The 72089-nt window shown below is 32.1% G+C and overlaps 6 protein-coding genes, 1 long non-coding RNA gene and 1 other non-coding gene across 8 annotated transcripts; 3 read left to right on the forward strand and 5 right to left on the reverse strand.

Annotated features, from left to right (window-relative positions):
* Positions 1 to 7833: 7833 nt before the first annotated feature.
* On the forward strand, positions 7834 to 13787 carry LOC126667022 (cyclic nucleotide-gated ion channel 17). The gene is made up of 7 exons (XM_050359967.2): positions 7834 to 8173; positions 8581 to 9160; positions 9906 to 10118; positions 10200 to 10495; positions 11177 to 11288; positions 11944 to 12180; positions 12737 to 13787. The coding sequence occupies exons 1-7, from the start codon at positions 8145 to 8147 to the stop codon at positions 13457 to 13459; spliced, it is 2190 nt and encodes a 729-aa protein (XP_050215924.1). The 5' UTR covers positions 7834 to 8144; the 3' UTR covers positions 13460 to 13787.
* A 321-nt stretch (positions 13788 to 14108) lies between these two features.
* Positions 14109 to 20136, reverse strand: LOC126667023 (preprotein translocase subunit SCY1, chloroplastic). Its single transcript, XM_050359968.1, has 8 exons — positions 19922 to 20136; positions 18528 to 18682; positions 18049 to 18434; positions 17306 to 17605; positions 17133 to 17222; positions 15477 to 15600; positions 14797 to 14960; positions 14109 to 14597 (listed from the first exon to the last, which is right to left on the reverse strand). The coding sequence occupies exons 1-8, from the start codon at positions 20119 to 20121 to the stop codon at positions 14382 to 14384; spliced, it is 1635 nt and encodes a 544-aa protein (XP_050215925.1). The 5' UTR covers positions 20122 to 20136; the 3' UTR covers positions 14109 to 14381.
* Positions 20137 to 23103: 2967 nt separating this feature from the next.
* On the reverse strand, positions 23104 to 23939 carry LOC130015128 (uncharacterized). Its single transcript, XM_056104694.1, has 2 exons — positions 23856 to 23939; positions 23104 to 23772 (listed from the first exon to the last, which is right to left on the reverse strand). Exons 1-2 carry the CDS (start codon positions 23937 to 23939, stop codon positions 23104 to 23106), a joined length of 753 nt encoding a protein of 250 aa, XP_055960669.1.
* Positions 23940 to 24049: 110 nt separating this feature from the next.
* LOC126668654 (uncharacterized) lies at positions 24050 to 27225 on the reverse strand. Its single transcript, XM_056104695.1, has 4 exons — positions 26844 to 27225; positions 25417 to 26517; positions 24889 to 25335; positions 24050 to 24813 (listed from the first exon to the last, which is right to left on the reverse strand). Exons 2-4 carry the CDS (start codon positions 26513 to 26515, stop codon positions 24050 to 24052), a joined length of 2310 nt encoding a protein of 769 aa, XP_055960670.1. The 5' UTR covers positions 26516 to 26517; positions 26844 to 27225.
* Positions 27226 to 28649: 1424 nt separating this feature from the next.
* Positions 28650 to 28722, forward strand: TRNAR-UCU (transfer RNA arginine (anticodon UCU)). The gene has a single exon. It is a non-coding gene; the product is annotated as a tRNA-Arg (tRNA).
* Positions 28723 to 39550: 10828 nt separating this feature from the next.
* On the forward strand, positions 39551 to 40393 carry LOC126670205 (uncharacterized). Its single transcript, XR_007638684.1, has 2 exons — positions 39551 to 39697; positions 40144 to 40393. It is a non-coding gene; the product is annotated as an uncharacterized LOC126670205 (long non-coding RNA).
* Positions 40394 to 56275: 15882 nt separating this feature from the next.
* Positions 56276 to 58436, reverse strand: LOC126667038 (uncharacterized). Its single transcript, XM_050359983.2, has 2 exons — positions 58088 to 58436; positions 56276 to 57359 (listed from the first exon to the last, which is right to left on the reverse strand). The coding sequence occupies exon 2, from the start codon at positions 57350 to 57352 to the stop codon at positions 56309 to 56311; it is 1044 nt and encodes a 347-aa protein (XP_050215940.1). The 5' UTR covers positions 57353 to 57359; positions 58088 to 58436; the 3' UTR covers positions 56276 to 56308.
* A 7152-nt stretch (positions 58437 to 65588) lies between these two features.
* LOC126667679 (protein SUPPRESSOR OF MAX2 1) lies at positions 65589 to 69923 on the reverse strand. The gene is made up of 3 exons (XM_050360722.2): positions 68331 to 69923; positions 67777 to 68074; positions 65589 to 67654 (listed from the first exon to the last, which is right to left on the reverse strand). The coding sequence occupies exons 1-3, from the start codon at positions 69611 to 69613 to the stop codon at positions 65939 to 65941; spliced, it is 3297 nt and encodes a 1098-aa protein (XP_050216679.1). The 5' UTR covers positions 69614 to 69923; the 3' UTR covers positions 65589 to 65938.
* Between the last annotated feature and the right edge of the window lie 2166 nt (positions 69924 to 72089).

Consider the following 72089-nt stretch of genomic DNA (forward strand, 5'->3'; position numbering starts at 1 on the left):
AGGCAATTTAGGTTTGATATGCATTGATATGAATTTCAAATTATCCTATTTCAATCAGCAATTTAGCAATGACCTAATAATTTAGAGAAAAATAATTTTTTTAATTCTTGAGAATTTATCCAAAAAAATAAATATTTATAAATCTATTTCAATTTGACAATTTTATTAAAAATCTATTCAATCGATTAAGTAATATAACATTAATTGACGTATCATATTTTCATTGTGAAAACTATTCCTTCCGTCCCATAAAAATAAGCCAAATTATTATTTCGGGCGTCCTAAAATATAGGTTAAGTTCTTATTTTAATTTTGTTAGTTAAGTTGATATGTTAACTTTACCCTTCATTAATTCAACCATTTAAATTATACTCTTCTAATCATCATTAATAATCACTTAATCTATTGCAAAAATTAATATCAGACTTAATTTTTTTAAAATTTATTTGTAATCTCAATAATCAATTGGTGTTTTCAAATATATCATTAAGACTATTTAAAATATCAAAATAATTAATTTAAGGGTAAAATATGAAGTTAATTAAAACTAACTATTTTAACTTCTATTTTTTAGTTTCCCGACAAATTTAATTTGACCTATCTTTCTGGGATAGAGGGAGTGATAGACATGGAAAATTCATTTTATGTAGTATCATCTATGCTCTTATCAACATGGATCATTTTGATTGAGAGTAGGAGATAGACAAAATTCATATGGAACTTTGTACTATACCATTTAATTTTGTTCCAAAGGCTCCTGTATTATTTTTTTTGTTCGCCGAATTCTTCTACTTATCTGATTTATTTTTCCAATCTCTTCACTTATCAAATTTTGATTTTTAAAACCCCTTTATATGTACTAAAAAAATTATAACTGAAAAGAATGAAAAACACTAGAAGGGAATCAAAATTGGATTTTGCCAAATATAGAGACTCCAACGTGAACAACTTTCGGATAGGGACCTCTCAAATACAAATAGTAAAATATAAGAACTTTAGTATAAGTTTTGCCTAAAGATACTCTCTAACTTTTACATATACACATTATGAAATTAGGGTATGTAACTAAATTTAGTATACATGTTGATACTAAGTGAATTAGGATTCAAATCATAGATTAAATATGTGAATTTAGGTTTTGTAAATGTGCATTTATGTTTCGTGATGACCAAAATCAAATGACGTCCAACTAGAAAATTGGCTGCTATATTTGCATGCATAATTTTTTTATACATTTGATTGGACATTGGACTTATGCATAATGTTCTTTTTATAGTAATATTTTATAAATATGGTAAAAACATATTTTCCCTAATAGGTAATTAATAATTTTGCAAATTTTTTAAAATAAATTATTATAACACTTCTGATATATATTATAATTTACAATATCATCTTTTCATATAAAAATATAAGACACATGGTCTTCTATTTTTATTTCCGCTAATATTATAGTCATTTTATTCATTTGTTAGATTAGTCAACAAAGTTAAGAAACTTAATTATTGAAATTAAATTTTTATCTAGTCTTTGAATTTATTGAATATATAGTACTCCCTCCGTCCCACTTAAGAAGGGACATATCCCTTTTACATATAGATTAAAAAAATAATAATTACTCTTGACTTTTCTTATTTTACCCATATTAATTATTGTCTTGTAGTTTGTGTGTAGAGTATTAGCTTTAATTAAAGAAAGAGAAAATGAGGGTATAAAAGAGAATTCCTTATAAAATGGCACAAAAACCATGATTTGGCCTTCTTATGTGGGACAAAAAAAATTGAGATATGTCCCTTCTTAAACGGGACGGAGGGAGTATGTTTTTTTTTGCCTAAGAAGTATATTTATTGCATGAAAAGGTGAATGTAATTGCTCATTCATTAACAGTCTCAAGATTTTGATAGAGAATTTAAATAAAATATTTATCAGTTTGATGGAGCTATGAAAAGGAACATGATCCTTTATACGCAGTCTCTCGTCTGTTTTCAAGTACAGTGGATCCTTTAATAACTAATACATAATAAATTACTAATTTTAATAATTCATAAAATTTTAGAGAATTAATTTCCATATTACGTCTTATTAATATTCAATAAATTAATAATTTTAATAATTAATAATTTTTAATCGACCGTATATATTAATTATTAGAAAGTCGACTGTAGTCCTTGTTGATATTTTAACTAACTATTTTTTTTCTCAATTTCTATATACATTAACGTTACTATTTGATCATTGTCAAATTCCGGCGACCGGCTCCTATCCACGGGCGCCGAACCATTGTTTCCCCCAATTTTAATAAAATGTAAAATAGAAAGGGTGCTTTTAATTTTTTATAAATAATTTTTAAAAAGAGAGAAATCTGTTTTGCTTGAAAAATTGAGTGAATAACAAGAGGTTGTAGATTCGATCACGCCTCCGTAACTAATAAACTAACAATTGATATTCGAAAAAATCAATTACCATCTTTGATAAAAAAAATGATAATAATAATATTTTTTTTCAAAAATAAAAGAGATAATAATAAAATAAATAAACAAAAAATATCTCAATACTTACCGAGTGAGACACCCACTACAGCGGGTTTTTGACATTTTTGTGTCTCATAGACACAAATATTCCGGTTTTGTGCCTCCCAGGCACAAAATTCTCGGTTTGTGTCTGGGCCCACGCAGCCCGCTATCTGGTATAGCGTGCTGCACACCAGCCCGCCATATGAGATGGCGGGCTGGTTGCTAATTAGGGTGATTAGCTAAATCACCCTAATTAGCACCAGCCCGCCATCTCATATGGCGGGCTGGTGTCTGATCCCCAATCATTGGGGATCAGAATGATTGGGGAGAGAGTAATTAACTTTCTCCCCAATCATTTGAAGCAGATAATTATTGGGCAATAATTGCCCAATCAGTTTATTTATTTTTTTTAAAAAAAACTCTTATTTAACCAATAAATTGTAATTTACATTAACTATTTTCGGGTTATTTTCGGACACTTCCGAGCGTTATTTTATAAAATAAATTTAAAAAAATATTGTAGTTGACCTTTCAAACTTTATAAATGTCATTTGTAATTATTGTTTGGACCAATCTAAATAAGAGTTTTAATTGATAAAAAAAGGTAGAAAAAAACATGATTTGAATATGAAAATTTAAGAAATTAAGTTTGACGTTAATTTTAAAGATCTTACAAATGTCGAATAAAATTCGAGTGAAAATGAAAGTCGTAGACGGTGGTGCGGACTATATTAATATCCAATTTGTTTTGAGTTAGATCTATTTTAATTAAGTGATTTTAATAGTTAAAGTTGCCTAATAATATAGTTTTGGATTAATTGATTATAGGTAAAATTTTACTAATTCACGCTTTTAGTAAACCGTAAATTTGTTATTCTATTTTTAAAAAGTATAGCATAGCAATGTCGTATTTTTTACTAAAAGCGTGAATTAGTAAAATTTTACTAATAAGAGTTTTTTTTTAAAAAAAAACTGATTGGGCAATTATTACCCAATAATTATCTGCTTCAAATGATTGGGGAGAGAGTTAATTACTCTCTCCCCAATCATTGGGCTGGTCCCCAATGATTGGGGATCAGGCACCAACCCGCCATATGAGATGGCGGGCTGGTGCTAATTAGGGTGATTTAGCTAATCACCCTAATTAGCACCAGCCCGCCATCTCATATGGCGGGCTAGTGGGCCGGATGTGGGAGACACAAAACCGAAATATTTGGGTCAAGCACACAAATCACACAAATAGCCCCTTTCTTTTTATAAATACATCAGCTAAAAAATAAATGCAGAAATCTCTCACAAAAAAAAAATAGTTTTCATAAATACCTCAAAACCTAAAATAAGCTAATTTAGCATTTAAATAAGACAAGTATACCCCCCCTTCTTCCCAAGCACGCAGCCAAATCTTCACATCACCTTCTTCTTTCCTTCAGGTCACCAAATAGCCGGTAACACAACATCTTTCGTCAGTAGCTTCTTCGGAATCACAAGCATCTGGAGATTCTAACCGCCGACTAACCTAAAATCGTAGAAATCCAAACTTTCGGCGTTATTAACAGCAAACTCAGCTAAAGTCGCCAGTGGAATAGCGCCGCTTCCGCGGCACTCGAGCTTATCAGAGTCGAATAAGACAAGAGAATTTACCGTAGGGATCTCGAGAACAGTGACCAAGACGGTGGAACGGAAATGGATCTTGATCTTCCGGGTTTGAAAGTGAAGCCGGTGGTAGGAGGCAGTGAGGAGGTAGTGCCGGAGAGGATGCCAAGCCAGACAGTGTAACGGCATTTGTTGATGAATTTGAAAGAAATTGAATTAACAATTGTAAGTTAATGAGAAATTAGTGATTAAATTAAAAATTAGTGATTAATGATAAAAGATTGATCTTACTTGAGAGATGTGAATTGATGGATAGGAAAATGAATAGGGTGAAGGAAAGTAGGAGACTATTCATTGTTTGAGTGAGTAAATGAAGAATTGCATTTTTCAATAAAAAAATGAAAAATTGCATTCAAAAAAATTGAATTTAGTTTGCCTTTTCATTTTTGTTTTTACACAGAAAAGAGACAATTGCCTATAACAAGCTTAAGAACAGTATTTACATTATGAGAAATTCTCAATAAATCGATGCCTTATCCACTGAAACAGAGAATTAAGTGGAGCTTTATGGCATAATTGGTATGAGAAACCCCCTCCATATCTTCTCCTCATGCAATCACATTTTCATTGTTGTTAGTGCATTCTTCCATCATTGCCATATAAATAACTTTCCAGCAAATTTAAATTAGGGTCAATAGTGTTCATCTGCAAATGGCTAGTAATGACTTATCTATCTGTTGTATGTCTTGAAGAGTCTAAAGAAGGTTGGACTTTATTCACAATTTGTCTACTTTTTGACCTTTATAATAGTTTTGGATGGTTATTTTTCTTCGGTTGAGACACAAATGAAAAAAATGCATTTACTTTTCCTACCCAAATTTAAATTGCTACGCGGTAAAATTAGTATCTAAATCACGAAAAAATCTTAACCAACCCCTTATAGGAAATTTTAGTTAAATAAATTATATTATTGATATTCAGTTGATTTTTGGTTGACATTTGATTGATTTTTTGTTGATATTTGATTGATCTTTAAAATTTGGTAATTAAAAAATAAGAGCTTCAACATAAAGCGAACTCGTCAAAACAGTCGATACTTGTCAACATTTAGGAGGGGAAAAATGGTTAGTTTTGAAATATGTCGCGGAATACAAATAAAAAGTCTTTTTTTCACATTTGGTTAATTTTTGGTTGATTTATAGTTAATTTTTGGTTGACATTTAGTTTATCTTTTAAATTTAGCGAAATTACAAAAATAAAATAATTACGAGAAATTCATAACCAAACCCTTATCAGAAATTTTAGTTATCTAAATTATATTATTAATATTCAGTTGACATTGAGTTGATTTTTGGTTGACATTCGGTTGATCTTTAGTTTACGTTTGTTGATCTTCAGTTGACATTTGGTTGATCTTTAAAATTTAATAAAATTATAAAGTAAAAGCTTCAACATAAAGCGAACTCGTCAAAACAGTCGATACTTGTCAACATTAAAGAGGGGGAAAATGGTTAGTTTTGAAATATGTCCCGAAAGACAAATGAAAAGTCATTTTTTTGACATTTGGTTGATTTATACTTAATTTTCGGCTGACATTTAGTTTATCATTTAGATTTAGCGAAATTACAAAATAAAAGTAATTACGAGAAAAAAAAACCAAACCCTTATTAGAAATTTTATTAACTAAATTATATTATCGATATTCAATTGACATTCAGTTGATTTTTGGTTGACATTCGGTTTATCTTTAATTTACATTTGGTTGATCTTCTGTTGGCATTTGGTTGATCTTTAAAATTTAGTAAAATTATAAAGAAAGAGCTTCAACATAATGTGAACTCGTCAAAACAGTCGAAATCGACGTTTGTCAACATTAAGGAGGAAAACTATGGTAGCCGTGGTTTTCAAATGTGTCGCAAAAGATAAACGAAAAGTCAATTTTTTAATATTTTATTAACATTTGGTTGATAATTAGTCAATTTCAGTTGATTTCTAGTTGATTTCCGGTTGACATTTATTTTATCTTTAATAAAAAAAACTCATTTTTTAAAGTTAGTTTTTTACTTAAAGTATAAAAAAAGAAAATAAAAAAAGGTAAAAATATTATTAATTCATTATAAATATTTAATAATCAAGAAGTTGACTTCGTGTTTATTTAGGGTTGATAATATGCTATTAATCTTCAAAAAAACATATTATAATGTAATATGCATTTGCATGAGTAATTTTTCGTCTTATCTTTGATGTTATTATTGTGATAGGTTTTTGCTATCACGACCACAAATAGCTCATTTGGTCATTCACAAACAGAAGAAATCAACGCAAACTAACATTTTAGATTAAAATTAGGTCAAATTTGAATGCATGTTTAATAGAAGAAAATTGATGTTAAAATGAGAAAATTATGAACAAAAATTAAGTGAGAATGACTGGATTGAAATGCATGATGTTAAGCTTTTAAGAGCATCTCAACTGCTGAACTGATTGTATTTAGAAATGATTTAAAATTGAATATTTTAATAGCCTTATCATCTTGCATCTAAGCTTTTATGCCCACAAATGACCACAACACACATACATACAGTGACCACCAAGAATTGCTGGACGTTGAGCATGCTAGAGGGATAATGCTAAGCCCTCTAGCTCAAGGAAATTACAAGAGTAATTTCTTGATGTTCATTTGCTTGTCATGCTTGACAGATTAGCGAATAAACAAGTACGTTCATCGATGATAAGTAACAACATATATAGCAAAAAATAAAAAGGTTCTCTCTGAAAAATGCAAGACATGAATGACAAACAAATAGACAAATATTGCTTCATTGAGGAATAAACACAAACACATAAACATACAGTTCCACAAACCCATCACACAGAACTTGAAGATATTATTAGAATTATCCAACACTATTTTCATGGTTGAAAAAATCAAATTATAATATTTATCAAATTTGTGAGTTTTAAACTTACAATTAACAACTCATAAAATAAACAAAAATGATAATTCAAACCACTTTCAATTCCTAATCTAACTATAGTATTCAAATCCATAAAATCGATAACTCACCAATCTTTTCCATCACAATAGAAGAGAAATCAACTCACTGCTTTTGTTATCTTAACAAAAGAGAAGTCCAATCTCTTCTTCACTGTCGCAATACAAAAAATCCGGTCTCCGCTTCACATCATTGTCTCTGCAATATTTTAACTTCTTAAATCTATTGTCTAGATCTACCGTAGTTGAAGAAATCACAATAAATTTGAGGCTTGTCTTTTAAGAAAATGCAAACAACGATTGTTCTCCATTTTCTGGGATGTAACACATATAATCGAGTCGGCATAATCGAGGAGTTCGATTGAGATTAGATAGAGGGTTATCGGTTGAAATTGAGGATTGCGGCGGTCATCGGTGCTCGTCAGAGTATAAGTAGAGGTTATAGGCGGTCGTCGGAGCATATAACAGTGGTTGCGACAATGATAGATCTTGAATGTTGGTTACTGTGTTAGTGGGTAGTTAGGGGTAAAATAGTGATAAAAAATAAATGATGTATAACTGAAAAGTATTAAAGACAAAAGGGGGAATTCTGCACTTTTCAATTTAATGAGTCACGAATGTATACATTTCACATATTTGAGATATAGGATGTAATTTCCTCGAAATATTTGTGTCCATGAGACACAAATATGTCAAAAACCCTACTACAACAATCCACTATTACTAACTGTTGCATTTGTTTTTTCAACATTTTTGATTGGCTAAATTTCTGAAAAACGCTTCCATAGTCAAACTGAAAGTTGACTTGATTACACTGTCACTCTCTTTGTTTTTTGTTTTCCTCTTTTATTCCCTTCCAACAACAAAAGCTGCGCACTGTTCTTGCTTTTTTAATCTCTTATTTTCACTCCCAACCCAAATCTACCGCTCACTAATTCACTAAACCCAACTCAGATTTCAACATTTTTATCGAGAAATGGTCAGTTTCAGTATGTTTTAGATGTTTGTTTCTGTATTATGTTTCTTGGTTTATTACAGCTTTAATGGAGCTGAAAAAGGAAAAACTTATCAGGTACTTTCTTTTCTCTATTTTTTCAGTAAGTTCAACAAAATTCTATAAAGTTTGAATTCTTTGGGTGTTTTTTTTACTTTTTCAAGAAAATTGTATGCTATAATGGTGAATCAATTATGCAAGGGTAGGCTAACATAGCTGCAGTTGATTCAGAAAAATGACCATCTTCTAGGATTAGCAAAATTATGATGAACTTTCTTATATTATTCATGAGTTCTGCAGCATAAGACAAAAATTTTGATTCTTTCCAGAAAATTGTTAATCTTGCTGTTTAGGGTTTTTTTGGGTTTAGGGGTTTCAGATTTTTATTGGTTGTTCTAGTTTTCTGGCTCAACTGAATGGAATTTGAACATTACAGAGTTTTTGGAATTCTCTTACTGATTTAGTAGGGGCTTCATTTTGGTTAGGTTTTACTCTGCTGGAAAAAAGATTAGAGAAGCATCGTGGCGGAAAAATGATGCCGTGCACCCTGAGAAGTCGTCGTCTTCTTCTTCTTCTACTATGGACAAAATGCTGAACAATGATAATGGGATAATTGGTGGTAATAGAAGTAGAGTAATGGATACAACTAAAGTTGGGATGTCCAAGGTTTTACAAACGACGACAGACAATCCGTCATGGCATAAGAGGATACTTGATCCGGGAAGCGACATTGTGCTACGGTGGAATAGGGTTTTTCTATTCTCGTGCTTGCTGGCGCTTTTTGTTGATCCCTTGTATTTTTACTTGCCTATCATTGGAGGAAATGAAGAATCTTTGTGTGTGAATAGTGACTTCAAATTGCGAATTGTTGTAACATTCTTTCGAACTATTGCGGATATGTTTTATTTGTTACACATGGTTATAAAGTTTAGAACTGCTTATGTTGCTCCAAATACTCGTGTCTTTGGAAGGGGTGAGCTTGTGATGGATCCAAAAAGGATAGCGCGGAGGTATTTAAGATCTGACTTCTTTGTTGATTTTATTGCCACTCTGCCTCTTCCTCAGGTACTATTTTCTTCTAAGATTTTTCTTTTGCAATTTTACAGTTTATGCATGCTTCATGTAGCAGAGAGTCAATTGTTTCAAGACTCTTAGTGGACAAAGTAAAATAGATGATGAATGAGTAGTATTAACAATTTTAGTTTAAGTTCAACTATTTCCTACCTTTTCTACTGCATATATGTTGATGCTCCTATGCTGGGAAATTTACAGTTGATAAAAGTTTATGACCAACGGCATAGAACTCCAGCAATAGAGTTTTAGGGGACTAGAGTATTGAAATCATCTTGACTGTGGGGGGGGGGGGCGGGGGGGGGGGGGGGGGGGGGACCTCTCTTCTCCTCTTCTCTTCGATTGCAAAGAGATTTTCAGGAAGCCGTCATGTTCTTTTTTCTGTACTTGAATTATTTGCCTGATTCATCGAGCTTTTATGTCTCTTTTTCTTATTATGGTTAAATTTAATCAATAAAAAAGATTTAATAACTTGCTGGATCGCTGCCTAACAGAACTGTAATGGACATTGAACAACAACATGGTAGATGATCATTAATATAACACCTTCTGCATGAGGGACATGACATGAAAAAGGTGTCCCTTTACCATACTGTGTATATAAACTGTATATTCCATAAATACATTGCATAATTTGACGTTTAGCATCAGTTTGTTCTTGACCTTCTCATTCTTTTCGGTGTATTGATATTTTTCCTAAACTAATAATTAATTAAATAAGAAATTGAAATTTTGACAGATTCTCATCTGGTTTATTGTACCGACGGCAAGAGGTCGTCAAACCGATCACAAGAATAATACTCTTGCATTAATTGTTCTTCTACAATATGTTCCCAGATTGTATCTGATTTTTCCTTTGAGTTCTGAAATTATCAAAGCAACTGGTGTAGTCACTAGAACAGCATGGGCAGGGGCCGTGTATAATTTGCTACTCTACATGTTGGCAAGCCATGTAAGTAATGCATATGTTTTGTACTAGTTTATTCTGCTGCTAAGCCACTTCTTATATCAATTGTATTCCCTTAAATTCTAGGTTTTAGGAGCAGCATGGTATTTGCTATCCATCGACAGATATACATCTTGCTGGAAAAAGCACTGCAGAAGGGAACCTATCACATGTGTCCTTCGATATCTAGATTGCGATACTTTTAACCATGGGGATCGCAGAATATGGGCAAACACTACAAATGTTTTCAATAACTGCAATCTAAGAAAAGATACCACATTTAATTATGGTATCTTTGAAAATGCTGTTAAGAAAAATGTTGGATCATCTAACTTTCCTGAGAAGTATTTCTATTGCTTGTGGTGGGGCTTACAACAACTAAGGTATCCTCTTTGTTTCCCATGCATCATAATTATCTTTGCTATGCAATTTTCTCTATATCTGTGTGTTGAGTACACTATCTTGAAATGAAAAATCCCTCATCACATGGACTGGATATTGAATATCTTTTTGAGCAACTGAAAGTAGTAAAAGTACAATATCATTTGGGACTAAACTTCTCCTTGATAATATTTCAAATTCTATTTACTTTTTCTAAGGATTTATATAAATAATCACTGAACTTTCTGTGATCTGAGTACCTCAAGAAAAGAATTAGTTGAAACTTAGGATTTGCAGAATTCAACAATTTAAAATAAGCCAACAGGTTAGACTCCTGCTGAGGTCTGAATAAAATAAGCCAACTATGACTTTTGATATATGTAAAATAAGGAGTTCTGGTAGAAATGTTTTAGATAGAATTTTCCATGATAGAACTATGTGAATTAGAAATTTTAGTTGTCAAATCCAAATGAAAGTGACATATATGTATCTGTTTTTAGTGCAGCAACTACAGACTATGATATCAGCTCATTGAACATGCAATGATGCTTTTATAGGAGTCTAGAGCATGACATATTATATGCTAACGATTTGCATTACCTCTATAAGCTCTTGAAAAAAAGGAGTTGGTACACCATTTAAATGTGGCTCTAAGAAGATCATGTCCTCTTTCTTATTTGCAGTTCGTATGGGCAGAATTTAGCAACTAGCACATTTATTGGGGAGACGTCATTTGCCATACTCATTGCGATCTTTGGTCTTGTTCTATTTGCTCATTTGATTGGCAATATGCAGGTATTGGAAAAAAAATACTTTTCTTGTCTTTCATCATTCTTATGTTTTTGTTATTCTTATGCTGCTTTGTTTTTATTTTTTTGTGCCATGACTGAATAAGTTGAAACTATGCTCTATATTTATGTTTTGTGTGGTTGATTTTCCATGTTGTTTTTGCTTTATGCTGCTGTATTGAAAATGCTAGTTAAGGATGGTCGCATTGATTCTACATCACACCTCTGGAACTTGCGTCTGATGTATTGCTAGTCTTAGTGGTCTTCATTGCTGCTATGAGCTTATGCCTTTATCTGGGCTCAAAATGCTAAAGTTTAGATATTTGTTTTTGGTATTTAACGTGGCATTATGGTGTCTATATCATTCCCTTTTTCTCTCATCTGTCTTATTGCGGCATCATTGAGCTGAGACATCAAGTTTATGATGCTATGCATGTCATTCTATTTGGCTCATTATCTGGTGTTGCATGAGCTACTTAAAAGTCGTGAGCTTTCAGTAAGACATACAAGGATGTAGTACCCTATATTCATTCATGTAGAATCAATGAGAAGTAATGGCCCAATATTCTTATCCTCTCATTCGCTAGGAATGTATTTGGGTGATGGTCTTTGTGTTTGCTGTTACCTACATTGTTTAATAGTTATTTCTTGTTTTGAGGCAGACATACCTTCAGTCTCTCACTGTAAGACTTGAGGAATGGAGGCTTAAGCGAAGGGATACTGAGGAGTGGATGGAGCATCGCCAACTCCCTGAAGATCTAAGGAAACAGGTTCGTCAATTTGTTCAATGCAAGTGGATTGCAACTCGGGGGGTCAATGAAGAATCTATCCTACATGGTTTGCCTACTGATCTTCGACGTGATATCCAGCGCCACTTATGCTTGGACCTTGTTCGCCGTGTATGTTCTACCCTTCTATTTAATTTTTTTTATTTTCTTAGGAACAAAATTTTAGATAAATTTGTTTTTTCTGGTAATTTTTGGTTAGAATATAAATGGCATTCAGCCATGGAGGTCTTCTCATCTTCTGAAATAATATTCCTGAACTACCAAGAGCTCTACCGTGAATAATTAGTAATGTTGTTACCTACCAAGCCTCTTCTGAGATTCATGCATATGATCAAGATGGTTTCTTTGTACCCTCGTGTCTTCTATAATTTGTTCTTTGTCGAGAAAATTATCCTTTTTCCTAAATGATGCTTTGTGGGTCTTGACCATCATTTAGAAGGAGATTATAAGGTGCCTTGCATAAGTTCTCTTTGACCAACTTTGATGAATGGAAGGAAATCTCCATTTCACGGTTAGGAAGACAAAACGAAAATAAAATCACCTTAAAAGGAACCATAATGAATTGCATAGATAACCTGATCCAGAAGGATGATTTATAACAGTCGAAATGATGTCTGACTGATATCTGGTTCTAAAATAACAGCCAACTTGCTTCTCTCATTTCCAGGTCCCTTTCTTCTCACAAATGGATGATCAGTTGCTTGATGCAATATGCGAGCGGCTAGTTTCTTCTCTGAGCACTGAGGGAACCTATATTGTTCGTGAGGGTGACCCGATAACAGAAATGCTTTTTATTATCAGAGGTAGACTAGAGAGTTCAACTACCAATGGAGGCCGCACGGGATTCTTTAACTCGATCAGGTTGAAACCTGGAGATTTTTGTGGAGAGGAGTTATTATCATGGGCTTTGCATCCAAAATCCTCTCTCAACTTGCCTTGTTCAACTAGAACAGTCAGAACTTTAAGCGAAGTTGAAGCTTTTGCATTGAGAGCTGAAGATCTAAAGTTTGTGGCGAACCAATTTAGACGCCTCCATAGCAAAAAGCTCCAGCATACATTCAGGTATCACTCCCATCATTGGAGGACATGGGCAGCCTGTTTCATTCAGGCAGCTTGGCGCCGGCACAAGAAATGGATAACGGAGCATAATCTCATTGTTTCAGAATCTTTTGTTTTGGATGAAAATGAGACGGTTGAAGTAGATTCAGAGGAAGGCAACCATTACTCTAATGGTTCAAGTTCTTCTCAGGCAAAAATGAACCTAGGGGTTACATTATTGGCCTCCCGATTTGCTGCAAACACAAGGAGAGGAGCTCACAAGATTAGAGATGTTGAGATGCTAAAACTACAAAAACCAGAGGAGCCAGACTTTTCTGCTGCTGATGGTTAGTGCTTGAATTATGAGATTAGAAAGCAGCATCTTGTGGTCTTTTTCTGCCTAAGACCAAATTTGTTTCAGATGATGGCTCTGATATCCCGTATCCTGCGAAGATTTTTGCTCGACAATATCCTTTGCATACGCTTGGCGGAGGAGGGAGCGGTTTTGTTGTAACCTGCAGTACCTGTAAATTCTTTTGTAATGCTGTAGTTAATTCCACTCTCATCATAGGCAAGAGGATAATACTACACACTTGAGTTTTTAGATCAGCTTATCAACTGTATTATGAAACTGATAGCTGCTTGTTGAGTAGATAAGTGTATGATCATATTGATGCTAATATTTGGTATTAGGGGTGTGCAAGAACCAAACTGAACTCATCAAAGTTCAGTTTGAAATTACAAAAAATTGGGTTTTCACAGTTCATTTTGATATAAATCATCCATTGAGCTGACTGATTAGATTAGGCTTGGTTTGAAATATTCAAAATTCAGTTTAATTCATTTTTAAATAGTCAAAATATTAATTTGAAAGGAATGCACACCCCTGCCTGGTATTTCCTTTTTGTCCATTAGTTGAAAGTTGAAATAACATACAACAGCAAGCAGTAATTTCAAAGATACTAATACAATGGAATTTTTTAGTTATTTGATGTTGGAAATATTAAAAACAATCTCATTGACTGCAAAAACTGGGGAAAATCAAGGATACATACATACAGTAGAACATCTACTTCTCTACCTGAACTTAAAATTAATAAAATTGACTGTTGCAGCAGTATGTACACTTTAGGGCCTATATGATGAAACAAGGCACAAGCTGTATAATACACATACAGTAGAAAAGAAGGTATCACGATGAAATCCGAACTCTGCAGCATCCGACATTGGGTAGCTCAAATAATTAATCCTCTCTGGTCGTAAGGATTAGCCTTTCAGGAACCATATCTATCAATGTTCTTGTACTTCTGAGAGATTATTTCTGCTTGAACTTTTCTTGCAGTATCTGTTGCACAACCAACAAGAATGAGGACTGAAGTACCGGCAAATCCTCGAAATGCAGTCAAGTGTGTGATTTGTTCAACAACAGCAGGTCCAGCAGCTAGTATGGCCAAGAACCCTGAACCCAGGACTGAAATCCTGCTCAGAACCTGTTAATACAAGCCATAATTGCATATTAGTGAGCAGTATATTTTAATACAGTTTGATTTACCATCAAACCCTCTATATTATTCAGAGTAGTCTAGACCTTAATCAAAAATATTATATAAAATGGAGATTTGGTTATTGATTGAAGATTCTACATTGATGATGCAACAAAATGCATAGCTCATTAGAAAGAAAGCATACCGTTTTCAGAAATGCAGCTGTACTTTTACCCGGTCGGACTAGTGGAATTGAAGCACCTTGGCGCTTCAACTGTTCACTCACATCATCAGGGTCCAATTGCAGGAAGGTGTAGTAATAGTTGAAGAAGGCTATTAATAAAATATTGGTGGGGAGATATAATGAACCTACAAAGATTTTTATCCGGTTAATTAGGAGAAATGTGATTAAGACAAAAAAATTAATCATCAATATCCCCGATATAACTAGTAAATCATGTGAAAAGCAATAAAGACAGAAAAATTAATCACCAATATCCCCATTATAACTAGTAAATCATGTGGTTAGAGTCTTGAATCACACAATTACAACCCAACAAATTAAAGGATGGAACACAGCTAACCATTTGATATCAACCCAAAGCGGACCAGGCACTAACACATGATCAGTATAGTGATCTATCATAAACATTGGAGTGGAAAGAACCGAGTTCGTTATTGCAGTTGTAGAGATCTAATCAATTCATGTATTTTGACAAGCGCTTTAAATAAACATAAAGAAGATTTGTTCCTAAACCACCAAATGCACTATGCCTCCATAAGGCAATACAACAGCAGTATTCACATTTCATAGATGAACAGCTTCATTATAGACAAGCACAGTTCTCGTTATAATATGCACCCATTTGTACTAAGAAAACTTACCTCCTGGGTTCAAAGCCACCGCAGCACTTTTTAGCGCAGATACTCCGGTAAATCGCGCTAGAGTGCCAGGAAGAGCCAGTGATGATGTAGAAAAAATGATAGGCATCACCCCGGTACTATTTACCTGCTTAAATTAAAAAATAATTGTTATAAAACCATAGAACATAATCAGAATTGTTTTCCAGCAAAGTCTCCGAGACCCCCCATTAGATTATTAGAAAAGTGAAGTAAGGATGTCCGGGCTAGAGATAAATATGGTAGAGTCAAACTATATAGAATAGGAGATAATCAATTTATTCTTAATCTATGGATGTATCATCCACATATGGGTGTAGTATATAACCATTGTATAGTGAGTATAGAAGAAATATTATTTTTTCTTTTCCTCCTTTCTATATTTCTACATCTTTACTTCAAAATCCACTAAAATAGGAATTCCACCCTCCAATATTTCTGCTAAAGAAATGATAAGAACCCCGACAGTAAACACCAGCATAAAGCAAACAACTGCAGTTGCAAGAGATCGCAAGAAGGTTGAAAAATACAATAGAATAATCGATGGTATGTGTGCACTATAACCATCTTTAATTTTTCCATTTCCCAAGGATTTTATACAAGAGTTTATTTGGGATAGGGTCCTGTAGCTCAAGGAGCAAGGGAAGAAATAGAAACTTGGAGGGGCAAAATTTAAGTAAACTAGCAGACTAGGTGGATGAAAAATGTAAATACAGAATCTCAGGGGTATATATTGTATTTTGAAAAGTTTAAACAAAACTTTATGATCAAGTTTTTGACTCTTACCGGCTTTGGGCAATCACGTCCTACCCAAAGCCATGTATTCTTGGCTACTTGTGCCTCAATCTACCAAGAAGGTTTGTATGATCTCTCATTGTGAATCAAAGTAACAAAGTTGTTCAAGTTATAGTTTGATCTATTTTCCTTCTTAAAAAAATTAAACTTCTCAAGCTAGAATAGAAGTGAAGGCATTGAGAAGAGATTCAACTAAAAAACATATCAGGAAAGGATGAGCACAAATTTCTTTACCAATATGTTATCATTTATGTGATAACTACACTTTGACAACTAGCAAACAACTTTAGTGATGAATTTGGAATAGAAAAAGGAAATCATGCTTGAAAACCTACTATAAAGATGTGATAGAACATATTGCATCTAGACCAAATTATATCCTTCTAATGATGCCTCAGGGTTACAACATCAACCATGAAATGTTCTATCTGTATGTATCAACCATTGACACTTCGGACATGAGTGTACAAGGTTATAGAACAATAAATCTGTTCTTTTATAGTTAATAACTCCATAAGCTATGTGCATTTCAACAATCATGATAAAAATGGATCGAAGCCCACAAAGCTTGAGAAATCCAAACAGTTTTACACATTTAAGCGAAATTGAAAAACTATCAATTCAAAATCTTGGATTATATTCTACTATTCAATTAGAAAATAAAAACAGAATTGTTCTTAATTAATTTGACTATTATATTACGAGTACCAGCAATTTGTAGATTGACTAAGAATACATGCAAGGACACTTGTCAATACACTTCATGACCATTTATACGTGAGTACTTCAAGGTTTTTTTGATCTCTAAATTAAAGGGAAAACAACATAAGAATGTGAATAACAAACCTTGAATGGTAGGTAAGCAGATTTTTGAAGACCGCCACTCTTGCTGGTGTATCTTGAGGCATAGTTGAGTGGTATCTTTCTCTCTGCTTCCTGAAAACCTTAATTGTTACATTTGTTAATGTTTCTTTTCTTTCATAAGTTTAATCATTATCACAAAAACACTCAATTATTACCTGAACATACACTATTCCAAGAACTAACAGAAAGAATGAGGTGAAGATTGTAGCAAGCCCAGCGTAGTTACCATCCTGCAATGCTTGTGTAACTGTCCTACCAAAAGATGCTGGCAAATAGGAAATAATGCTCGTGAATATCAAAAGAGATGTTCCGTTTCCAAGTTTTAGATCAGAAATTCGTTCCCCGAGATATGTCGTCAAGACAGATCCAAGTGTCAACAATGTAACAGATGACAAAACCCATTCTGTGCTAAAGTCATTGACATAGGGACGTAGGAAAAAAACCTGTCCAATTGCCTGTCAAGAAAAGAATGTCAAAGGAGATATTAGAAGGGAAGCTTGGTAGCATTTTATACAGCAGGCTGGCAAGTATTGTAAAAGAAAACATTGTTTAGATTTCAGGAGTTATCGGACAGGACATACACTTTGTAATTCCGTCCACTCAGATATGCGATACCAACCATGCAACAAATAAATCTAAGAACCTAACTTTTTTCCTAATGTAAACGAATCAAATCAGATAGTAAAAGATTTGCTACTGATACAAAATTTACTAATTTAAGTGATTATAATACATCTTTAGTGATTAAGAGAAAGCTTATTAATAATGGTGCTTACGCGTAAACATAAATATTTTAACACCAACTAACCAATAATTTTGATGGTATATCGGAATTCAATAAGTTGTTCTAGGGAAGATTATACAGTAAGCTACTTGTTAATGAGTGTTTGTTGCATACCTGTACTACAGCGAACCCAACGGAAGCATATTGAGTATATTGGAGAATCTTCTTTCTTCCAGCTTCACCTTCTCTTTTCTGAAGATCTTGTAATTTGGGGTAAACTTGAGCAAGAAGCTGAAACACAATTTGTGCATTGATGAAGGGAACAATACCAAGGGAACATATACCAAGTCTACCAATGCCTCCCCCAGAAAATGAATCCAAAGTGCTTAATAAGCTATTTTGATCTAAGTTTCCAACAAAAGCGTCTCTGTTTACCCCACCAAGAGGTATGTATATTCCAAGACGGGATAAAGCCAAGAATCCCAATAGCTTGAGAAATTTCCCTGGCAATGGGCCTTTAAAGAAATCCCCAAAATCAATGGAACTGTCCTCAATTGCAGCTGCAAATTTAAAAGCATTCTGCTTAATTGATAAAAGATACATACGTCATTTGCAACTTGAATATGCATTAGACATCAAACTGGAAAACAGACCGGCAACTCCTCTAGCTGAAGATTTATCCTTCTTGGTACTTGAGGTGCTCTCGAATGTTGGTGATAACAAGGCTAGTAGACTTTCCCAAGCAGAAGTTAAACCAGAATATCCATCTGGATTAATACCCAAGGGATCAAAAACTGAGAGATCATAGCTGGAAAAACATTCCAATCAGCAAGAGGGAAATATTGCAAGATGTAAATCAATAAGATTCCAGCAATTGTTGAGAACTTGGAAAAGAAAAAAAAAAGAACTTCGTATGCTTACTAAGCGAATTATTGTAGTAATGAAGTATACAGCTTTCCCAACCAATGAAACAATACCTTTAAGAAAATAATAGTTCAAATTGAATCAACTTAGGGAGCTTTTCATAATTTTGAAAAACCTAGATTGATTAGGAATAGAATTCCTTGCGGCAGAAGAAAATCTTCAACATAGAATTGAAGTATAAATATTTTACTTTTACTGAATAATTAACGAAAACAATAAGACCAAATATGCTTAAAGACAAAAAGCTAATTAGGAATGTCATAAATAGTGAAGTACTCATTCATGGAATGAGGGAGGCCAAAGCATGACGGTTCCTACCCACAGCTATATGACTGTGATAAAGACAGAAAATCATAGGGGCTCACGTTCATACTTCAAGCAGCCCTCCTCTGCGATTAATCCATATAATGTGTAACAACTAACAAATGATTGAACTTTTCTAGAATTCGATTCATCAAATATTGTGTAGCATTACTACAGTGAAAGCTAGTTAAAGTTTCTAAAATCAGAACATAAAGTGCATTTCATTTTTTTGCATCACACATCATTCAGCTGCTAATTATTCAATATTTCCTTGCTATGATTCTACGGGAAGCTACATAGCAGCTGAAACTTGGTCTTTCAGAAATCTATAGGAGCACACTAAGTTGAACCACCACATTGACTTCGAATAATATCGTGCTGCCTCGCTTTGCAATATCAGTCTTGCTCATTAAATAAGAGATGACACTACGTGATTACCACAAACAAAAATTAATTTCATTGATTATCTTGATAGAATTTTTTGCTTAGTTTCAACTGCTACATTCTCCAAGTGTGAGGTCAAATAACTAATTTTATTACAAAATATAAAAATTAGCAATTTCTGACTTGTTATTGTACAATACTACAATCAAAAAACTAACTTTTTTTTTACTAGAATTCAATTGAGCAAGCAAACAGCATTAAATCTAACATAAAATATGTCAAGCAGTGAACTTTGCAAAAACCAGCAATAACATGTGGAACAAAGATACGAATTTGTCAAGAACTAAAACACAAAAAAAAATCCCACAACTTAAAATAAAATCAGAAAAGTGAGTTAATCAAATTTATGAAAGAATGTGAAATAAAATTGAAGCACCTGGTTTTGGAGCTCCATGGCTTGGTGGTGGAAGTGGGTTGGTTTTGCAGAGAAAAAGAGGCTCTGCAGGTAGAAATTTTGAGTCTGGAAGTGGATTTTGAAGGATTATTATAATTATAATTATAATTATAATTATAATTATAATTAAGATTACAAAATGAAGAAATTGGAGAAGCTGCTTCTCTCACTGTTATCAACATTATCTTTTCTCAAACTATCGTTTCCCTTCTTTCGTTTCTCTCAATAGCAGTGTTTTAAAAACCGGACCGGCAACCAAACGGGTATGGCCACCGGTTCTCAGTTCAACCGGCTCAACTGTCGGTCCAGTTTAGCAAAATTATATATAAAATATAATTCTAGTTTATATTTGTTTAAAATTCAAACCGATCCGGATTAAAAAACTATTTGCAATTATAAAAATAAGGTACTATATTCTATTATTTTAATAATAAAATTTTATTTTAATATGTCATTCAATTTTTTAACTTACCATTTTAAAATTTCCTTAATGAAATTCTATATATTTGATTCTATCTAATATGAAAATAAATAAATATTCTATTTTATTTAGATATTGAAAATTTATCCTTTAAAACTCAATTACTATTATTTATTATAATTTATTTATGAATACTAAAAATTATTTGACATTTCAATTTATTAAATTATTAAAATAATAATAATAATCATGTGTTTAACTTTCTTCTCAACGAATTTATTGTTGTGTCCGAAAAGTATTGTTAATTTATATGGCTAAATAAGCGTATAACTGGACATATATTTAGATTTAAATTATTAAAATAATAGTAATAACCATGTGTTTAGCTTTCTTCTCAACAAATTTATTGTTGTGTCCGAAAAGTACTGTTAATTTGTATGGCTATAAATAAGTGTATAACTGCTGGACATATATTTAGATTTTTGGCTAAGCCTGTTGTACCAGATTTCCAGCTCTATAGACCTAAAAATCAGGACGGATGAACGATTTATGGTTTATCCATTCGAACTGGCCTATCCGGTTTTTAAAACAATGATTTGTTGTTCCGTTATATTATTTACCCAATATTAGTGTTTTAAAAAATTGACCCATAACGGCCAGTTCGAGCGATTAAATCGGGAACCGCTCATCCGTCTGGCTCGGTTTGATTTTTAGACAAATACTATAAAATAAAATTATTTTTTATAATATGATTTTGCTAAACCGGTTCGACCGGAAGTTGACCTGGTCAAACCAGTTAAACCAAGAACCAGCTACCATAGCGGTTTGGCCACCGCTCTTGTTTTTAAAACACTGCCCAATACCCAAATCTGAAGAGTAATTCCATTTAAAATCAGTTCTTGTCTAGCAACTATAAGTAACGAAAACAATAATATCAAAGGCCAAAAGATTAATAAAGCAAAGACACATCTGAATCCACTAAGTACTTAGATTCTTTTGAAAATACATCAAGAAAAATTAAAATCAAACAAGCAAAAATCCTCCTCGCCAAAAATCATCATCTAAATCAAAGTATTCTCATGCACGACCTACACAGATCACCAAGTGTATCAAACCATTAGCAATGATTTTACGATTTCCATCAAGAAGAAACCCCGTTAAAGGACGGTCATAAGCTTCGGTGCCTTGGATACTCTCGGTGAAAGAATGAAACTTGTGAATGAAAAAATTGTTAAAAATTTCCTTCAATATTATAAGCGCAACATCCACTTGATGACGGTCCAAGACGACATAACGTAATAATGTTCCCAATAGATGTCAATTTGTTGTTAAGAACAAACACAACATCCGACATCTTCTCTTGGAGAATCTGAAACTTCTCATTCACGCTAAAAGAAACGGCAAACCTACGGCCAAAATCAAATGGTGTGGCAGAATATGTATGCGTCTCTTTACAATGAGCATAAATTGTTTCAGACGAGCCGATGAGAGTACAATTTGGAAAAGGGCATGAACATGCTATATAAGAACAGTTATTTTCATGCTCTATTTTGTTGTCGTAACTAAAAATTTGTTTGCACCCATAAATTTTGTTTCGGCAATGAACCTTTACCGACTTGATAATTTTTTCCATGGCGATCCAATAGGTAAAAAGCAAGAAGAACATTTGCCAAGTTTGATGGAACATGTGTTGCAAGTCGTATGACCATTCTCACACTGAATAATATCAAAAATTCTAAAATTAAGAATGAGTTAATATAATAACCTAAAAAATAATACATGAAAACAGCAAACAAAAGTGTAGTCTAAAGACACAAAATTCTGTAATATTATTTGATTTACTTCCTACCCTAATTAAAAGTTACAAAGATTAATGCATATATATATATACATGAAAATATAACGAGAGAACCTGAATAATAGGAACCGTTAAAGGTTCGAAGCAGACGGCGCAATCAAGAAGTTTAAGATCAAATGAAGCGATAATGTTACGGGATTGTTTTTCTCCGGATGTTCCTTGATTGTTTGCCGATGGATCCATTTCTGCTTCTGCTTCTACAGTTCTAACAATTTTTGTATTTCACTTTCTGTTGTGGTTACATATTTAAATAGGGTTTTTGATATTTGGGTGCCTCAAAGGCACCCAAAAATCCAATATAGTGCCTCTTCTGGAATTAATTCCAGAAGAGTGCCTGGGACCACGTGGTCCGCATTCTAGGAATGCGGACCACGTGGTGGTCCGCATTCCTAGAATGCGGACCACATTAATCACCTGATTAATATATAATCAGGTGATTAATGCATGTTCCGCATTCTAGGAATGCGGAACATGCTTCCCCAATGATTGGGGAGACAGTTTTGTCTCCCCAATCATTGGGGCAGCAATGATTGGGCACTAAAATGCCCAATCATTGCTGATTATTAAATTTTTAAAAATAAAAAATTGTTTAAATAATTATAAACTAAAAATTAATATAAAATAATTTTATTTTATTTAACTAATGATTTTAACAGACGATATTGACTAATGATTTTAACAGACGATACTGAATTTAACAAACGCTTAGAAATAAACGACAAAATTTAACAGACGATATAAATATTTATTTTATTTAACTAATGATTATAACAGACACTGATAACAAAATAACAATTATAACACACGAATATAATATACATAATATAGTAAACATACAACATATACTAAAATACAAAAATCGATAAATAAAGAAAAATATGAAATCTAATCCTCATATCTACGAGTCCTCGGTCTCTGTACCCTCAAACCGTGAGTCTCTCGTCGGTGCCGCGAGCTGTCTGTGATCGAGTGAAACTGTCTGGGTACCGGAGGGCTCTCGCCGCTGTCGGATGCGTCCTCGTCCTGAGCTGAATGCTGAACGTCTGCTGCTGGTGGTGCAGTACCGGTCTCCTCCTGTGTGGGCGGTAGAAGTCTAAAAGATGGAGGTGTGAGATCCGGTCGTGATAAAAGCTCCTCGTACGCCTCTGAACCGATCTCCGGACCGAATAACCATGACTCTGATAGTGTAAAATGTAGCTGTGATGGATCCTGGGCCTGGTGAGAAGAAGATGGCCGCGAATGTGACGTCGACGGCTGATCATCCGAAGGCATCGTGGGACGGTAACACTGATCGAAAGACGTGAACGGCTGAGCATCTGTATATGGCGCTGGACGGTAATACTGATCTGATGCAGCAAACGGCGGTGGTGTGGTCTGCTGAAACGGAGACGCCGGTGGTGTGGCCTGCCGGAACTGAGACGCCGTCGGTGTGGCCTGCTGGAACTGAGACGCCGGTGGTGTGCCCAGAGAAGTGGTATATGCTGTCTGTCCGTACGACGGCTCAAAAAACGGCATCGACGAAGGCGGGACCTGATACGATGATACCTGGGGTCCCTGAAATACAAAGTTAAAAACGCAACATTTAAAATATATATTTAACTACGAGTTAAAAAGCAATAAATTAAATTATAAATGACATGAAACCTGTGGGAAATAGGTCTGATGCCACGGAGGCTGTGATGCTGAAGTGGAAGTGGAACCGTAGTACTGAGTCGGGCCATAGTACTCCCCCCGTCTGTCTGTAGTGGCTGTAGGATCGAAGTGGAAGTAGACCGGTGGGGGGATAGGGTCTGCCGGGCGCTCGCGAGGCGGGGCGACTCTAGGCTGCCGTCTACGCGCTATATTCCTGATCCATCTCGTTCCTGAAGCACTGGTTGACTGGACGCCCTCTTTTTCGACGCCATTCAGGGTTTGGAATGAAGTGGGGTTCGTCTACGCCGGACTTCTTCCAGTATGTGCCGGCACGTAACACTTTAAATGGAGTGTTCCAGCATTGAATTGCAAACTTGGTCTGGTAATGCCAATGCACAAACTCAAGAGGGTTCAGCTTCTCCTTTGCACAAACGGCCATAGCATGAGAGCAGGGCAACTTAAATTGCTGGAATTTACCGCACGTGCATTTCTTATGCTGAAGGTTTACCGTATGGGTATTTCCTCCTCTCCCATTTGAGCCGTTCTTCCTAGTTTCCACTTTGCATGTCATCGTAGAACGGTCGTACGTCTGACTTGTATGAAAACGGGCCTTCTCCCCCCTCTGCTTCAGTAGTTGGATGCATATTGGGGTGTAGTGAACGTTTGTAGCAATCAACTCCTCATACGTCTTCCAACGCGTGTCGAACATTTTAACCATCCGCGCAAAAATTGCCTCAAGCATTGATGTGATCGGAAGCCCCCTTATATTCTTCAGTGTCGCGTTGACAGACTCAGCATAGTTAGTTGTCATCACATTGTGCCGTTGCCCTTTTTTGTCATACACCCTTGTCCACTTTTCTTTAGGCCGCTTTTCTTGCTTAGTCAGCCATGCATACGCTTCTGGGCTTCTAATCTCGATCGCTGCCATGTAGCGTTTATACTTGTGCTTCTGATATGCTCGGCCTATGTGGCAACCATAATATTAGCGCATAATAATAACCTATGTAGCGTTTATAATGACTCGTAAAAAATCATTACCTGCTTTATCCGCCAGCTTCTTCAAAACCTTGTTCCTAAACTTGGTCTGAAAATTACTACAGAAATGTCTGATGCAAAACTTGTGGGCGACACCGGCCCATTCAGGACGCTTCAGAACCGACAATATTCCAGCGTGCCGATCAGATATAATGGCCACCTTCCTTTCGCAAATCACGTGCTCACGCAAATGTTCAAAAAAGTACTCATAACTGGCAGTACTTTCAGATTCAACAAGTGCAAATGCCAGTGGCATGATGTGACTGTTCCCATCGATTGCCGACGCGATCAACAAGGTCATTTTGTATTTGCCATACAAATGAGTACCGTCGACGAACAAAACTGGCTTGCAAAAACGAAACCCTTCAATTGTCGGTTTGAAAGTCCAGAACATTCGGATGAACGTTACGACTTTCGGCTGAAGGATCCCGTCGGTGTACACCTCAGCGCCTACAAATCACAAGTTCAACAAAATTAGAATTATTACTTGAAGCAACTCGTTATATAACAAATTAGAGTTATTGCGTATACCTTCTGCATCCCAGAAAGATCCAGGGTTGACATGCATCATCTCGTTCATGAACTTGTGAACCATACCAAATGATTCATACCAGCCACCGTAAACATCAGCTATTGCCTTTTCCTTTGCATTCCAGGTTCGTTTATACGGAGGCCTAACTCCAAGTTGTTGCCAAATTCCAGCTCTGAGGGTATCGATCCGTATATCACGTTGCAGCTTTACTTGACCCTTGATATAGTCTGCGATTGCAACAGACCCAAAATTCCGATGGTTTGGATCAGGTAACAGCTGATTGCACGTGTGCGGGCCAATATATTTTGTCAACGTCCACGTCTGAGTTGCTTGCAGAAGTGTAGCGCGCAGCCACCATTTACATACAGGGTTCTGCCTGCAAGCCAACACTATTGTCGAGTTGGTAGTCCGGCGACCCTTGAACTCTCTTCCCACCCCGACCGAATAAGTAGTCGCACAAGCTCGGACGGCATCGCGATTTGGGAATACCATCCCTACTCGGAATTCCATCCCAGGATCCCACATAATCTTTTCATCATCCTCTGGGGCGACGTCAAAGTCGCAAAGATCCGCCGTTCTTACATGCTCAGGAAGTTGCGACTCATATTGTGAATCTGCTCCTAAGTCTTCCTCGACATCCTCTTCGTTGCTGTCGTAGAAATCCTCTTCTTCCTCTTCTTCCTCTTCACCACTACCCCTCTCAGACCCGCTTGAATCACCTAAGACCAACTGATCTAGTAAAGTCTTGTTGCGAACCACGGCCTCGTATTCCACGTACAATTCCAAAATCTCGAGTTGCGGATGCCGCACGACCTCGTTCAGAATTCCAAACACATGCTCGTTATTCTCCACAGAAAACAACGAGTACGACCGTATCGCACCCTCAACTATTCTTGGAAGCCGGAAGTAGATTTTTGAAATTTCTACTTCCCCGTCGGTAGAAACTGCTCTTCTACAAATATTTTGTAATTCCTCGAAACTCATTCTCTCGCTAAGCGCCATATTAACCGGACGACCCCCGTGGTATTCTATTCCACACGGAGAACTCACAATACGGCCATCACACCATATCAACAAAGATATATTTGGACTCGTCATTTCTAATTAATAAACAGCAAATTTTAACACCGTTATATTTAAAATGCTAATCTTAAATTTATAGCGTTAACATATCAATCGTAATTACTATTACTTTATTTCTAATATTTTTTTCAAATAAAAATAAATTAAACATATCCTAATATAATTGTATGAAATTTCTAATTATACACTTCCTTATTACATGCATTTCTAAGTTATAATTAAAGTCTAATATTTTGCTATATTAAAATTAATTTTATAACAATTTTACATATTATTAAATTTCTAACATTTATAAACACTAAAATTATTTAATACAATAATTAAAAAAATTACACGTACTAACCTCTTGTAGTCCTTTAAATAAATATCGAATAAAAAATATAACACTTCACGAATAGATCCGTTTAGCTCCGAAATATAACTTCTTCCAACTTTTTCCCGAAATATTTTTCAAAATATAACCTCGAAACTACTTTTTTTTCTCCCCTCTACTCTCATTTTTTTTCTTTGATTTAGTAACTATTTTTTCTTACAAATCAAAAACCCCCCATCCCTTTTATAGGCAGCCTCACCGTTGGGAGCTGGTCTCCCAACGGCCAATTAAATGCGTTCCGCATTCCATGAATGCGGAACGCATTTAATTTACCGTTGGGAGACCAGCTCCCAACGGTAAATTGGCAGTGTTCCGCATTCCTAGAATGCGGAACACTGCTAATCAGATTTAATAATCTGATTAGCGTGGTCCGCATTCTAGGAATGCGGACCACCACGTGGTCCGCATTCCTAGAATGCGGACCACGTGGTCTCAGGCACTCTTCTGGAATTAATTCCAGAAGAGGCACTATATTGGATTTTTGGGTGCCTTTGAGGCACCCAAATATCAAAAACCCATTTAAATAGGTTAGATAAGTCTGTTTAAATTCTTCAAACGAATACGAATTGATTATGATGCACTGTTTTCTAAACTATTCAAATGTTTAGTGGGTGTATTTAATTATTTTATTCATTTCCAAGCCATCATTTGATTACTTATCGCACAAAATTAAAACATCAAATGAATTAAGGGAGATGAACGGATAAGCAAATTGTATTGATCATTTCAATCGATTTCCGACATTGGCAGTAGTGCTTAGAGTTCTTTTCTTTTTCCTATATAAATTGTAAAAGGTCATAAAAAAATGGCAAAAACTCCACACTACACTTAAGAAGTAGTAAAAAATAGTGTACACTAAAAACGATTACTCCTGTTCCACAAAAATACACAAAGTTGAATTTGCATAAAAATTAAAATAGTTATCTTTTTATTAACTTTCAATATTACTTTTAATTTAATCATTTAAATGTATTAAATTTAATTATTTATATTATGAAAATAACAAATTATTATTTTGGAATTGTTAATTAAATTTTAAAAAACTATTTTATTGGATAATGTGATAGTTAATGATAATTTAGAGAATATAATAAAAATAGTTGAAATTAATAAAGGATAATATTGGTATTTCAAATTGACTACTCAAATTAATATAGTAGCAATTTTGTCTATTTTTGGAACACCCATAATATCTACTTTGTCTATTTTTAGAACACCCAGAATAGCTATTTTGTCTATTTTTATGGGACAAATGGAGTATAATTTTATGAAAGGAGAATACAAACTCAAGCCAAGAAAATACAGTCAAAATTCCTATAAAAAATCTAACCTGAATATGAGAAAGTCAGATATTATATTAAAAAATTGTCTGAGTGAAACAATTAGGGTCTGTTTGTTCAAATGAGTTTCAGAATTTTTATGAAGTTCAATTGAATTTTATTAAATATGGGTTAGTTTCAAAAGAACTTTTACAATTTGAATTTATATTTACAATCTAAATACAATTTTTAATTTATTTTATTTTATTTAACATTAATTATATATTTAAAATACCAAATACCAAATACAAAAATTTATTTTTTAAAAAAAATTCATTTTAAAAAAAATCTATATTAAAACTGAATCAAACAACAGGCCTAAAAGATCTATATTCATTTTCAACAAAGAACCTTCAAATCAATGAGATAGATTTTTAATTCTTTATTAGTGGATGTAAAATGAATGTATTAAAACAAATGGTATATAATTTGTAATTATAAAACTTATCTCACAATAGCGCCCATGGCCTAATGGATAAGGCGCTTGACTTCTAATCAAGCGATTGTGGGTTCGAGTCCCACTGGGCGTGCTTCTATTCTTTTTACGAATATTTCCTGTTTTTCTATTTATATATTTTTACCTTTTGTATTGAAAAAATTATATTTTTGTTCAAGTTATTAAAGGTAGCTCTTCTTTAAGAATAATTACTTTTTCTGTTTTTTTTTTAAATTTGAAAACCACTTTCAATTAAAAGTGCCATGTTTTAAAATGTGATTTTATTATATAAAATAAAAATACTCCAGTCTAACTCTATAAGTATATTTTATTTTGCAGTTTTAATTTTATTCAACATTTATAATTCCATTACTATATCAGTATAAAGATTAATTTATATTTTTTGAACTTTATAAATTATTTGTTTAACTCACTAATATTAATATATATAGTTACGTTCTATAAACAAATAGCATATTAACAGCATATTTTTATTTTATATAATTAAATTAAATAATTATAATAAAAATCTATATATAATATTTTTTTGAAATCCAAAAATCTACATTTATTATAAATTTAAAATACTAAATATCAAACAAACAATAATATTTCAATAAATAAGATAAACAATAATATTTTTATATTATGATAATAATAAAAAATATTTATCTAAATATTTATTATTTTATTATTAATAAAATTTAATTATTTAATTTTTTTTGAATTAATATGTATATAAAAAAATAAATTTAGATTAATTTTTCAAAATAATAAAATAGTATATTATTAATAATAATAATAGTATAAAACTTATATAATAGGAAAAATTGTTGTTTTTTTTTTGTCAATCATCAAAAAACAATTATGTAACATCTATTAGATGACATTTTCTTCCATTCATGGTTTTTTCGATTTCGGAGTTCGCTTTCTCATAAGAGACATCGTCCCTTATGGCAGTGTACCTGGTTCTTCTGTATTTGGGAGATTTGAAAAGGTAGAAACAAGAGGGTTTTTAGGTAAGAGTTGATGGTGAGGGACATTTTTAATTTACATGTATATTTGTAGAGCAGTAACCTTTTACAAGAATTTTAATTTTGAATTTTTATATTCTAATGATGTTTTTAGAAGTATAGTATTTTTTGTAACAACTTTTAGCTTTTATGAGTTTTTCTACCTTCCATTATTTTATGGTAGAGCTAATATACCTATCATTTATAAAAAAAAAGAATAAATTTATTTGCTTAGCAGAAAAAAGAGATGCACCAAATATAACAATGGCCTCACTCTCTATAGGCCATACAGGGAAGCCTTTACAGAGGCAAAATAAAAAACTCAAGACAGGAAAAAAAGAGAGATTGTTGTTGATGTTATTGTTGGAATAGTAAAATTTTAATAGAAGAAAAAGGAAGAATTTATTTTCAGGTCCTTAAACTATACTTGTTTTATTTATCCGGTCCTTATATTAATTTTTTTCTTATTTGGTCCTTCAATTTAGCAAAAAATTATTTTCGAATCCTTGATTACGCCGTTTAGGGTAACAAATTGCATTTTCAAGACTTAAAAATAATTTTTTGCTAAATTGAATGACCAGATAAAGATAAAAAATAATTTAAGGACCGAATGAAAATAACAGATATAGTTTAAGGACAACGTAAATGAGTTATTCAATAAACATCATCAATTATGTTTCATGTCTTGGCTTCGAATTTCGATAGTAAGGCTGGCATTAGAGATACTTGAGGCAGGTGACATTAATAAGTTTATGAGTAAGGCCAGTTTAGGCCAGCTAATGGCATAAAATGAACCGACATTCTCTGGTGTATTTGCCTCCAATTTGAGACATATATTTTTCCATTTCTTCCCTAATTCCATGTTTAATCACACCCTTTTTAGTAACAATTACTATCTTATTCTCTAATTGACAAATAGATTATTAACATTTGGAAAAATTGTATTTAATTGATTAACGAAAAGCTTAATATATATCAATACATGATACTTTGTATGACATGATTTAGGCTGAATTAAAAAATAAATATTGGTAATTGGAAAAAATAAGACAATTGAGATGAAAACTTAAAAAGTTATAAATAAATAAGAGCAATTAGTAACTAGCGGTCGGGAATCATGCCCCTTATCTTTGTCCATATGTACAACAATATTATTAAAAATGTGGTTGGTAATATATAGTACTTTAACTGATTAAAATATACTTTGTTTCAAATCTTCAGCCAAATTATTATTCTCTTCTTATAACACCTTTATTGTCTCACTCTAATTGATGAGATTTTTTTATACACTATGTAAAGAATAAATGATTTTATTTTATCATATTATATTAAATACATCAGATTTTTTATAGAAAGCTAACACAAATATATAAAGTATAGTTATAAATTAAAATAGGACATCTAACAAAATTAAATTAGTTATTAACACAAAAAATTAAATTAGTTAAATTAGTTATTAACAAAATTAAATTAGTTTTTAACCAAAAAAAAAATCTCGTAAATATAGACAGATTCATAAAAATAATGCAAATCATCTTTTCTTTTTAGTAAAAATGTAAACAGAATTAGTTTAAGGAATATTTTGTATCAATTTTGTCATTTTAAAAGCCGAAATGCACAAAAACAAATTGAGGTATAAAATATTTGCTCTCCTTTCTCTCTAAAAGAAAAGTTCTTCATTTGTTCATCTTTTTAAGGGTGGAAGAATATGATTTCTCCGACATTAGCCGGAAAATCATTTTCTTTCCGCCCATAATACTATTTACTATAGATCTACTATGTCCTTCTTTAGTTGAATAAAGTCTTTGGTTATGAAGTTTTTTGGGTCTTGATTTGTATTTTTCATATTTCAATAAGTCTAAAGGTTTTTGGTGTTTGTAGGTGCTAGATCTATCAAGGTTTTTGATGGGTTTTCGAATTTGAGATCCGATTCTTTAAGATCTAAAATATATGGGGGGTGTCTTTTAGATCTATACAAGTTTTTGAAGATCTTAAAAAATGGAGGTTTTTAGATCTATCAAAGTTCTTGTAGATCTATATTCGGAGAGTTTGAAAACCCATTTAAACTGTTGTAGATCTAAAATTAAGGAGGTGTTTGTTGGGTTATCTTTGATAAGAATTTATTGAAGATGAAAATCGGAATGCTAAGCTCAACCAGATAGAGCGGTTTCAAAAGCAAATCGGAAGAAGAACTATCCAAATACTCCGTCTACGAGAAACATAGTTTCATCGTTGTTAAGTTTATGCGGAAATACCGTCACATATTTTTTCTCACTTTTGATTATTTATTGCTTATCCGGAATTGTTACTTAGCTTCTAATTGTTCAATTTTGAAAGATCATAATGTGGGTTGTGATATAACTTTCATATTTTGTACTTGAATCTTCTTAATGAATTTCTATCGTTTGAAAAAAAAAGGGTTAATTACATATAAAATCACCACTTTTGCATGAAATTGTAAAAATAACACGACCTTTAAAACGTGGCAATTCAGGGCACCACCTTTCATTTATTTTCAAAAATAACATGAGCACATTTTTAGTGGCATTTTTGCTGACGTGGCATGACATGTGGCACTCCTATTGGGTGTCCAAGTCAGCAAAATTTTATCTAAAAACGTTCCCATGTTATTTTTGAAAATAAATGAAAGGTGATGCCCTGAATTGACACCTTTTAAAGGTCGTGTTATTTTTGAAAATTCGTGTAAAAGTGGTGATTTTATATGTAATTAACCCCAAAAAAAACAATATGTGGTAGTTTTAAAATTGAAATATATTTACAGTGATTAATAGCATAAAATAATTATCACTTGGCAGAAATTAGTTTATTAAATATTAACAAGATTGCAATTATTTTTTATACTATCACTTTATAAGCCATAATTTTATTTTAATTATGAATAAATATATTTTACTGTTATTTGATGCCTGATGGATACCGAATCTTATCATAAGTACTATAGAGTCGAGTCGCAGGAGATTTATCCTCAGATGATGTCGGACTCTCGCCCAAAAGGCTAAACCTGATAGCATTAGTAACAGAATTCATGAGATTCGCTTTAACTGGAATAATACTTCAAACCACAAAGACAAACCGAATCCCCTGAAACATTCAGACAAAGCGCGTCAACCTAGGGATTCGGCCAAGCGACCAGATCCGCTATCACGACCCGATTCTCGGCGTCGAGACCGGCGCTAAAAAATGGAAATGGTTGCTCCGAAACCCGTAGCAAGCCTTAAAATACTTTAAAAACCACTTAAAAAATTTCGTGGAATTCAAAACACATTTTTGAACATTTTAAAATCTCCGTTTAAAACATTCCGATAAAAGTCATAATGAAACTTACAATTAATTTTATCTTTAATTAATGTATTCAAGTTTCATACCCACTTTATTGGGGTATATAATGCATCTCATTATGCATACACCATTTCATTATGGTGACAACTGCATTTCATTATGTAGACGCGTTCATCGCATTTATTCTCGTGAAGTCTCTCGGACTTTCGCACAACATACACACATTATAATATATCAGAGTTTTAGCGTTATAATAAAATATAAAGCATAAATAAGTCCAACATCCACTATGGTATTACTGTTCATCATTATAGATACTGCAACTCTAGACATTTAAAGAAAGGTCATTCTCACTTTATTTAAGTCAGGGATTTCCAGAACAAAAAATTGGAAATCCACACCTCAAACTACTCGCCTATAAAAATATTATAAATTCAACGGGGTCAGTTATAAAAACTGAGTGAATGCGTACAACATGTACTAATAAACATTAATATAAAAACAATGCATTCTAGATTATCGATTTATATAAAACCCTAAACCATGATTCATGTTTCTATATGTTTTCAAAACAGGGTACATAAATATTCCATTTTTCCACTTTATTCGGGTAACCTTTTATTTTCCTATGGCCGTATTTATTTCTCTTTTGTACTTTAGCCAGTCAAATCCGATCATTCTAATTTTACGTATACGGAAGTCCCAGACTCTTCTTGCAATACAACAGATTTTGACAGTATATAAATTTTGTCGCCAATTTCACTTTTTTTAATAAAATGTTTCACCTATAAGATCTCGGCAGTTTCTCTTTACTGCCTTTGGTCGTTTATATTCCGTTGCCTCTGAAGATCTGTTCCCATATGTCTGGGCCGTCGTCTCAGACTTCCAGACCGTCGTCCGGATTCACACAGCACTTTTCCTTGCAAAAACATTCTAAATGCAATACCGGTGATCACACAGCACTATTGTCGCCCAATAGTGAGCATGTTTCAATGAATCTAAATCGGTTTCAAAACTATATATAATAGTTTATGCGATTTAAATTCAAAATAAAATAAAGCATTTGTAAATCATGTAAAGCAGTTTGCAAACATTTTTAATACTAATATTTAGCAGTATAAGTTGTAAACACACTCACAGTACTCGCTTATTTCAAATTGAAAAATTCCGCCTGTCGAAATTTCAAAATCTTTCCTCGGCGGTTTCCGCGACAAAATTCGTTGGATCTAATTTAGAGATTAACATTAATAAATGTATTAACTCTAAATTCTAGGATATACTCTAAACCACGAATATCCAAATTTTATTCCAACTATCTCTTTCCGCGTCATCGTATTTACATACGATAAATTCTAACTACACTAGTTTATTTAATTTAATAAATAAACATAGAATTACAATTCCATTACAATTCTAACACATATAAAATCCACACTATTTTTTAAAATTACACATTTAGAAAATCCCAACAAATATACCCCACATCAAAATCCAAAATTATTTTTCCGTCAAATATTTTAATACCCAAAATTTGGCCCCCCCTTATTTTCTGCCGAAACCATTTTGGCAGTAACAGCTGCCAACTGAGCATGGGACTGAGCCACTATGCTCTATCCCCTCTGTTCCTATTCCGGTGGTTTTGGCCGGAAAACGCCTAAACGCTAGCAATTTTAACATCAAAAATCACCAAAATTAATTTTGAACATATTTTTAATTTTTTGATCTTGTAAAAACAACAACCTTTAATTTTAAAAGCATTATTTTTTCAAGATTTCAATAATTAAAACCGAATAAACAATTAATAATCAAAAACTATTTATTAATCCGTCAAAGCACCTCAATTTAATCACTTTAATTCTATAAATATTCAACAAATAAATTTCATGATTTTTCATAAATACTTGTTGCCCAGAAATTTAAAATGATATAAATACCCTTTTTAAACAATTTTAACTAAATAAAATTATCAAAAATCGAACCCGGTTAATAAACCATTAAAATTTCTTAATTAAACACTTATTTATCATCAACCCAACATATAAGTCAATAATAAATAAAATTATTTCCAGAAATTAAAAATCAATTTATTTACCCTTATTTAGCGATTTTTAAGTTTTAAAACTATTAAAAATCGAAATCCAAACCATTAAATTAATACCCGAAATATTTAACATTTTTAATCCATAAAAATCACACTTTAAAACATATTTTAATCCATATTAAACAATCAGCCCAGAAATTAAAAAATAATTTAATTTCATATACAAAAATTAATTTAAAACCGAAACCCATCAAAATAACATTAAAACAGATTAATCAACCATCAAACAACAATTGTTAACCACCTAAATATATAGTAATTTAAGTTCAATTAACATCAGTAAATAAAATTAAGATTTGAGGTTGAAATTATACCCTGATCGTTGATTAAAGTATAGGATAACGATCTACGCAAGTTTTCCGTCAGTTTTCGTTAAGGAAATTTTGTGAGAAAATAAAAGAATAAGGATTTGTGTTTCGTTCTAGAAAGAACTCGGCACCCACACTAAAATGGAGAAGAAAATGAATTAATTGGGAAAGAAGAAGACTCATGAAAATATCTAGATATTTTAGTCCAAGATTTATTTATTTACAAGTTTGCCATTATGGCATTCTTGTAAATAAATTGAACTTTAGGGGTAAAATAAACTCATGTTTCTCAAATATTTCAAAACATTAAATCATAAACATATGGTCTGAATATAAATATTTTTGGAACTTTAAAAATAATTAAAATAATTATTTTGACGGTTTTTTAGCGAAAAATCATAAAATTCATTTTTAACACGTAAAATTGCCAAAAGTCAAACTTTAGGCAAAAAACACTTCAAATCACATTTTCACACTTATAAATTCATCTCGTGAATTTATTAACTATTTTCGAGGTCCTAATTAATTATAATTGGACACGCGCAAAAATAAACACTTAAAATATTACGGGGTATTATATTCACCCCTCCTAAAAACAATTGTCCTCGAATTTCAAAATAAACTATTACCTTGAGCAAACAAGTGGGGATGTCGTTTCCGCATATCTGCCTCTGTTTTCCATGTCCAGTCCTCAATTGTTCGACTCCTCCAGAGCACTTTTACCATAGGTATCTCCTTACTACGGAGTTTCATAATCTGGGTATCGGCATTAATCTCTACGGGTTCCTCTTCATAAGATAGCTCCTCGTTTATCTCAACCTCTTGAGGTTGAATAATTCGATTAGGGTCAAGAATGTACTTCATGAGCATCGACACATGAAACACTAGATGTACTTGCGACATCTCCAACGGTAATGCTAACTTATAAGCTACCGTTCCTATTCGTTCAATAATCTCATATGGTCATGCATACCTCGGCGCTAGCTTTCCTTTATTTCCAAATCGGATTACACCTTTCATAGGTGATATTTTAAGAAACACAAAATCTCCGATTTGAAATTCTATATCCTGCCTTTTCAAATCAGCATAGCTCTTTTGCCGACTGAATGCAGTTTCCAAACGTTGCTTAATCAACGGCACTTTCTCATATGTAATCTGCATAATTTCAGCTCCTGTCAACTTTCTTTCTCCAACTTTCTCCCAACAAATTGGAGATCTACACTTACGTCCATATATTGCCTCATACGGTGTCATCTTGATACTGGAATGATAACTATTGTTATATGAAAACTTTACTAATGGTAGGTACTCATCCCAATAGCCTCCGAAATCTAAAACATACATTCTTAGCATGTCCTCCAAAGTCTAGATGGTCCTTTCAGACTATCCATCTGTTTGGGAATGAAACGCCGTACTAAAATTTAAACGCGTTCCTAAAGCTTCTTGCAAACTTTGCCAAAATCTGGATGAAAAAACTGATCCTCGATCTGACACAAATGATTCAGGAACTTCATGTAAACTGACTACCTTGTCAATATAGATTTGTGCCAATTTTGCTGTTGTATAGGTAACTTTGATCGGAATGAAATGAGCTGACTTTGTCATTCGATCAACGATAACCCATATCGAATCAAAACCTTGTTGCGACTTAGGTAATCCAACGACAAAATCCATGGTTATTCTTTCCCATTTCCACTCTGGTATTGGTAACTGTTGCGAAAATCCAAATGATCTCTAATGTTCCAACTTTACTTGTCTGGCATATCAGACACTTCGCAACAAATTCCGCTATATCTCATTTCATACCGCTCCACCAATACATCTACTTAACATCGTGATACATCTCGGTAGAACCAGAATGAACACTATACTTAGATCCATGTGCCTCCATCATGATTCTCTGTTTTAATTCCTCTACATTGTGTACGCACACCCTTGTACCAAATTTCAGAATACCACCTTTCATATTGAAATCCGAGTTCACTCCTTTTTGCACTTCTTCAATAACATACTTTAGTTGAGGATCTGTTGTCTTAAGTTTCTTAATCGGATCGTTCAATGTAGGTTTAATCGTCATTTGAGCTAACAAACTTCCCAAATGTAAAACTTCCAATTGAACTCCTTGATCAAACAACGAATGCACTTCTCTAATCATTGATTGTTTCTCAACTAAAGTAACATGAACTAAACTTCCTGTTGACTTTCTGCTTAACGCATCAGCTACTACATTAGCTTTGGCAGGATGATACTGTATCGTTGTAATATCCCGTATTTTTTTTTATTCGTCAAGCTTTAGGTAAAATTTTATTATTATTATTATATATTTTTATTAAATTTTATTTTAGTCGTTTGTTGATTCGATTCGTGTTTGGTATGTATTATTAAATCAAAAATAAAAGAAAATAAAGAAAGAAATATAAATGAATATTTTAATCCATGCAAAAAGAAAAAAATTCATGCATTTCTTTTCTTATCCACGTGAAAGTGGAGATTGGCCCATTCATGGCTAAAAGCCCATTCCTTTATTAATTAGCAAGTCAAGTTATTTGTTAGAAGTAGGATTTTGCAGAATCACCTTAATATTCAAGTATATGCTTCTGCAATCACGTTTCTTTCAATTCTCAAAACCTAAATATTTCATTCTTTCAAACAACAACTCAGCCGCCATTCTTACATTTTTGAGATCATCATCATTCGGCCACTCTTTCATTCATTAGCTTGGTAAGTAATCCTTTAACTTCTTTTATTGTTCCAATATCGTCAAAATACGGTTCTTGATTTCTAGCTTATTGTTTTAGCTTTAAATCCGATTGTTCTTCGACGGTTCACATCGACTCAACGATATCTTTGATTCTTACGTATTGAAATCAAATAACGGTACGTTAAATCCCTCTGTTTGCCGCCGTTTCGATTTCGACATGTTAACTGCAGATATGATTTATTTGCTGCTACGTCTCTTTACTTATTATTGCTGCCGATTTTTATTTGTGAGTTTGGTTTGATGCCGATGATTTTGATCCTTTGATCATGATATTGTGTTTGTTCCTATGTTTATAACTGAGGTGTGTTGTCCCTAGCAAATTGATTTGCATTGGTTATGATTAATTCCTTGAGTTGTTCTTGCTTCAATTTAATCCATCTTCTTGTTTGTTATGGCAGCTGTCTTGATTTATGTTCATTAATCTTAATCTTTATTCATTGATTCATTGTCTTGTTCTTGTGATGATTTCTTGTTCACGATTATTTATGAATAATAAACCAAGGTTACGTTTCTATATGAGATCAAAAAGATTGGTTGCCTCGTTTGGCCTTTGATCTCGTTCTGGTAAAAAAATTTATGTTTGTTTGTTGGCTGTGAACTGTGTTATGGATGTTCATGACTTTAGCTTAAAGTATTTCACTTAATAATGGTTGTTATATATTGGTTTTGGGTTGTTAGTTTATTAGGATATGATTGGTACTGCGTACCTTTTAACAAGGTTATGATTTAAACTTTCTGTTTTGGTTTTGCTTTTTTTTCAAATTATTATGGCAGCAACTTTCATTATTCATATGTGCATGGATTATTTCCATTGTTAAATTATGATTGTCCATCATAATTGTAAGATACAAAGAATTATAATAATTTTATTTTCAATTTTTAAAACTAAATATAATTTCGGCTTTGATTATAAGTTGAGTTGTTTTTTTATAAACTGATAACGATATTTATAATTTTAATTTAATAATTTATAATTACTTGGGTAATTATTATATTTTGGAATTATTGACTACACGTGTCAATTTGACGTTTTAAGATTTTAAACGTTTTTATTTATTTATTTTTAATTAAATAAATCATTAGTAACTATTGAATACTTGGATCTTAAGATATTGAGTTCCGTTTTAAATACTGATTTATTATTTTATCAAATTGTTATTTTGGTAATTATAGATTATGGTTTATATTTTTGATAAAATATTTTGGGTCGGGTTTAGACTTGGGTCGCCCGACATGTGAGGTAGCTTGGTAGTTATCGGTAACTCGGCTAACCCACTATTTAGAAATTAAATTAATTTATTATTTAAATATTATTTAAATAATATTTTTGAAACGGATTTTAAAGCGGGAATTCAATAAACGTGATTGTTTATGGCTTTATTATTATTTGAGTTTTATGATTACTCTGACTTGACTTTATATTGACTTGCTGTGTGTACTAGTCCTATGTGGTGTTTAGTACTCTTTAGAGTTAGGGTCTGATTTTAATTATGATTTTAATATTTTATTTAGACCCGTCGACTGTTCGTACTTCAGAGGCGAACCAGAGTTAGGTGCTTGTCAAGTTTCACGAGGAATAGCAAGCAGTGAGTTTATATCTCTATTTACCTCTTTATTAAGCAACTATTATATTTTGTATATATGTATATGTATAAACAGCTTTCGAACTGTTTTCGGCATTGTGGATTTGATTTGGAACGTGCTACTCGATGGGCATCATCGGGACTGCGTGCGCACCGGTAATGATTATGGTATTGAGGTAGGTTTGAGATACGTCTCACCTTAGTGAGGGCACCGGTGGAAGATACGTCTCCTGGGCTCACTATTTATTAAGTGATAGTCGGGGATCGGTTATTGAGATACGTCTCACCGACACGACAATGGATTTAGAATTGTGGTTTAGGGTTTCATTGATAATCCATAATGAAAATGTTTTATAAAACGTTTTAAAGGTTTTTAACTTAATAAATGTAAATGGTTATATAAACTCTACTCAGTAAATCTGACCCCGTTGTTCTCCCAAATTTTCCAGGTTTATGATTTGAGCTTTGGTCGATCTCCGTTTCTTCATTCTCGGAGGTTCTTTATTTATTTCAGAAATAAAGTGTCGAACTATTTTAAACTCTTAGACCGCAGTAGTAGTTTCATATTATTCATGTCTTAGTCTTACGTTTATATTTTAGACTATTGTTGTTGGATTGGTCCAACTATTACTTATCGCTTGTGGCATGATTACAGTGTTATGGCATTTATATTATATTGCCATGTTGGAGTTTATTTGAGATTAAGCGTACTTTAAATATATGCTGTTCATCTGTACTGCTAGATTAGGCTGAAGTCTCGGTTGCCCCCGAGCATGTGATTTTCTGCAGGTACTTGTTTTAAATGTATCTAAGTTGGTTATCCGCAAGGCTAGCTACGGGTTTTGGTACAACCATACCCATACCCTAGCGCCGGTCACGATTCATGAAAATGGGTCGTGACAATCGTACAGTCATAATCCTTTATCAACTCCACTCCACCTTCTCTGTCTGAGATTCAACTCTCGCTGATCAAATATGTTTTTCAGACTCTTGTGATCAGTGAATAAACAACCTGATGGATCAAAACTCAAGAATAAACAACTGATGGATCCCAAGACCTATCAACAAACGCCTGAGGTGATAACCATCACCGACGATGGCGTGCACAACACAGCTGGAGGGAGTAACACAAGGGGAACACCCCTCTCCATCCCCAGTACCAAACCAACCCAACCCTATTGCGTTCCCTGACCTCGGAGCCAACAACGAACAAACACCAGGTATTGTAACCCTATAAATATACAACGGAATTCTGAAAAAGGTATTGGAAGCCGTCCAAACAAATCTGGACAGATTGGATAGCGAGGCTAAACGGTCGAACGACAATCATGACGAAACTATGAAGATACTGAGGGAAAATTTCAGCCCATCTCCTGCCCGACGAAGGCACAGGGCAGAAAACACAAAAAATCCAAATCATCAAGGACCGACATATCAACTATATAATTCAATTTTAAATATATATTAAAAATTGAATTATATATTTAATTTTTTAAAATTCTAATTCAATGCAGTCTGACTGTTATATAGTATTCTAAAAATTTGTACAAATCAGCTTTTTTAAGAGTAATTTTGTTTATGTTTTTGTCTACCAATTGACTAGATGAATCTAATTAAAAATTTATATAGTTGATTTGATTCGATTTTTTTAATTTTTTTTTTTTTGATAATTTGGAGAGAAGAGAATGGTTGTGGAAGGAATCGAACTCACACCTAACAATTTGATGTTCAGCGCTTATAGCATTTGAACTATATATATTTAATTTCTTCTGCCGATATCAGTAGAGTTGATAAAAAAATTATTTATTAAATAAAATAAATGAATAATACTACAACGTGAAGTCATGAACCAGTGGTTCATTTAATTCAATTTTTAGAACAATGACTCAACCATTAAAATAGTGGACGACAAAGGGTCTACATCACCTTTTTGAACACACACGCGCCTAAAAGGCTTTTAAAGAAAGTAAAAGCTAGTTCTTCTCTTCTTGTTTTTTGCTTTTTTTAAGCCACAATTCACACAAAGTAGAGAAATTTCACACCAGAAAGTTTTATATTTTTTTAATAAATGGTCAATTCTGTTTTTAAATTTGTAATTAGGTTCAAGTAATATATTATCAAATATTTTTATTAATTAAAATAATATTCTGTTTTAATTAAAAAATTGTTTTTGTTTTATATAATAAAAAATAAGCTTATTTCGAATTTTCAATCTAATCATATGATATAATTTTATTTTATTTTATTAATTAAAATGATAAAAAATGAATTATTTAATTTTAAAAATCGAATTGACTCTTTTTATTTTCCCATTCTTCTTTGCACCGGCCTTTGGTGGTCCAATCATAAACGACTACGTTTAAGGGTGCGAACCATTTTGCAACATGATTCATGCCAATGTCACGTGATTTAGCTGCCGATGCGCGTGCTCTATTGACCTTTTCTTAAAGCCAAGCAATCTTTATATGAGACTCCTATTCTTTTTCTTCTTGATTTTGATTGGAAAACACAAATAAATATACCTTTTATACACGTTTTGACTTTTCAGCTTTTATATGCAGTTTTTTCCAAAGTAATGATTGAAAATAATAAAAAAAATCAGAATTAGTAAGATTATTATTTTTATTTTATTAGTATACTTTCTCTATTTTTACATATATATCTTTTTTTTTATAAAAAACACATATGTTTATATCTTTTAAAATTTTAAATTCCATATCATATGACTTTTGGAAAGATTTCAAAAAATAACATCATTTATTATCTAAAATGACCTCATTTAGTTCTTTCTATTTATTTATGACAGGATTAATTTATGAAGACTTTCAACTTTTTTTAGACTTTTTATGTTTTTTTTTTGTATTTTTTCTCATCTTTCTAAATCAAATTAAATTTTGTTATTGAAATATACAAAATAAATAACCAATAAACAATAATTACTAAGTTAATTGGCTGAAAAACTACCGACCTTTATTTTGGTTTTCAATTCCACCCCGACGTTGTAATTTTAATTTTATATATTTTAATCTTTAGTTGTTTTACATATTTTAAACAAGTTCTTAAATTATAAAGATTAAAATATACAAAATAAATAACCAATGAACAATAATTACTAAGTTAACAGGCTGAAAAATCACCGACCTTTATTTTAGTTTTCAATTCCAACCCCGACGTTGCAATTTTGATTTTACATATTTTAATCTTTCGTTGATTTACATATTTTAAACAAGTCCTTAAATTATAAAGATTGAAATATACAAAATAAATAACCAATGAACAATAATTACTAAGTTAACGGGCTGAAAAACTACCGATCTTTTATTTTGGTTTTCAATTCCACCCCGACGTTGCAATTTTAATTTTACATATTTTAATCTTTAATTGTTTTACATATTTTAAACAAGTCTTTAAATTATAAAGATTGAAATATACAAAATAAATTACCAATGAACAATAATTACTAAGTTAACAGGCTGAAAAACTACCAACCTTTATTTTGGTTTTCAATTCCACCCCGACATTGCAATTTTGATTACATATTTTAATCTTTAGTTGTTTTACATGTTTAAACAAGTCCTTAAATTATAAAGATTGAAATATACAAAATAAATAAGGGTTAATTTCATAAAAATTCACGAACTTTACATGAAATTTCATTTTAATCACGACTTTTAAAAGTTGTCATATAAAACCATGACCTTTCATTTTTTTCAAATCTATCACCGATTATTTTCCGGTGTATTTTTTACCTTTCATTTTTTTTTTCAAATCAGCCGGATTCCGGTTGCCACATCAACAAAAATAGACTGAAAATCAATTTGGTGATAGATTTGAAAAAAATATTCATGAATTTATATGGCAACTTTTAAAAGTCGTGATTAAAATGAAATTTCGTGTAAATGTCATGATTTTTTATGGAATTAACCCAATAAATAACCAATGAACAATAATTACTAAGCTAATAGGCTATCTCCTATTCTTCCTCGGTTCATTTCAGAAAATCAATTTGGTTTTATTAAACGTAAAAAATATTCATGATCGCCATATGATTGCCTCTGATTTGATTCATCTAGCTCATATAAAGAAATATCAAGTTTTTCTCATTAAACTTGACTTTAAAAAAGCGTTTAATTCCATCTTTTGGGATTTTATTTTTAAAATGCTTGATAGAATGAATTTTGATAATACTTGAATTAATTGGATTACTTCTTTCTTTAAGTATTTCTAATTATCGTTCCTTGTAAGTGGTAGTCCTAGTAAAAACTTCAGTATGAGCAGAGGATTTAGAAAAGTCGATCATATTTCACTTATGCTTTTTGTCCTTGTTGTTGAAGGCCTTACACCTCTATTTTGGGAGGCTATTGGTTTGGGTCTCTTAGATAGAATTCATGTGGATGGTTATGCAAAATCTATTTCTATCATGCAGTTTGCGGATGATACGCTATTATTTATGCCTAAAAATATGGAGATGGTTAGGAATTTATTGAGGATTCTTATATGCTTTGAGTTGGTTTCTGGTCTTGCGGGAGAACTCCCTCGCTTAAGCTCCATGTATTCTTAACAGTGTTTTAAAAACCGAACTGATGGCCGAACCGATGAGGCCACCGGTTTCCGGTTTAACCGGTTCAATGACCGGTTCAACCGGTTTAATAAATTTGAAGAAATTTAAAAAAAATTCTGTTTGGCCGGTTTTTTACCGGTCCAATCCGATTCAACACCCGGTTTTTTACCCACACATCTCGGTCCGATCCGGTTTAACCCGGTCCAATCCGGTCCAACTAAAAGATCCGGTTTTTTGCCTTTTCAGACCGGACCACTGACCGGTTCGCGGTTCAACCGGTCCGACCGGCCGGTCCGGTTAACTACAAAATTGAAGAATTATCGATTATTTACCTCGGGCTTCCCTTTTCTTTGAAGTCGGTTAAAGCTAAGCATTGTGATCCTGCTATCAATAATTTTTCATCTCAGCTGGCAGGGTGAAAAGGTAATTTATTGTCTCCAACTGGTCGCCTTACATCGATTAAATATGTTATCTACAGTCTTCCTGTTAATTATCTTTATATTAGAGCAATCCATGTGTCATTGTTTTACGGAGTGAGTCTGCCTCTTCTGCGGGTTTCAGCAAGGTTTCTTTGGCTGATGTTTGACTGCCATTTACGGATGGTGGTTTGTCACGACCCAATTTCATAGATCGCGACTAGTGTTAGGGTATGAGTATGGTCGTACCAAAACCCGTAGCAAGCCTCGTGGATAACATACAATCAAATAAAACTACAAGAAAATCACTGCTCGGGGGCAACCGAGACACCAACCTAAGTCCAGCAATTTATATAACAGTTATAATATAATTACTTGATAACAATCCAAAACTACGAAACATGCGTCAAATATAATATAATCCATATAAAACATACCAAAGTTATAATAAAACAGTCGGACCAATCCGGAAATTCAAAGTATAACAACCAAACAATAAACTAGTTCTACTGCGGTCTAAGAGGTAAAACAATTGACTAGTTTAAATGACGTAAAAACCTCTGAGGAAAATAAAGAATCGGAAACGACCAAACTTCAAATTATAAACCTGGAAAATTGGGAAAACAACGGGGTCAGATATACTAAGATGAGTTCATAATGCTATTTACATTTATTAAGATTAAAACCCTTAAAAACAAATCATGTTATACTAATATATTTATATACTTGATTATGGAATACAATATTGAAATGAAATCCCAAAGTAAGCCAGACATATAGTTAGCCAATCCTAAAGTACTCACCGGTGCACACAGTCTCGATACTCGCCTATTGAGTAGCTCGTTCCAATCCAGATCCATAATCGCTTAAAACAGTTCATAAACATTTGATATACTAAAATAATTTGATGTACTTAATAAAACGATAAATAACACTATAAACTCACTGCTTGCGTATCCACGTGAAAATTCTTGGCAAACAGCTAACCCTGCATAGACTCCGAAGCACGAGCAGTCGACGGGCCTAATACAAGGTATAAGTTAAAATTCAAACAACCCCTAACTTTAAGAATACTAGACACATGTAGGGCTGGCATCTCAAACACAACCAAATTATCCATACAATCCACATAAAACAATTAAGTCAAGTTAAGTTTAGGTGAGTTTTTACTTTTAAAACCAAATCCGAAGTATATAAATATTTAAATAGTTCTTTTAAAACCAAAGAGTTTCCCAAGGTAGTGTATTAGCCTTATCTGTAATATAGCTCAACAGAACGTGTCGGACAATGATACACAAAATCGCAAGTGTACGATGTCGATAAATCAAGTAATATAATGATAAGTAAAAGTCGAACCCACGAGGAATTGAATTTAGTACCAAAATAGTTAATTAAGAATTATTTGAACTAACAAAGATGAGGTTTGTGTGATTTTAATTAAAACTAATAAAAATAGAAAATAATAATCTAAGGAATAAACAATAACGACAAATAACTCAGAATATTGCTTTCGTATGGAATATCGATGCCTTACAAATCTAACTTATATCAATCAATTTTAATTGTTACATGCAATGGAGGATAGATCGAAGATACTAGCTCAATATTTCTATATTATTGCTAGCCTATTGGTTATAACCCGTTATCCCGAATCACCCTTACTGTCACGGCTTACAGAACGATAGAAGATAAACGGCAATTTATAAACAACGCATTATTGATTAGTTATCCACGTAGACCACATAACGCAAACATGGTGGTCGGACTCATGTTTTGTAATTATGCATTGGTTACCCTTTTCAAATTAAATTGCTTAAGTCCCCTCCTCACAATTTAATCTAAGTTCATGCAATTATTGGCCAATTAATCACAAGCATTACTCTCAATAACGAAGTATTGCATTAACAAAGAAAGATATAGAATTTAGTTTTCAGAATTTAAATCTAGCATCCATACTACTCACAATATTCCAAGTCAAGAAATTTAGCTAGACATACTTGAATTAACTAAGCAATTAATAATAATAAACATAATTAAAACAAGAGATTGAAATAAAAATACTTGAATAAAAACCTGGAATTATTTCGGAACACAAGTCTTCGAATCAAAGCTTCGAAGATTTAAGTCTTGAAATAAAACTAAGGACTAAAACGAAATTAACCTAAGACAAATTATTTGTAGAATAGAAATAATGAAAAAACTAGATAGAATACATGATCTTGAGATGTCTTTATATAGTGGAGGAGTCCTTGATGTGTTGCAAGAGTTGTAGTTGAAATCGGATCCAAATCCGCGTTGAAAAAGGATTTTCACGTTTTAGGTTCGCAGGTACATCCGGGCCAGTTCCTCAATAGTGTCTGGAGGCACTTTTGAGGAATTGGCCACAAAGGATTCGCAGATTGTAATCCGGGCCAGTTCCTCAATAGTGTCTGGAGGCACTTTTGAGGAACTAGGCATTTTTTCCAGTTTTTCTCCAATTTGCTCCAAATTGATTCGCTTCACTCCATACGCATAAACCTACAAAATAAACACCTTTCCAAGCATAATATACTCAAAATATGCAATAATACTATATCAAATACTTGGAAAAATCCTATATAAAATATGCGTATCAGACGACACAAGTCTAATCTGACCCAAAATTAAAGTAAAACCAATTCTTTAATAAACCAAAGTTAAATGAAACAAGAACTCAACTTAAAACTTAACAAAACCAAAGTTACAACAGTCCAAGTACTTTACCAACACTTGGAAAATGTCACCTTAAGTACAATCAACTAAAATACATCACTTAGATAAGCCACCTTGAATGAAATTAAAATAGTTTAAACATCCTTTTTAAAGAATTAATCTCAAACCTGAAATACAAAGTTAAATAGCCTTAAAACTTTTGTAAAATCCAACATATCATATATGCCATTTTAACCAATGATCATCAACAAACTAAGATAATTCTAACATCTTATAAATGTCAAATACGGTTTTATGAACCATAATTCAGCCTTAATAATCAATAGAAAGACCACCCTAAGTAGGCAACACAACATAGGTCAAAAGCATCGATTAAACAATTCACCAATCAAACACCAAGTACACCTTTTAATTCTTTAACATTAAATCTTTGAAAATATTTCCAGCCACCTTAAATCATTCAAAACAGCGAATTACTCTTGTTAAAATTTCGGTTAACACCATTTTTAGAATTAGCCAAATAACTCAAACCTCCCAATGCATTTGCAACCACAATAAGCCAAGTTAATAATTAGATGAAAATTTTCAGATTTTAGTGTCTGGTCAAAACAAAATTTAAGCTCAAAAAACATTGCGCTATTTAATAAACTTCCCAATTACACTAACAATTCCAAACCACCCGAGGTATAAACATCAAACACAAGCTAATTACAATATAACATGATTATTTACAAAAATTTAAAACATAACAATGCAGAAATCATAAGCCAACAACAACCAAGTGCAAATCTAACAACAACCTAACAATTAATCAACCATAAAATAAAGGAAAGAGCAACATACCTTTTGAAATAGATTAAGAATAATCCAATAGGGAAAACTCAAAATTAATAGATCCAAAATCAGCTTAGAGATTGAGAAAGTGAAAAGGAATTGAGCACGGGATTGAACGAATCACAAACTAATAAAATGAATCATGAAAACCAAACTAGAAACATTTACCAATGACTTAATTCGATGCAATTGAGTGGGGAATGGATTAGAGTGATAAATCATCCATTTTCGGATTTTGAGAGGTGTTAAAAATTGATTAGGATCGAATAAAACGAGTTTAAATAGAAAATAGCGATCAGTACGGTACGCCCGTCGCGCCTGCGACGTTGATCGCGCCCGCGATCCTCAAGGAGTAGCGCCCGCGAAAAGCTACTGCGTTCGATGAAAAATTTAATTTTTGAAAACGAGCTCGGAACCGCTACGAACTTCTAGGCCACGCCCAAGACACTTCAAATCATATATAAAAAGGTTTGGAACTCAAAAACCCTGATTCCAAGTGGTTGGACAACCCGAACGAACCCAAAAGTGATCGGTAAGATTAACAGAATATAACGGGAAAAATACGGGGTGTTACATGGTTTGAGTTTAACTCCTTTGAGAATCAAAAATGAAAGTTAATTTTTAAAGTGGATTTGAAAGCTTATTAGTTCTGATAAGAATTCATTTTGGTTTATTTTTATTTATTGTAGTTTGAACTTGATCAACTGGTTTGATATCGAAGATACTGATGTTCGTTGTTTATCTCATATGTGTAAGGGAATTCATTCGGTGTGTGTTCAAAATCAGCAGGTTTGGGAGTTTTAATTCTCACCTAAGCATTAGCATCGGTTCAGGGTTATACACAAGATTTTGGTATAAAAATTGGGTTGTTAATTCGGCTCTTCATCTCCAGTTTCCAGAATTATTCTGTCTCAACCGGAATAAACAATGTACTATGGCTTATTTATTTGACGTTGATCTCCAATCCTTTTGGTTTTGTTGGCAACGCAAACTTCATCTTGGTGAGCAGTCTACGCTCCTTTCTCTTCAGACGCTAATTTCTTCTCATACCCCTTCTCCCATGCCTGATCGTTGTCAATGGCATGGAATTTTTTTTCATCAGCAGCCTTCACTTCTTTATGGCAAGCTTCAGCTCAATTTTAAGGTACTCTCTTCGGCAGTTTTGAAAATTCAAATTAAATTCTCGCACCAATTTTTTATGTGGTTACTGGCTAGAGATAAGATGTCTTTGAATGTTATCTTAGTTAGAGGAGTTTTGTTAATCAATCCTTCTTAATTGCTGTGTTTTGATGGTGAGTCCAGTATCTAAATTATTTTTCATTGTCGTTTTGCTAGGCACACTTGGAATTCGATTATGAACAAATGCAACTATCAATGGGTAACCTCGAATTCTATTCATCAAACGTCTGGAGTAATTTATCAAGTAGGCGGTATCGTTTTCTTTGATATATTATTTGGTTCTTCTATATTTAAGAGTTATGGAAAGTTAGGAATAAGAAAATTTGTAATCAAGATTTTGCGGACATGGGTAATAATAAGGGTTTTGATTATTCAGCTAATGTTATAGAAATTTAATTTTTTTCAATAATTTCCTGTAGTCTTCTCTTTCTTTCTTTTTTGATCAGGAATGAAAAGTTCAGTCATAATAGGCAAAAGCCAATAGTACAACTCCCAGAGGGAGAGAATACAAATAGCAGAAAATACAGGTAAAAATTTCAATTGAAGAGCAAACACTTTAATTTCCTAGTCTATCTAAATAATTGAGAGATGTCGAATGAACCAGGCTCGTTGTGAGATTCGAAAGAAGGATCCACTGAGGGGTAAAATTACCGAAGATCCACCGATACTCAACTGCTCATAGGAATTTCTGAAGAGGATGATGACTTGAAATGCAGAGATCCGACTCTCTCGAACCACAAAAACTTCATCTCGACTCATAAGATGAAGAAAAGCAAATCTTAAGCCGGATTAGGGTGGATCTAACTCAACTAAGGCACAAAATTAGAAATAAATTCTAGTACTAAACCAAAATGGTTAGAAAAGCAACAAAAAAACTTAAAAGCTTGAATTAAACAATGATACTACTAAAAGAAACTAAATAGAAGCTACATATTTGGGTTAATGGAGGTGGGGAGGTGATTTTTAGCCTTGAAGGGCCAAAAATCACCTTCCATAGAAAAAAAAAAGGAGGTTGCGGCTGGTTTGAAGAAGAGAAAGGGGAGAGAAATACTTTTAGAGTTTTTACACTTCTCTTTCTAGTAAAGACTTTTGCCTTCCATTTATTTTGTACTTGAGCTAATTTAATAATTATTTATCCAAAAAAAATATCATAATCTTTTCAATAATTTGTATTCATTGTCTATTGAATTCATATTTATTTGAATCAAATTAGAAAATTGGATTTTTTGAGAGTTTGAACTCAAACTTATTTATATTTATCAATTTACAAAAATATATTCTCATTTGATTTTTTGGTGTTGTTCTTTTTTTTTTTATGAGATAGATAAATGCTATTATAGAAAAACAAAAATATAAAAAGAGAAAGTTAAAGAGAGAAATAGAAATAATTTATGGAAAAACTATACAATGCAACTAAACATATTATTCATACAACAAGCCAATAATACATTAGTAATGTGTAAATTTTATTGATAAAAAGTAGTAATTCGTAAAATTTATTGATAAAAAATAAATAATAATTGAAAAAATTTATTTCACAAATATATATTGGTTTGTTGTAAAAAATCACATGATGCAATGGTTGTATGTGATAAACGCTCCAAGTTATAAAAATAATATATTCTTTTTCATACGTGGTATTTGATCATATAGTTTTCTGTAATGAACATGTTGGACGGACATTCAAAAATTGGGTCTATCTAACGATAAATAATAGTTCAAGGATTAGACTAAACAAAATTAAAAATTAGAAACTAATTAATCAAAATACTTATAGTTTAGAGACCTTAAAATAAATTTAACCCCACACGTTTTTTACTTGAAAAATCATTTTTATAATTTATATTAGTTAGTGGAGCGATATATCACGCTCTTCACGGACATCCAATAAGTTAAAGACTCAAAAAAAGTTTTTTTTTTAGTTGAGGAGAACAAAAATTAAAAAACAGATAATTAAAATATGAATTAATTACATATTACATATTAAATCACTATATTTATATCTTTTTATTTTAATCAAGTTATTTGAAAGTTGTAATATAAATTCACCACTTTTTGTTCTTTTTGCAAATGTATCATCAATGTGAAAAGAAAAAAGAAGAATATGTTTTTTATATTAATTATGACAATAGTCAGATTATTTATTTGGCAGATTTTTACATTCATAAAAAAATAAAAGGTGGTAAATTTATACAATATTTTATAATAAATGTAATTAAACAAAAAAAACATATAAAAATTGTAATTTTATTATAAAATTAACCTTAAAATATTTATAATTAAAGATCTAATTGTTCATTTAAACTAAATTAAAGACTAACTATAGCGCATGAAAGGGGGAGTCAAAGTGATTGTGCCTATTGCCTAACCTATTCTATTGTCAACAAATTGCATGAAACAAATAGGGTTTCATCAGTTTCTTCTATTTCCTTTTTGGTCTGCCATTTTATCTCTCAATCTGCTCTTTAATTTCAACTTATGTTTTTTTTTTCTTTTTTAAAGAACTTTCAAATTATATGTTTGCTTACACACCTATATGTCAAAAGATCTAGAACCATCCGAGGCTGTGATCAACATTCTTTTTGTTGACCATAGGGTTAATGCTATCTCGATAGTTCAAATAACATAAAGTCAAAATCAAAAAATAAAACATATAATTTTAGGTTTAATTACTTAAAATCCATTTTTGTTTTTTCGTTTATATCTTTTAATGTAGGAAAAAAATAACTGTTGGTATATCTTTTTGGATTTTCATATTTTATTTTTACCCCAAAATTATAAATTTGACAATTTAATTAATTTATGTTATAAACTTAACGATAATATAGATAATGCTTATAGACTAAACTAATTAATAATTAGTGATCACTCAATAATGCAACAAGAGAGCAAATATTTAGGAGGAATTTTACTTCTTTGATGAGTATTTTCAATTGTGAAATTTACATGGATGGAAACCTATTTATAGGCAATTTCACCCACCATGTAATTAATGCATTTACATACATGTCAAAAATGGAGGGTTGAAATTTTTTTCACCTAATTGGATAGGTAATTTTGTCATACACCATATTCACATTATATTCATAACACTCCCCCTTGGATGACAAAATGTTTGTTCCAAAGTACGCTATGTCGTACTGCCTCATTAAAAACCTCACTAAAGAAAAACCCAATGGGATAAAAACTTTAGTTAGGGAAAAAGAGTGCAGTGCGTAATTTCTCCCCCTCATTGCAACATAGATTATCCTTCATGTATTTCGCAGATGGCGCATTCCAATATTATGAACATGTTTTCTAAATGTTGCTGTAGGAAGTGCCTTCGTGAAGAGATCAGATGAATTGTTATTTGATTGAACATACTGGATGTCAATTTCTTGATTCTTTATGAGTTCTTGAGTGTATGAAAAGAATTTTGGAGGTATATGTTTGGTTCTGTCACTCTTGACGTATCCTTCCTTGATTTGTGCTATACATGCAGCATTATCTTCGTATAGAATAGTTGGACTCATATGGACTGGAAAACCACAAGATTCTTGAATGTGTTGTGTTATTGATCTAAGCCACACACATTCCCTACTTGCTTCATGTAATGCAATAAGTTCAGCATGATTTGAGGAAGTGGCTACAATTGTTTGTTTCTGTGACCGCCAAGAAATTGCAATACCTCCACTTGTAAATACATATCCAGTTTGAGACTTAACCTTATGAGGATCAGACAAATAACCTGCATCTGCATAACCAATCAATTCTAGATTTGAATCGTTAGAATAAAATAAACCAAGATCAGTGCTTCCACGAAGATAACGTAATATATGTTTGATTCCATTCCAATGTCTCTTCGTGGGAGCTGAACTGAATCTTGCCAATAAATTGACAGAAAAGGATATGTCAGGACGAGTGCAATTAGCGAGATACATAAGTGCTCCAATTGCACTGAGATATGGTACTTCAGGACCAAGAATATCCTCATTTTCTCCACAAGGACGAAATGGATCAGTTTCAACATTCAGTGATCGATTAACCATAGGAGTACTTAAAGGATTTGCTTTATCCATACCAAAACGTTTTAAGATCTTTTCTATATAATTTGACTGATGCACTAATACACCATTGTGCATATGTTCAATTTGTAAACCAAGACAATATTTGGTTTTTCCAAGATCTTTCATTTCAAATTCTTCCTTTAAGTACACACTTGCTTCATTGATCTCACTGTCTGTTCCAATAATATTTAAATCGTCAACATAAACAGCTATAATCACAAATCCGGATGTTGATTTCTTGATAAAAACACATGGGCAAATAAGGTTATTCACATAGCCTTTATTTATCAAATAATCGCTTAAACGATTATACCACATGCGTCCTGATTGTTTTAACCCATACAAAGATCTTTGCAATTTGATTGAATACATTTCTTTGGGTTTTCTATTTAATGCTTCAGGCATTTTAAATCCTTCAGGGACCTTAATATAAATATCGCTATCTAGCGATCCATACAAGTATGCTGTTACAACATCCATGAGACGCATTTCTAATTTCTTAGAAACTGCAAGACTGATCAAATATCGAAATGTAATTGCATCCATGACAGGAGAATATGTTTCATCATAATCAATTCCAGGTCTTTGAGAAAAGCCTTGAGCAACAAGTCTAGCTTTATATCTTGTGATTTCATTTTTCTCATTTCGTTTTCGTACAAAGACCCATTTGTAACCTACCGGGTTCACATCTTTAGGTGTGAGGACAACAGGTCCAAACACACTTCTCTTGTTAAGAGATTCTAATTCAACTTGCATAGCGTCTTTCCATTTATCCCAATCATGTCTATTTTGACATTCAATAACCGATCTCGGTTCGGGATCCTCATTTCCATTTATGATATCACATGCAACAGCATAAGAGAAAATTTCGTCAATATTTTCCATTGTGTCTCGATTCCACACAATCTTTGAATTATTGTAATTAATTGAGATTTCTTCTTTATTCTCATTTGTATCCTCTTCTGGGGTACTGTCTTGATTAATTACATTCATATCCTCTTCTGGGGCATTGCCTTGGTTAACCTCATTTATTTCCTCTTCTGGAGTATTTTCTTTATCTTGTGTTTCTTCAGGAACACCTTTCTCTTTGCTAGCATGATCGAGATTGTCTGCTCCTTTTCTTTTCCGAGGATTTTTATTTTTTGAACCGATCGGTCTTCCACGCTTCTGGCGTGTCTTTGATTCATGAGCGACTTTATTTTCAGAATTCTCTTTTGGAATCTCAACTCTAGCAGGGGCATTAACTGCTGGTATATATGATTTAGTCACTCTTTTTGTATCTGTAAATGCATCAGGTAATTGATTTGCAACAGCTTGCAAATGCACAATCTTTTGAACTTCTGTTTCACATTGTTTTGTGCAAGGATCAAGATGCAATAATGAAGGTTCACACCATGCAATATTTTTATCTGATTGTTTATTTTCTCCCCCTAGTGGTGGGAACTCTTCTTCATTAAAATGACAATCGGCGAAACGTGCTGTAAAAACATCACCTGTTAAAGGTTCAAGATACCTAATTATGGATGCAGACACATAACCAACGTATATTCCCAATCTTCTTTGAGGACCCATTTTTGTGCGTTGTGGTGGTGCAATTGGCACGTATACAGCACAACCAAAAATTCTAAGATGGGCAATATTTGGTTCTTGACCAAATGCTAATTGTAATGGGGAGTATTTATGATATGCACTAGGTCTAACACGAATTAATGATGCAGCATGTAATATAGCATGTCCCCATATAGAGATAGGTAGCTTAGTTCTCATCATTAATGGTCTAGCAATAAGCTGAAGGCGCTTAATTAGAGATTCAGCTAAACCATTTTGTGTATGTACGTGTGCAACAGGATGCTCAACTGTGATTCCAATAGACATGCAATAATCATTGAATGTTTGAGATGTGAATTCACCAGCATTATCAAGTCTTACCCTTTTAATTGTGTAATCAGGAAATTGAACACGCAATTTAATAATTTGAGCAAGAAATCTTGCAAATGCAACATTGCGAGTTGATAATAAACAAACATGTGACCATCTGCTGGATGCGTCAATCAATACCATAAAGTATCTGAATGGTCCACATGGTGGATGAATTGGCCCACATATATCACCTTGAATTCTTTCAAGAAATAAAGGTGATTCATTTTCAATTTTAGCCGGTGAAGGTCTCACAATTAATTTTCCAATAGAACAAGCTGTACATGACATATTACTTACTTGGGGAATTTTTTCACCTTTCAATGGATGTCCTTGTGCACTGTCAATTATTCTCCGCATCATTATTGATCCTGGATGACCCAATCTTTCATGCCATAATTTTAGTATTGATGCATCGCAATACTTTTTCTTTTCAGCCATATGTGACTCGACCACATTTATATATGTATAATATAAACCAGAAGAAAATGTGGGTAATTTTTCAATTACATGTTTCTTACCTGAAACATTTGTTGTAATATGAAGATATTCCATATTATCATCATTTTCTGTCTCAATATGAAATTTATTCAGACGAATATCTTTAAAACTTAACAAGTTTCTTTGAGACTTGGGGGAAAATAATGCTTCATTAATGGTAAGTATAGTTCCCCCTTGTAATAGAATAATAGCTCTTCCGGAGCCTTCAATTAATTTTACCTTACCAGATATTGTACTGACATTTGTCTGACATCTTTTAAGATTTGAAAAATATTTTTGGTGTTTGAGTATAGTGTGGGTTGTCGCACTATCCACAAGGCATATGTCTTCATTACTGAACTTGGACGAAACAATATGCTGAGAATTATCCATATGCTTCTTAATTCAAACAAAGAAAAATTCACCATAAGAAATTATAGAATAACATAACAATACATAAGTAAATAAAAATATTACAATACATGCTGGATTAGTTTTCATTATTATTGTTCTCAAGAAAATCAGAAACATCTAAATGTGTCATGTCTATAGAGTCATTATGCATCAGACTGTGGTCAAAATCATCATCAGAAACAAAATTTGTTTCTATATTCTTTCCATTTTCCTTGAGGGAAGCTTGGTAAAGCTCAACAAGATGTTTGGGCGTACGACAGGTACGCGACCAATGCCCAGTCATGCCACATCGATAACATTTACTATCGACATTTTTCACTTGATGTTTGTATTGTCCACTGTTCTTGTTTTCTTGTTTCTCCTCTTTCTTATCCCACTTCTGGTGGTGAATCTTATGCTTAAAGGAGTTATTATGACCGATATGGTTGTAATTATTTCCACCTCGACCATAACCATGACCACGACCACGACCATGGCCACGACCACGACCACGACCACGAGGAGATCTATATGCGCTCGCATTTACTTCAGGAAATGGAGCAGAACCAGTGGGTCGTGCCGCATGATTTTTCATTAACAGCTCGTTATTCTGCTCAGCCACTAGAAGGCAAGAAATCAGCTCTGAATATTTCTTAAAGCCTTTCTCACGATACTGCTGCTGGAGTACCACATTAGATGCATGAAAAGTGGAAAATGTTTTTTCTAATAAATCTTCATCAGTAATTGTTTCTCCACACAATTTTAGCTTTGAGCTAATTCGGAATATTGCAGAATTGTATTCACTAACACTTTTAAAATCCTGCAATCTTAAATGCATCCAGTCATAACGAGCTTTTGGAAGAATTACAGTCTTTTGATGGTCGAAGCGTTCTTTTAAACTATTCCAGAGAACAAGTGGATTATCTTCACTGAGATATTCATTTTTTAATCCTTCATCAAGATGATGGCGAAGGAAGATCATTGCTTTTGCACGATCTTGAGTAGAGGCATTATTTCCCTCTTTAATAGTGTCCTCATGACCTGAGGCTTGCAGATGTATTTTTGCATCTAGTATCCATGACAGATAATTTTTTCCAGATACATCAAGTGCCGTAAATTCAAGCTTTGTAAGGTTTGACATGATTAAACTATCACATGAAAAATAAATATAATTAGAAGTAATATTTATTTATGCGATAAAAACATAGAAATAATAATCATTTATTTTCAAGATTAAACAAACAAGTACAACCATCATATTTTGGCTTATAAATATGCATAATCAACAATTATTGCAGCAACTAATAAAGGTAGAACAATAAATACAAAAATACCTAAATATAAATAAAATTCTTCCCACGGAAGATTAAATATACCAATGAGTATTAAACTAAGTAACATAATAATAATAATCCAAAATAGCTTCATTTTTGAATTTTTGAAGATTAAGAGATGAAAAATTGTGTAGTGAAAATAAATAGTAAAGTGAGTATATATAGAGAAAAATATAGCCGTTTTATTACCGTTATATAGCCGTTTGTTACCGTTATGTAGCCGTTAGGTTATTTTTTTTTTGAATAAAATTATTTAGATGAAGACAACAATGAATTAAATTAATTATGATATAAAAATATGTATATTTATACTAATAGTGCCAACTAAATAAAATCGTTTATAGCAAGGGGATTACCACTCAAGCATCAACGATTAAAATTAAAGTATCAAATGATTATTTATAGGAGGCTTAGCCTTCCATATAAAAATTAATAACATAGATATAAACATAATAAATTAAATATTAAGCAAATAAAATTTGTAGGAGGTATAACCTTCCATTAATTAAATAATTAGACAAGTATTAAGGTTAGAGATTTACCTTTGAAATACTTTACCGAATTTTCTTGGATTAGGGAATCGTAAACTAATAGAACGATCGTGCTGATAACGTGTTATAAACTTAACGATAATATAGATAATGCTTATAGACTAAACTAATTAATAATTAGTGATCACTCAATAATGCAACAAGAGAGCAAATATTTAGGAGGAATTTTACTTCTTTGATGAGTATTTTCAATTGTGAAATTTACATGGATGGAAACCTATTTATAGGCAATTTCACCCACCATGTAATTAATGCATTTACATACATGTCAAAAATGGAGGGTTGAAATTTTTTTCACCTAATTGGATAGGTAATTTTGTCATACACCATATTCACATTATATTCATAACAATTTAAGAATAAAATCATTAAAATCAACTAAATAAAAAGATTAAATCCTATTTTTATCTATTTTAAAAATATAAATAAATCCTTTAACTTTAAAAAATTTCAAATAGATCGTAAAATTTAATTAAAATTTTATTAAAAAATTGCTAATCTTCATATTTTTTCGGACCCATCATCGTCCTCCTTCCATGGAAGAAGGAGCAGGTCTGGTCCTTCCTTCCATGGAAAGAGTCGCATTAAAAAATAAAGTCAACACTACATTAAATAAAGACAAGTGTGGTATGCATTTATAGAATTACTCATTTTGTATAGATTTATTAAATTTCTTAATACTTGTATTTGTTCTAAACTACCTATCAATTTAGAATCCATTGAAGTAATTTTTATATATTTTAGAATATTTAAAATAATAATTTTTTTATAGGACTGAAGAAATATTTTGGTATGTGATAAAAAGAAATAGAATATCATTATCAAAACAGAGCGAGTATTAGTTTTATCCACAAGTGATATTGTATATATATAGTTCTCTCCCTTCTCTCTAAAACCAAAAAACTCCTTTTCTTCATCTTCTTCAAAGGTGGCAGATGATGATATTTCCGGCTAACCGGAAAATCATTTTCTCTCCACCCACAGTATTATTAATCACAGATCTATTTTTTTTGTTGCAATAAATTTTTTTCTAAGGTATTTATTTAAATGTTATTTTGATTGAATAAAATCTTTTAACTCCTCTTTGATCCGTTCGAGTTTTAGATCTATGTTTTTATAGATCTAAAAATTGAAAGATCACTAATGGATCTATATTGAAGATGGGATTTTGAAAGTTTGAAGTTTCAAGAATCAAGCGTTTCAAGATCGTATTTTCAATTTGAACCATGTATGTTTTGGGTAACCTTTTGGTGGTTGAAAAAGCCTTAATCGATGATTGTATTTACAGCTCTCATCATTATTTTAGAATAATTTTTTTAATTTGTTGAAAAACCATTCATTTATGTAATTTTTATTTTCATCAATAAAAATTTTAGCCTTTGTTAAAAAAAAAAAGATGTATATATATACTATAAATATTTTTCCAACTACTTTATCACACCAACTTAATTTTAATTGAACATCATTAACCATTAAGATAATCTAAACTTTTTTATTGTAGAAACAAGGTGGGGTCACACATAAATCATGATGTGCACCAAAGGATGGGCTCTTTTGTTTTGGTTACTACTTACTTGAAGAAAGAAGAAGATATGGTGGAGTTACAAAAGTGAAGATTAGTTTTAATCTAATCTAATTAAAATTAAACTAAGCTAATAATTATAGGTTAGATTAGATTAGATAAAGAGATAAGAAGAGAGAATGGAAAGGTCCACTTGGACTTGGGTTTTTGTGTAATATGTGAAAAAGGAGAGTGGCGTTTTCTTCTCTAATAAACTTTACATCTTTATACTTTCTGTCTTTTGCTTATGTCATTTCTACCTTTTCAGAATGCCAACCACTCCTCTCTTTCTCCCTCTTACTTTTTCCCTTATTTTTATTTCCTTTCTTTCATACTAAATTATTTAAAATGGCCAAATGTCCTAAATCTTTTATAAAAATTTCACAAAAGTTCTGATCTTTTAATTTTGTCGATTTTGGCCAAAACAAATTATTTGGTTTCAATTGTGGCCAACTCTCAATTTAATTTCAATTTGCCTATGTGACGCCTATGTGGCATGCCAAATATTGAAAGTTCAGGATTTTTGTGAAATCAAATAACTCATTTTTGGCCAAAATCGACAAAATTAAAAGGTCGAGACTTTTGTGAAACCAAATAATCAGTTTTTGGCCAAAATCGACAAAATTGAAAGATCAGAACTTTTATAAAATTTTTGTGAAAGGTTTGGCCTTTTTACAACATTTGGCCTAAAATAATTAAGATACCGTTTGAATTGATGGATTCTAAATGATGGATTCTAAACGATCCATAAATTTGGACAAAATCTATCGTTTATCTAGAAAAAAAATTAATAGAATCCATGAATTTATAAATTCCGTTATTTTCTACAATCCATCATTTTTTTAGGGTTTTGATTTTCCACATATTAGGTGGAAAAGTTAAAATCCACCATTTTTTATATATGATGGATTGTTATACTATTTATTATTTTCCATAAATAATATTAAAAATCCATTGATTTTATATTCAATCCAAACGATGGAATTTTAAAATTTATGGATTTAAATTTCATTGATTTAAAATCCATCGATTTTGCTAAAATCCATGAATTTTAAAAACCCTCAATCCAAACGGTGTCTAAGTGATTTTTTATAAAATAAATAATACATTAACTTTTAAGTTATTTTATTTTTAATAATTGAATTTTTGTTTTTTGACAATAATAACATTACATAATGACTATTGATCATATGTAATTAATGGATTGTAAGATATTCAATTTTCCATGCAGATAATTCATTAGCTAAGAAGCTAGTTATATTAAAATTGAAAGGATGAACGTGCATTATTAAAAAAAATAAAAAGAATTGATTATTAATATCTGATAAATAAATTTTTGATAAACTTTTGTAATATAATATTTTAGTTTTATGAATAAATATACTGTTTTTTTTATTTTTTTTGTCATATTTTTTTTATATTAACCACTTCCTTTTATTAATTCTAATGATACACCATCTGTTATTTATGTATATGAAATATCATATTTCAAAGCGAGAGAATTGAAAAATTAATCGCTTGCTATTAGAAAAAGTGAATAAACCAACGAGCTGTAGTCTAAATGGTTAAGCGCCGACAACAAATTGTTAAGATTGTGAGTTCAATTTTTTCTGTAAGTGTTGCCACTGTTCTAATTTTTAAAAAAAGTGATTGACAAAAATAAAAAGACAATTATAGATATTTGGTAAGTGTTATTTAAGAAAAAGTTTTCTTAGCTCCATATCTAACTATTGTTTTTCTAAAACACTACTATCTCCAAAAATAATGGAAAGAAATAAAATTGAAATTTTGTGTTCTTTAATATAAAATGAGTCACTTCTATTTTGAACACCATTATATTGTTAAATCGTCTCAAAAAGATAATGACTCATGGGTCTAAAATGTGTTGCTAATATTGAATTAAAAAAGAGAGATTCTTAGGTAGATTCAGTCTACCACGTTATTCGTGGACTAACCTATCACATTATGACACGTCATTAAAATAATGGCGCTATCGTAATTTTGTTTATTACTTATTTACACTTTTGAATAGGAATATTACGATAGTGCCATTATTTTAATGACGTGTCATAATACAATAGATTAGTCCACGAATGACGTGGTAGACTGAGTCTACCTAAAAATTTCTCATTAAAAAAACCATTCAATAGTTGCAATAAATCTTATTGCCAAATAGGTCAACAATTTTAAAAAAACATATTAATACAGCAAAATTATGATATACAACTTTTATAATTAATTGGCTTGTCATTTGATTTTTATGAAGATTTATCACAAATTGTAGGTATACATTCAGAGTTGATTAAAAATGATTTTTAAAGGTTTTTTTTTGTCAAAGATTTTAATTGTTAGCGGGAGTTAATGTTAGACATTTTTTAAATAGGCACATTGCTCGTGAGTATTGAGGGTCTCAATCTCATACACATATCATTAGAGGTTGGCCAACTGAGCCCAGCCTTCAAGTGTATTTTTAAAGGTTTAATATTTGAAAAATATCATATCTTTACTTTTTGTTATAGTTTATTTTATACTCATTCCGTCCCAAATTGATAGGTTGTTTAAGACAAATAATTTATCTAGATAAAATGAGTTTATTTATACAAAGATATCACACTTGTCTTCATTTACTATAGTAGTAGTAATTTTTATCTTTTAGTATCTTTTGTTTTAATTTTAATGAATAATAAATAAGAGTATATATGACAATTCATCATTCAAGTAATAAATGATTGTCTATAATTCGGGATAAAAAATAAAAATAGTGTCTATCAATTTGGGATAGATGGAATAATTTTTAATTTTAATTATTGTCATTTGTTTAAATTATAATGGAAAAGATTCATATATATTATTCATATTTAAAATTTTTAAAAATAAAAAAGCAAATTGAAACGATATAAAGGGTGCATTTAACTTTTATTTTATTTTAATTTAGACAAATGCTACTATTTAAATTGAAAAATAAAAAATGAACTGAAATTAAAAAATAATTAAAATTTTAAAAAATAATTTTTTTTTTGGAAAAATTGAATACTTTTAGATGATTAAAGATTAATTAAATATAGAGACTTTATTGTATAGTTTGGCTTCTTTTAATGTGAAAAGAAAATGAATAAGGAAGGGAAAAAAAGCTAGAAATAGCAACTATATTCCTTATTTAGTGATATACATAACCAAACAAAACATAGCTTTCTTTTCAAAACAGGTAAAAAGCATTAAAACTTGTAATTAATGAGAGAGATGCAACTTAAGAAAGGGGCCAATGGAGATGATTTTGGCCACAAAATAAATGAAAACACATGCATGGTTGGACTATATAATATAATGATGTAGCCATCAATGCAACATCTTTTGTCTTCATTCTTCTTCGCCCATAACTCTTCAATTTCAAAATTATGTCGACTTCTAAACTAGTTTCATTAATTGGTGAACTACACATTCAAATAATCGTTTTGCTATCAAAGTAACAAATTTATATACACTATGATAAATGTAATATTGTATCTAAACTTAATTTTATTAATAGCTTTTTATTTAACCATAATTTCATTAGGTATTGTGGAGAAGGATATTTTGATTAGCGGGTGTTTCACCATAAATTAGAATGACAATTAATAATATGTTTATAGTTGCAAGAACAATTCTAAATCATAAACTATTGTACTTAACGTTAATATTTTACATGAAAGAGTCCAAATATTTTGGTCTGTTTAAAAACTAGTCGCCTTTTCTTGAATAAAAGTTGATTATTAAATGAGAACACATGGTATGCAACTTGTACAATTGGAAATAGATTTGTCTATATTGACCATGAAATTTCCTTTTCAAGAAGGTTATGCCTTAATTATGTTTATGTTGAAACGTGTACATGCTTTTGCACCCCTTCATATAGAGATTCTTAAATAGACTAATATGATGACACTGTCGTAATTTTATTTATTATTTTTTTATACTTTTGAATAATAATATTACAACAGTGCCATCATTTTAATAACGTATCATAATATAACAAGTTTAATCCATAAATAATATGATGGTTAGAGTTTACCTAAGAATTTCTCTTTACAAGCTACATGATGGTCTGAGTTTACCTAAGTATTTATACTGTATCTATTATAATGTACTTATGGTGTATATATAGTGTAACTATGGTATTTTTATAGTATAATAATAGTATGCATAGTGTATCTATGGTGTTTTTGTAGTGCTTTTATGGTGTACACCATAAAAATACTGCAAATACACCATAGATATACTAGAAAAACGGCATAAATACATTAAAAAAACATAAATATACCGAAAAATATCAAAAATACACTATAAATATACCTAAAATGCACTGTAACTTAAATACATTATAAAAACACTGTAAATAAACCATAAAATCAATTTGATATTTACAAAATCAGTAACATTAAAATTAATAATAAATTTGTAAACAAGAAAAGGACAAAATAATTATATGAATTATAAACAAAAGAAATTATAAATCTACAATAATTTATTTATAAAATATTTAAATCATCATAAATTATCTAAAAATTACAAAAAAAAACTTCAAACAATGTCAAGTAATTCATCGGAAGAAATGCGGTGACAAGAAAATCAACGAAAAAAATGCGGTGAATATAATTTACTATTAACTTTATCTAGTAAATGTATAAAACAAAAATATAAAAAGAAAGAAAATTATACAATATGGTAAAATCATAGGAAGTTTTTTTATTATCAAAGACATAGGAACTTGGTTTGGGGGATATATATTTAAAATAATACTTAATAAACATATAAACCCTAAAAACTACATAGATATTATTTCTGATAGCACCTCCAAATATATAAATTTTGGAGCGACTGTATTTTACAAAAATTCCAAGATTACGAGTCTCTTTTTTTTCTTTTAATCGTGAATTCTCTAATGGACCGCTCCATGTTTTGGCCAAATTCCAAGAATCTCAGTCTTTTATTTTATTTTTATATAAAAAGGTGAGTCGTGTCAACACCTTAAGCATCTAATTAATGCCACTCAATTCACGTAACTCTACATTTTCGACACCTCATTCCACATTCCCACCTCTTGCTTTTCTTTACCCTTACCAGTAATTAAATTTTATAAAAATTGTATATCGTTTATTTTTAGAAATAAAATTTAATTATAATTTATTTAAACCACTTAATAACAATAAAATTTAATTATAATTTTTTCCGTTTCAATTAGAAAGTCCCATCTAATATCACATTTATGAAATTTAATTTAAATCTTTCGTATTCTTCCAACTTAATTATTTTTTTATAATTTATAAAATATTTATTGACTACGTATAATTTTAAAGTAACAAATATTATACTAATACATATGTATAACCATAATTTTTAATAATTCACCAATGCTTTTTAATAGTGAAAAATAACAAAACTTTTAAAATTTAAATACTCTATCAAAATTAATTAATAAGGGTACAAAATTAATAAAAATAAAAAGTACAAATTATATATTTTTGAACTGTGTAAATTACTAATAATTTTTTTAAACTGAGCTGAAAAGAAATATGAACTTTTATAAATAATAACAAAAAATTATAATTTAATTTATAAAAATCATTTAGTTTCTATGGTTCAATCTTCTCCATATTTTATCAATTCACATAATTTTATTGGTTCAATCAGTTCAATAATTTTTTAAAAACAAACTGAAATAGCCCCAAATTTTCACTTGAATAGGCTACTCAGTATCTAACAATAATTCATACAACTAATATTTATTATAGGATTTTGTGCTCAAATTCAATTACATTTGATAAAAAAAAATTATAATTAAAAAAAAAATGCGTTTGTAGGAAGAATTGAACCCAGAACTTTGACAGTTTGATATACAATGCTTACGTTGGTAGGAAAAATATTATTAATAATAGAAAGAGCAGTAAATATTCATTTGCTGGAATAACAAGAATGCTCCACTTTTGATAAATGATAGCTCTAAGTAAAAATATCTATATGGTAAATTTACTATTTCTCGAACAAAAATTATATGGTAAATACTATAAAAAAATTCTCTAACCATTAAAAAAAACATTATATGGAAAAGAAAGAGATTAAAAAATAATAAAAAAAGGCGAGATTTTACTTGCTGGCTAAAGGTTCCATTAATCTATCAACTTCCCTTTTTTCTCTAGCTGTTTTTCCTTCTTTACCCTTTTCAACCGTTTTCAGTTTCACCACCCCGCCAAAAACAGTTGAAACCATATTTACAACTCTAACCAATTGAACTGTCCACTGTGCCATCACAAACCATCAACCACTACTCTTACACTGCTTGGCAGCCACTCTTCGTCGCTCCGGCTACCGGAATCACTGTCCGGTTCTAGCCGTATGATGGTGGAACCTTCTCCGACCGTCCGTAAGTGTAACTTGAGTTGGCGAATGCTTGGAACCAATGCCTTCTCAGTCCATTCTTCTAAACTGCCTCTACTTAACCATAGCCCACCGGCTATCTTGTCGAGCGCATCGTCTTGAATTTCGAATGATGATTCTTGACCGATGATGGTTGAGAACTTTTTGGTTATGGACTTTGATATCTCGGATCGAAGGGAGGCTAAATCAACAGGTTTGAAAATAATGCTATCGTCTACTGATTTGATCAACTCACTAGATCCTGATGTCGCTGCAGGCGTTAGCTGTCGATTATTAAAGACATGTTCATCTTCATGATCAATAGTGAGATCACTCGAATTTCGAGATCCGTCCGCTTTATCCTCCTCGGCATCATCAGCAGCTTCATTCAAGTCAAATGACAGTCCTGAACCAGTGTCTTTTCTTGGCTTTGCAGGCCTCGCCTCACAGGGCAACCAACTGGCTCGTCGCTTTGCTGTTTTCTCGCAGAGAGATAACCTTAACTGCCACCCTCCACTTACCAAACCAGCAAGATTTGTGTTATCGAGTGAAGCACCACTCGATAGAAATTTCATATTGTCCGGTAACCAATTTGCAGTGAGAATGAAGATAACATTTCCAAGACTAATCTCACGGCCATGGGAATCAGAAAGTCGTCCTCTATCCATGGCCCGCTTTATGCTCCCACGAACAAGCACGTCTGCTTCATCAATGTCGTCAAGCATAATTACGGAGAACGGGTTCCTCCTAACAGCCTCAACTATTCGATCGAGTGCGGTTTTACCACGGAAATTCACATTGGATTCCCCATCATCACGCCGTGACCCAAGAGGAACCATTATTGGATTTGTGCCACAAACAAGATCTGATAGAGCTGATGCCATCTTCTTCTTGCCAACCCTGTCTGGACCAGTGAATAACAGCCAAATGTCACCCTTTGAACTATTGCCACGCTGTCTACCGCTACCCAATTTGCATTGAGTCACTGTCGTTGCCACTGCCGATGCTGCTTCTCTCTGCCACCACACCTTTTCTAGAAGACCCTTGAGAAGCCTTTTGAATGAGTCAGCATCTAATGAACTTAGAAGCTTGATGGCCTGCGATTCAGTCAACTTGGTTTGCGGCTCAGAAGCAACACGACCCAGAAAGTCTTCAGTCCGATCTTCTTTGGCTCTCTCAGGAGTATTTTCTTTGCTCTTCGACTGCCCGAGAACCAGGTCAGTCCTCACCGGACTCCCTGGAGGAGAAGCTGCCTGACCAGGGGATTGGCTTGGCAACCGTGTAGTTTCACCAGCAACGGAGTTCAATTGTGGAGTCCCACCAGTTTTCATGTTCAATTGTGGAATTCCACCGATCTTGGAGTTCAATTTTGGGTTCAGTAGCGGAGTTTCACCAAGAATTCTGTTCAAGCCTAATTTTGGCTGGAAAGGTTGACGAGCGAGCAAGCTCGGATTGTACAAGCTTGTCGTAGAGAGAGGTTGTTGCATAATTCTCTCAGAGCCAATGTTATGCTGATGATAACCAGGATGAAGACGCAAGCATGTATCATACCATTTCTTCTGCAACTCTACAGTCTTCTGATTTAACATTAGCTCGTGATCCTTCGTCTGCATACAATATGTAATAATTAGTTTACCATTTACAATTTTTTTTTTTAAACATTTCTCAAATTAAAAAGGCAATGAACATTAATCACCCAATACGAACTTTTAATTCAAACTGAACTTACCGCAGTCTGATCTGATGTTTTATTGTCGTCCTCTTGAGACTTAGCATCTTTCAACCACTGTGGCAGTGTTGGTTGAGTAGCTTCTGATTTAAGCTCTGAAGAAGATCTCTCAGATTCCTTTGAAACTTTTGATAGCTCTTGCTCATAATTCTGCATACACTGTGGGCAACAACTCGTTTTTCGCACAGGATCCAAGTTCTCCGCAAAACGCCTTAGCGGAACAGGTGTAATTGTCGGAAAGCCCTTCAAAGACGATAAAGACTCTCCAGATATTCCAAGAATCCCATTGGATCCAAGCCTAAACACATCACAAAACATGAAATTCTGTTAGCAGAGTTGATATAGAACCTTAGAAATAGCATAATGAGAACATTTCTCTAAACCAAGTTGACAAAGAAAAGGAATCAATGATCAGAATTCACCAAATTAAGCATTTCCTAAAAGTCTACAACTTTATTCAGAATTTAAGAATATTTTCTATCTATGAATCTGAAAACAGCAAAAATTCATGATACTGAATCGATTCATTTACAGAGCAAGAAAAAGATGAACACCTGGGGAACATTCCTGGGAGAGGTGCTCTAGGTGCTATAGGCACAGCCTGCAGATCCCAATCATTTTCCATGGAAGGATGATACACTTGACACCTCAAATATGTCTCACAAGTAGCAGTTCCAATCAGCCAAACCCTCCCACAACTCCTCTCTTCAAACTTACCCAACACCTTCCCCATCTCCGCCACCGCCGCTCGCCCCGCCTCCGAAACAATCTGCTGCTGCGGCTGGCCGCCACCGCCAGTGCCCGAAAAACTCACTGGCTGCTCAACTAGCCATTTTAAATCACCCAAATTGAGAATTACTCCGCCGCAATCCGAATTCCCGATTTTCGACTCGATTACGCCTCCTAATTCCGTAATCTTCGTAGACATTTGTGATTTATCAAGAAACTCTTTTTCTAAATGAATCACATGAACATCTTTTAACAACCCATCTCCAATTTCTTTGTTCTCTATTCTTTTTAATAACTCCTTGACCACCATCTCCGGCTCCGATTCACCAACAAGAACAGGGTTCCTCTTTTTATTCTTCAATAAAATATCAACAACTCTCTTCACCTCCTCATTCCTCTGCTGCCCAAATTGCGGCCCGCTCGGTCCGCCCCCTTGTTGCAATCTCGGATTAACATACATACTCCGATTCGTACCTGGTCCGGTGAGCGGACCGGGCACCAAAGAGGTATTCGTTCGAAACCCGAATCCAAAAGAACCCGAATTCGAAACACCACCTCCAACACCAGCACCGCCACCGCAAGCGGCGGTGGCAGAAGATGAGGTTATAGACAAAGATTGTTCAATTGTAGCTTTAACAGCGGGACTAGAAAAACTAGCTTCTCTCATAACTCTACTAACACTGGGATCATCTAAAATCGATATAATCAGCTGTTCAAGCTCAACTTTAACCGCTAACAACGGCTGCTGTTGCTGCTCCGGGCAGCCTCGTCTCTGATGAGCCTGAGCTCGCTTCAAAGCGGCCATTAACGCGTTAGAAATAGGCGGGTCGTGGCCGGGGCTAAGATTTTGCGCGGTGGGTAATCTTTCGAGGGCGACGCTGAAACAAAGCTCTAAAGCTCGGCACTGAAGCGGGTGGGAGGAGTTGGGATGTGATTTGATACATGCTTGCCGGAGATACCCAGTTGGGGAAGATAACAGAGTGGCGGCGACGTGCAGTGGGGTCGTCTGGCCGTGGTTCCGGCGAGTAGCTTCTGCTATCGAGTGGTTTAATACGCTCGCCGCCTCTGGTGTAAGCGTTTGTTGAATGGTGTTGAGTCCAGCTCTCATTTCTTGGATTCTTTAGTGAAATTCAAGAATCAAAAATTGAAGTCAATCAAGAAAATTGAAGAGGGTGAGTGGGATTGAAGAAATAAAATAAAGAATGGGTTGAAAAGGTTTTATTTTGTTCTATGAGTGGTTTTTTTGTTCTTAATTTTTTAAGAGATCTATCCATCCAAACTTTGGTGAAGAAGAAGAAGAGTTGTGTATAAATATGTAAGAGAAAAATTTCAAAGGGAAAAGGAAAGGAAAATGAGATGCCCTGCTTTACATTTCATACTTCTCTCTCTCTCTCTCTCTTGTTCTATCTCATTCATTAACCTCCCAAAATATCCTTACTACCATGATAGAAAAAATGTAAATCTTTAGTACCATTTAAAATTAACTTTAGTAACTACTTTTTCCATCTTAAAATATTAGTCTATTTTTTATTTCACACAATTCAAAAATATAATTAATATTTTAATTTCTTATAATTTTACTTTTATTTTTTTATCATACCCTTATTAACTGGTATGACTAATTTATTTTTTAAACTAATTATATTAAATAGTAAAATTTAAATAAAAATAATATAAAAAAATCAGCACTTTTAAATTATGATTTATTGAAAACATAAATAGTTATTTAGGATAAAAAAAGTGTACTATTATTTTGAGAAGGAAAGAGTAGAAAAAATGAGTAAAGAATCAGTCAAGATTTTAAAATTGTGACTTGTTGTTAAATTATTTATTGTTAAATATTTTAATTAATTAAAAATAATATTTTAATTATTTTTTTATCAAAAAATAGTAATATTGATAGATTAACATATTACATCCTAAGGTCGAAGTATATCGTAGATTAAAATAATAAAAATAAAAACAATTGAAACCCTACATCGATCTACAAAAAGAAACGAAACAAAAATATAAATTTAAAGATACAAATTTAACATGTGATTAAAACATGATGAATTCCAGTGTAAGAATTTTCTGCACCAATCATACCCCATAACTTCTATTAACCACTTGTTCCGCTGCTAAGATACTTCGAACGATAAAAAAACCTTAAATCTTCAAGAACGTGAAGTTGAAGTTTGAACAAACGCTAAAGAGTCTTGAACGAACCAAGGATCTATAAAACCACGAATAAAACACAAAAACACACCAAAACTCCAGAGAACGGAGCAATTTATTCAAACAAACAACAAAACATTGAAAGCAACGAGTTAAAAGACGATGATATCCGGCTAAAAGCCGAAAATCACCGTCCCCTGCGCTCGAAATTGAAGAAATCGCACTTTCTCTCTCTAGAAATGTTTTCTGTCTCTAGATATTTTTAATTATTAAATTAGTCATAGTAGTGCTATATAGTTTTGTTTTTAATTGAACTAAAAATAAAAGAAAAAATTGATTAAAATAATTAAAAATATGTTATTTAATTTTAAATTATAATTTCAGGGACTGAATTGACTTTTATTCAAAAAAAATCATAAATACTTGGTCTATCTCATTTGTTTCTCCTTGTTTTATTTTTACACATGTATACATTAGATGTTCTAGATAAATTTTAGTTTATATCCCTCTTTCTTTATCTTACAATTATAATATTGTTAAAACATCATTAATTTCTATCTATTAAATTCAGTAATAGCTAAAATAAAATAAAATTGATGCTAATAATGTAGCAAAAAAAGTTTTCATCAAAAAGTATAAAAATGACAAAAATAAGGAACAAAATGAATGTTAAATCTTTTTTACAGTTACGACTTTTTTTAAAAAGAGTTAAATAAAATAAATAAAATAAAATATTATTTAATATTTGATTGAATTGAGTATTTTTAAAAATATATTTATTAATTATATAAATATAAAAAAGAAAAGCCCTCACTTGCACCTATCTTAACTTTTGAAATTTAAAGTCGTTTGACAAAATCATCTCTAATTAATACACTAAAAATAAAATAAACTTACATTAAAATTTAGTAGTTCTAGCAGTTTATTTTATTTTATTCTAACGCGAAAAACAGATTTTTATATGGCAACATGAAATTTGACCGTGCATCATAGATTTACATTAATTTAACATAAATTTTAATATTTGATTAACCGTCAATTTTACAAGAGTACCTTTTTATAGTGTCACAATCATGAAGCAAGTAATCAAATTAAATAAGATTAATAGTGGATGTGAGGTAACTAAACTACAATTATTAGTGAATCAAAACTCAAAAGTCAATTTAATGATATAACTGAATTTTGCAAAAATAAAAACTAAAATTAAGCTAGTATTTTTGTTTGTAATCAATCTACGAAAAATTATCATAACTAAAAGATTAATCTTTTTTAGTTCATAATATTTTTGACCAGTTTATATAAATTAAAAATTAACAAATAAATCTTGATTTATATATTTTTAATAAATTTAATTCATTATTATTATTATTATTATAACTAGTCTTTTTAATCTCTTTAATTTATTTAATTAAGAAAGATAAATTTAA

This window comes from Mercurialis annua, linkage group LG2 (assembly GCF_937616625.2).
Source record: "Mercurialis annua linkage group LG2, ddMerAnnu1.2, whole genome shotgun sequence".
Classification (NCBI taxonomy): Eukaryota; Viridiplantae; Streptophyta; class Magnoliopsida; order Malpighiales; family Euphorbiaceae; genus Mercurialis; species Mercurialis annua.

Excerpts from the sequence above, each read along its gene's own strand:
- LOC126667022 (XM_050359967.2), top strand. The coding sequence starts at position 8,145 with ATGGAGCTGAAAAAGGAAAAACTTATCAG. Across the intron at positions 10,496-11,176 it reads TGGGGCTTACAACAACTAAG|TTCGTATGGGCAGAATTTAG; the intron begins GTATCCTCTTTG and ends TCTTATTTGCAG. Across the intron at positions 12,181-12,736 it reads GCTTGGACCTTGTTCGCCGT|GTCCCTTTCTTCTCACAAAT; the intron begins GTATGTTCTACC and ends TCTCATTTCCAG.
- LOC126667023 (XM_050359968.1), bottom strand. The coding sequence starts at position 20,121 with ATGTTGATAACAGTGAGAGAAGCAGCTTCTCCAATTTCTTCATTTTGT. Across the intron at positions 18,683-19,921 it reads CCATGGAGCTCCAAAACCAG|CTATGATCTCTCAGTTTTTG; the intron begins GTGCTTCAATTT and ends ATGTTTTTCCAG. Across the intron at positions 17,606-18,048 it reads TTGGGTTCGCTGTAGTACAG|GCAATTGGACAGGTTTTTTT; the intron begins GTATGCAACAAA and ends TTTTCTTGACAG.
- LOC130015128 (XM_056104694.1), bottom strand. The coding sequence starts at position 23,939 with ATGGCCCGACTCAGTACTACGGTTCCACTTCCACTTCAGCATCACAGC. Across the intron at positions 23,773-23,855 it reads CTATTTCCCACAGGTTTCAT|GGACCCCAGGTATCATCGTA; the intron begins GTCATTTATAAT and ends TTTGTATTTCAG.
- LOC126668654 (XM_056104695.1), bottom strand. The coding sequence starts at position 26,515 with ATGACGAGTCCAAATATATCTTTGTTGATATGGTGTGATGGCCGTATT. Across the intron at positions 25,336-25,416 it reads ATCTTTCTGGGATGCAGAAG|GCGCTGAGGTGTACACCGAC; the intron begins GTATACGCAATA and ends TGTGATTTGTAG. Across the intron at positions 24,814-24,888 it reads GAAGCTGGCGGATAAAGCAG|GCCGAGCATATCAGAAGCAC; the intron begins GTAATGATTTTT and ends GTTGCCACATAG.
- LOC126667038 (XM_050359983.2), bottom strand. The coding sequence starts at position 57,352 with ATGTCAAACCTTACAAAGCTTGAATTTACGGCACTTGATGTATCTGGA.
- LOC126667679 (XM_050360722.2), bottom strand. The coding sequence starts at position 69,613 with ATGAGAGCTGGACTCAACACCATTCAACAAACGCTTACACCAGAGGCG. Across the intron at positions 68,075-68,330 it reads CTCCCAGGAATGTTCCCCAG|GCTTGGATCCAATGGGATTC; the intron begins GTGTTCATCTTT and ends TGATGTGTTTAG. Across the intron at positions 67,655-67,776 it reads AAACATCAGATCAGACTGCG|ACGAAGGATCACGAGCTAAT; the intron begins GTAAGTTCAGTT and ends TATTGTATGCAG.